Consider the following 72,089-nt stretch of genomic DNA (forward strand, 5'->3'; position numbering starts at 1 on the left):
TTTTATTCCTGCAGTAAGTCACATGACCATGACTTGAGCCTCAGTTTGTGATCATACTGACCCCAGCGGACTAAAGGAATGATTAGGGAGAACTGAATTTACCAAAATCACTCCTAAAATACAACAAATCACCTCTAAAAGCCTGGCTACATCTGACCAGAGGAATGAAGCCATTATGCTAAGCTAGGCTAAGCTAAGCTAACAGAAGGGCTGTGAGAACAAGTCAGTCGGTGCACTGCAGTGCAAACTGTTTAGCCCACTGATGGAACTCATTAGTTCATGACAAATGAATGAATCCAAACTAAGTGGTGAACTGTTCCTTCAGGGTTTTCCAGGCTGGTAGATCCCATCAGAATAGCCCACTGGAACGCTTTGGGAAGACTAGACTGCAGTGCATATTCTTCCACCAGGACCACATGATGTAGGACCACATGATGAAGGACCACAGGTGATGTAGGACCACAGGTGATGGAGGACCACAGGTGATGGAGGACCACAGGTGATGGAGGACCACAGGTGATGGAGGACCACAGGTGATGTAGGACCACAGGTGATGGAGGACCACAGGTGATGTAGGACCACAGGTGTACACAGAGACAATAGCAGGATTAGGTTCAAGTATCAGTTACATTTGTGCTAAAAGAACTGAAGACACTGACACTGACCCCCTAAACCCAACCAGAACCAGAACCACACCTTCTTTCCCCTTCTCTTCCACTTCCTCTTCTTCCTCCTCCTCTTCTTCCTCCTCCGTCCTCCTTCCTCTTCCTCCTCCTCCCCTTCCCTTTCCTCCTTTTTCCTCCTCCTCCTCTTCTTCCTCCTCCTCCTCTTCCTCCTCCTCCTCTTCAGGGATAGGAATTGATATGAATTTATCAATTCTGATTCTTTTATTGATTCTCATTGGCTGAGGGAATAAAACAGTACAAACAGTTTGTCTGCATTTACATTTCCATCACAGAAAACAGAACATTTACAGTATGTACAAATAATAAGAACATATGAGGCTGGGCCCAGGGGTGGGATGGGGTGGGGGGGGTCACATCATACAACCGTACAAAGTGAAAGTGAAACTTCAGACCCTTTACTAATTCCTCTGTCTCCTGCTGTTGTGCACCTCATTTTCTTTTTCAATACCTTCGGAAACTTTTATTTGAGGGGGCAGGGCATTTGTCCCCCCCCCCCCCAGACCCTGATGAGGCCCTGGTGTTTACTTTGTGTTGCTAAGTTGCGTGTCAAACCTGACCTTCCTGTAAATTAGTTTCATTCTGTGGACAAATGTTTTCACATATTGGATGGATTTCCCCCTTTGAACAAATGGAAGCTCTGACAGTGTTCCAGTGTTCCCAGTGTTCCCAGTGTTCCAGTGTTCGCAGTGTTCCCAGTGTTCCAGTGTTCGCAGTGTTCCCAGTGTTCCAGTGTTCCCAGTGTTCGCAGTGTTCCAGTGTTCCCAGTGTTCCCAGTGTTCCCAGTGTTCCAGTGTTCCCAGTGTTTCCAGTGTTCCAGTGTTCCCAGTGTTCCCAGTGTTCCAGTGTTCCCAGTGTTCGCAGTGTTCCAGTGTTCCAGTGTCCCAGTGTTCCAGTGTTCCCAGTGTTCCAGTGTTCCCAGTGTTCCCAGTGTTCCAGTGTTCCAGTGTCCCAGTGTTCTAGTGTTCCCAGTGTTCCAGTGTCCCAGTGTTCCAGTGTTCCCAGTGTTCCAGTGTTCCCAGTGTTCCCAGTGTTCCAGTGTTCGCAGTGTTCCCAGTGTTCCAGTGTTCCCAGTGTTCGCAGTGTTCCAGTGTTCCCAGTGTTCCAGTGTTCCCAGTGTTCCCAGTGTTCCAGTGTTCCAGTGTCCCAGTGTTCCAGTGTTCCCAGTGTTCCAGTGTTCCAGTGTTCCCAGTGTTCCCAGTGTTCCAGTGTTCCAGTGTTCCAGTGTCCCAGTGTTCCCAGTGTTCCAGTGTTCGCAGTGTTCCCAGTGTTCCAGTGTTCCCAGTGTTCGCAGTGTTCCAGTGTTCCCAGTGTTCCAGTGTTCCCAGTGTTCCCAGTGTTCCAGTGTTCCAGTGTCCCAGTGTTCCAGTGTTCCCAGTGTTCCAGTGTTCCAGTGTTCCCAGTGTTCCCAGTGTTCCAGTGTTCCAGTGTTCCAGTGTCCCAGTGTTCTAGTGTTCCCAGTGTTCCAGTGTTCCAGTGTTCCCAGTGCTCCAGTGTTCCCAGTGTTTCCAGTGTTCCAGTGTTCCAGTGTCCCAGTGTTCCAGTGTTCCCAGTGTTCCAGTGTTCCAGTGTTCCCAGTGTTCCCAGTGTTCCAGTGTTCCAGTGTTCCAGTGTCCCAGTGTTCTAGTGTTCCCAGTGTTCCAGTGTTCCAGTGTTCCCAGTGCTCCAGTGTTCCCAGTGTTCCCAGTGTTCCAGTGTTCCAGTGTTCCAGTGTCCCAGTGTTCTAGTGTTCCCAGTGTTCCAGTGTTCCAGTGTCCCAGTGTTCCAGTGTTCCCAGTGTTCCAGTGTTCCAGTGTTCCAGTGTTCCCAGTGCTCCAGTGTTCCCAGTGTTCCAGTGTTCCAGTGTTCCAGTGTCCCAGTGTTCTAGTGTTCCCAGTGTTCCAGTGTTCCAGTGTCCCAGTGTTCCAGTGTTCCCAGTGTTCCAGTGTTCCAGTGTTCCAGTGTCCCAGTGTTCTAGTGTTCCCAGTGTTCCAGTGTTCCAGTGTCCCAGTGTTCCAGTGTTCCCAGTGTTCCAGTGTTCCAGTGTTCCAGTGTTCCCAGTGCTCCAGTGTTCCCAGTGTTCCAGTGTTCCAGTGTTCCAGTGTCCCAGTGTTCCAGTGTTCCCAGTGTTCCAGTGTCCCAGTGTTCTAGTGTTCCCAGTGTTCCAGTGTTCCAGTGTTCCAGTGTCCCAGTGTTCCCAGTGGACCCTGTGTTGTTGGTACACCTGAAACATACACACACTGTTGAGCGTTTGTTCCTCGACATAATTTTGGCTCCGTTCTAAACCAGTGCATGTGTGATGTCATCACGTATGTGCAACGAAGGTGGAATCGATAAGAGTCATTAAGCAGGCGAACGATTCCAAGAACTGAACTAGCTACGAGTGATTCCCATCCCTACTCCTCCTCCTCTTCCTCCTCCTCCTCTTCCTCCTCTTCATCAGTTCCTCAGATCATATGTAACTAAAACTCTTGCTTCCTTTGCTCTTTGATCCGTGACAGTGAACACTGTTCAGTACTCAGACAGAGGAACCCAGACCCTAACCCCTAATCTAGACCCTAACTCAGACCCTAACCCCTAATCTCAACCAGACCCTGACCCTAACCTAGATCCTAACCCCTAACCCAGACCCTAACCTAAACCCAGACCCTAACCCCTAATCTAGACCCTAACCCAGACCCTAAACCCTAATCTAGACCAGACCCTGACCCTAACCTAGATCCTAACCCCTAACCCAGACCCTAATCTAGACCCTCACCCCTAACTTAAACCTAGACCCTAACCCAGACCCTAACCTAAACCCAGACCCTAACCCAGACCCAGACCCAGACCCAGACCCTAGCCCCCATCTGGATCTGACACATTTAATCCTTCTGCTGTGATTGAACTGTAGTGATGATGCGTTCAGGATCCTCTGGACACCTGACGCCTGGTCTGTGCATGTGCACCCACTGGCCTGTGTTCTTCTGTTCCACTTCACCTCCATTTAAAGGAGGACCAGGACCAGGACCAGGACCAGAACCAGGACCAGAACCAGAACCAGAGCCACCACACCACCCAGCTCTCCCCATCAGACTTCAGGTCGTTTCCAGTCCTCCAGTCGTGTGTGAAATACTTCCACACATTCTCCATTTATGACAAAGATGCAAATGAGCGGAATGTGTGTGACGTAAACCTGAGCAGGTTCATGTGAGTGAACAACATTTATTTGAACAAGAATCACCTTCACACCTTCTGATCAAACATCTGGGCTCCAACACTTATTCATACTAAATCACAGAAACCACACTTGAACACTTTATTTCACTAAAAAAAAAACAAAAAAAACAAAAACAAAACAATATTGACCAAAAGTGTGTAAATTCAACGAAAATCCCAAATTTCTGGCCTCGTTCGTCAGTGATATTACAAATTTAATGCAATATGAAAAAAAACCCAAAATGATAGACCCCATACCCATAACCCCACCCATAGATAATACATGCCAAAAATAGGATTATACATCAACATGCATTGTTTTGGATGATCTAAAACTACAAAATAAAAATAAAATGTATAGAAAAATAAAATAGACATGCGAAGACGTAACCCATGTGAATATTCTATCTAAGTTAAGAGATCTAGAAAAGTTTGGTTTGAGCTGACTAAAGACATGAGAAGGTTATGGCTGAAATATTCTGTACGTGGCTCTGTGCTGCATTTGACTGAACCCAGGGTTCCACTGCAGCCTCCACAGCTCATGGATGTGGAACAGCTCCACCGCGCCCTCTAGTGGTGAAGAACAGGATGTGCAATAAGCCGTGTATACGACGGTAACCAGGCAACCAAAACCCTGAAAGTGGTTTAAGGTTTTGTCCTGAACCCCTGGTCCACGTCTGACACCAGAGTTTCAAACCTGTACATGGTTTGTTCAGATATGTGCATGAAAACGGCTGCATTTCAACATGTGACCAGGGCTGTAAGAAAAGATCAGTTCTGCAATATATCGCAATATTTCATTTCACAATACTGTACCGATATTAAAAAGTACTGTATCAATATTTTTAGGTATTTATTCAAATGCAGATATTGTGGAGGTTAATTTTTGGTTTTTTTTGTTTATATTTTATTTATTTATTATTATTTAACACTCTTTCATTAACCCTTTCATGCATAATGATCACTCCAGTGGACAGCTGTTCAAAGCTGGTCTCTTGCATATTAATGTTTTTTGTTGTTTTAGTTCCATATCATCCAACACAGTGGACACTTATGCATCATCCCATACACTGTAATTCATACCATTACTGTAAATTTGCTGTTCTAGATAAACCTGATCTGCACTAACATGTTTGAGTTTAAAAAATGCTAATTGTTATTAGACTGTAATTAACTGTTTTGTATTTTTTAAACAAAAAAGTTTTTTTTTTTTTTTTTTTTTTTTTTTGCATACTGTCTCCATGCAGGTAAGTTAAAATGTGAGAAAACATCAGATTAGAACTGATCAAATATAGGTTCTGTTGTTCCATTGTTCATCTGCTGAAGGTGGTGAACTGGCACCGGTTTATCCTGTTTATCCTATTTATTTGCTCTATTTAATATTATTGTGACTTGTAATTTTGAAATTTATGTTGTTATCCTGGTTTTTATCCCAGAGACTGTTTTTATCTTCTTGAGGTTTTTTATTATGTTTAATTACCTCCACCAGGAGGTACTGTGGTCACTTTGCTTTGTGTTTGTTTGTTTGTTTGTTTGTTTGCAACTTTATGGGAAAACTATTCCACCCATCTTTCCCAAATCTTCCCCACAGATAGGCCTAGGCCCTGGGACCAACCCATTAAATTTTGGTCCCAGTAGGCCAAAGTTCAAGGTCACAGCAAGGTCACAACATCTACAGTTTTCCTATCTGTCATCATTGAGCAATTTTCCAAAATTCATAAAAAAAATCAAAACGACTCCAATTAGCCTCCAATTGGATCCACCATCGCTTAGAACAACATCTTGTATCTTTTAATTGTCCACATCCACTGTGGAATGTGGACTCTGTGGACATTTACATTTAACACTGAAAATCCCATTTACGGCACATTTTTCATTAGAACTCAACAAATATTGATGTGAATTGAATCTAATTGGACAGACACATGACTGGGACCAAGCTTCATCTTTTTCTGCTGTATGGAACAACCTGGAAACTGTTGAATTTAAACAGAAACAGTCGATCCACACATGCACACTGTTCGGGGTGCTTGGCGGAGGTTTGCGTTCTCTGAACACTTGTTGCATCTTGTTTTTATTTATTTGCTCTTATTTATTTATTTCATTCTTTTTCTTATCCATGCTGCTGTTCTGATGAATGGTGACACACTGAGCACTTTTTGTCTTGTTTTGATGCTCGATCAAGTACCTGCCGAACAGGTTCAATGTATGTTTTGTTGTAATGCCAAAAGCAATCACTATGTCTGCCAAACAAATCTACCCACAGGTGTAAATAAAGTCCCCCTGAACCTTGAACCTGACGCTGTTTGGACACTGTCTGCATCTCTGACATGTCCCACACTGTCCAAACAAACATGGTCTTGGTCCCACAGTTTTCACCTGTTTCTGCTCACCCTTCTCCATACCCTTAAAAAAAAAAGATTGTTTTTACAAACAAACAAAAAAACAAAAACAAAAAAACATCAGAGAAAGTAACTTATATTTGGCAGCAGTTTATCAAACCAGTGCACTGAACATGAGGACACAGGTGGACATGTGTGAAGGAAGAGTCCAGTGTTTCCAGGGGCTTGACGTTGAAGCGTTGCTGCCAGCGGACGACGGTTTCATGGGTTTAACTGTTGAGTTTCTCAGACTCCTCGACCCTCACAGTGGTCATCTGGTCCTCATGAGCCGCCTCCTCTCCAGGCACCTACACAATAGTGGACATGAAGGAGATACACTGTAAAAAAAATCTGTAATTTAACAGAATTTTCACTGTTTATTTTACAGACTTTTCCTGTATTTTTAAGATACAGGAAAATATCAATGAAATCCCAAAAACAGACTGTGATTTTACATGTCAGATGGAAAATAACATGAAAAAACTGTAGCCGTGAATAACCAAAAAAATTTCAATTTTTTTTTTCACAGAAAAATACAGTTAAAATACATTTGCAAATGTATCATAATTTCACAAATATTTCTGTTTGTGAATGTATAACATGTATAAGCACTGATAAACTGTCCAAATACAGTTTTTATCAGTGGATTGGACAACTGAGTCTCACTGAAAATTATATATATATATATATATATATATATATATATATATATATATATATATATATATATATATATATATATAATTTTTTTAGGCAATTTGATTGTTTTAATACATGTAAATATTCTGTATTAAACATTAAAAAGTAAAAAAAAAAAAAAAAAAAAAAAAAAAAAAAAAAAAAAAAAAAAAAAAAAAAAAAAAAAAAAGCAGCAAAATCTCATGTAAATTTAGGGCAAAAAAACTGTATTTTCATTATGGAAAATTACCGAATATTTATGAGATGGTTATTTTCCGTATTATTTTACAGTATTTTTTTGGCTCCCCCTGCTGCTGGAATAATACCATTTTTTTATTATTATTATTTTTTTATTTATTTATTTTTTTACAGTGTAGGAACCACATCAAAAACATGAATATTTAAATACATGAGCTCTACATGATCCAGGTCCTGAGGAACATGTATGATCTGTGTTCAGTGGAGTTCAAACATGTTTGGGTGGTTCAGTGAACAGTCCAGTCACATGTTTCCTGTTTGTTTACCACGTAGACCACAGGGGTCAAACATGCGGCCCGGGGGACAAATCCGGCCCTTGGGATGAATTTGTGCAATGCAAATGCAAAAATTACTCTAAAGATATTAACAATCCTTTTAGTTCAGGTTCCACATTCAGACCAATTCAATCTCCAGTGGGTCAGAGCAGTAAAATACTATCATAAGAACATAGAAATAATGACAACTCCAAATTTAGTAAATGTAAATATTTTCTTTTATTTACACTAAAACAAAGCATAATTTCACCAAAAATGTGAATAACCTGAAGAAATATGAACAACCTGAAATGCCTTAAGAGTTTTGTTTTTTTTTTGTTTTTTTTTTTTAATTTTCACAATATTCTGCCTGATATTAAATGTTTTGTGTGTTTGTAGATCCACTGTGATCTGTGAGTTCTAATGTAAATGTGTAAATGATAAACTGAGGCAGAACATTGTTAAAATTACACTTGTTTTTCTAGTTTGTTCATGTTAATCACATTGTTTGAAAGGATAGTTTGTAGATGTAAACCCGTTCATAATGTAAATTTACTTTTTTTTGCTCTAAAACAGAAAAATCATGTGGTCACCAGGCGCCCCCTGCTGTTAGAACAGAGCTACTACAACAGCCCACACAGCTGAAGGACCATGAAGGAGCATGTGATGGTCCCAGTCCAGCATCTGAGGACCATGAGGGACCATGTGATGGTCCCAGTCCAGCATCTGAGGACTGAAGGTACATGTGATGGTCCCAGTCCACCATCTGAGGACTGAAGATTCTGCAGAAGTCACCTCCCCTTCAACACCTTTAACCTTTATTTAACCCTCATTTAACCTTTATTTAACTTTTATTTAACCCTTATTTTACCCCTAATTAACTCTTATTTAACCCTTATTAACCTTTATTCAACCCTTATTTTACCCTTACTTAACCTTTATTTAACGCTTATTTAAGCCTTATTTAACCTTTATTTTACCCTTATTTTACTTTTATTTAACCCTTATCTAACCTCTATTTAACCCTTATTTTACCCTTACTTAACCTTTATTTAACCCTTATTTAACTCTTATTTAACCTTTATTAACCCTTATTTAAACTTTATTTAACCCTTATTTACCCCCTATTTAACCTGTATTTAACCCTTCTTTAACCCTTCTTTAACTCTTATTTAACCCTTATGTAACCTTTATTTAACCCTTATTTTACCCCGTTTAACCTTTATTTAACCCTTATTTTACCCTTACTTAACCTTTATTTAACCCTTATTTAACCCTTATTTAACCTTTATTTAACCCTTATTTAACCCTTATGTAACCTTTATTCATCCCTTATTTTACCCTTATTTAACCTTTATTTAACGCTTATTTAACCTTTATTTAACCTGTATTTAACCTTTATTTAACGCTTATTTAACCTTTATTTAACCTGTATTTAACCTTTATTTAACCCTTATTTAACCCTTATTTAACCTTTATTTAACCCTTATTTAACCCTTATGTAACCTTTATTCATCCCTTATTTTACCCTTATTTAACCTTTATTTAACGCTTATTTAACCTTTATTTAACCCGTATTTAACCTTTATTTAACCCTTATTTAACCTTTATTTAACCTGTATTTAAGCCTTATTTAACTTTTATTTAACTTTTATTTAACCTTTATTTAACCCTTACTTAACCCTTACACATTTAAAACAATAAGACATTTAGTGGGAGTAAAAACAGTGTAAATGACATCATCATCTGGACTGAAATGTGATCATATTCATCAGTAAAGTGTAACCAAAGGTGCTAATGTTAGGAGTGTTCTGTGCGGTGAACTGTCGAATGGCCTGGAGTCCCGTGGGCGTTCACCTGGACCTGCTCGAGCGCAGACGTGCTTTTACCGTCTGAAAATGACAGAGCCTAGATCACCTGCATTCCCTCTGGTTTTTAGGTGTTTTCTCACATGGTCTGTGGACACATCAGACTTCTGTCTACGGGGATAGGCTTTTCTGACACAGAAAGAGTGTTGGCAACGTAAAACTACTGAGACAGGAGGACACATGGTAATGGTGGTGGGGGATGGAGAAAGTGAAGAGAAAATTTGGAGTTGACATTATTTCTATATTATTCTGTTATTATTTGACTGGTCTGGCCCACTGCAGATCTAATTTAGCTGAATGTGGAACTCAACTAACATGAGTTCGACACTCCTGGCATAGACTCTATATACCATACACTTCTGGTGTTTATCTGGGGTGATTTTTTGGTCCTTTGTCAAGTGTTTATCAAGAATGGAGACTAAACGGCAGCAGACCTGAAAGCATTAAACAGAAAATCAAACAAAAAAGGCCAATGACAAACTACCACATGTCATTAGGAGACTGGAAATATTTACCCAGAGTCCTTTAAAGTATTCATCTGTGATCCCAGTACGTTTATTATGGTTTATTTATGGATGACGGAGCCTGTTTATGCACAAAACTATACCAGTAAGTGTCAACATTCATAAATAAACCAAACACATTATTAATCACATAGAATCGACCTATTTCAATGAAGGAAAATGAAATGATGTCAACACAAAAGGTATGACATCATCCTGGGGGGAAGACCTTCTGACTTATATGGATGATGAGTCCAAAAGCTCCTGACGGTGGTTGGAAAAAGGACCACATCCTGCTAACGGACTTGTGTCCACTATGAAAGGCCTCTGAAAACAACAGTCTAACGCTGTGTTTCCACTGTGTGGTACCGGCTTAACTCGACTCGGCCTTTTTGCATTTCCATTACAAAAAAGGACCTGGAATCTGGTACCTGGTACTAGTTTTTTGGTATCACCTCCAGGACTGGGGACCAGATACTAAAAGGTGACGTGTAAACACTGCAGACCACTGATTGGTCAGAGTCGTCTCTGTGAGCCGCCCTTTTACAAAAACCAGATGTGGACGCTTACAGTAAACATAGCGGTGGGTGAATCTGTAAAACTACACCATGGTCAGAGGAGGTTCAGACATAAAACTTCAGCATGAGCTTGACGGGAAAACACGCAACGAGCGAGTTTATCAGCAACTCTGAGCAGATGACACAGAAGTAACGCACCGCATCGCTATGACGACCAGGTACTGTAAAGTGGGTAGTATCCTGTGATGAAGGGGGTGTCAAACTCATTTTAGTTCAGGGGCCACATCCTCCCAGTATGATCTGCAGTGGGCCGGACCAGTAAAAGAATAACATAATAATATATAAATAATGCCAACTCCAAACATTTCAATATGTTTTATAGCGGAAAAAAGTAAAATTACATTATGAAAATGTATACTTCTATAAACTGTCCTTTTAAAAATGTGAATAACATGAACAACCATGAACAAACTGACATTTATTAGAAAAATAAGTGCAATTTTAACTCTATTTTGCCTCTGCTTATCATTTTTAAATGTGCATTACAACTTACAGATCACAAAGGATCTGCAAATGTACTAAATATTTTAGTAAATGGCAGAAAATTTGTAAAATTGCACTTACTTCTTTTAGGACATTTCTAGTTTTTCATATTTTTTGTGAAAGGCTAGTTTGTAAATTTACACCTTTTAATGTAATTTCACTTTTTTACACTAAAACAAAGGGAAAAAATGTAATTGTGATTATTTGTAGGTTTTTATGATAGTATTTTACTGCTCTGACCCACAGCAGACTAAAGTCCACTGTAACAAGTTTCTGTAGTTTTCACAGCATCATTACTGTATAATGAGCAAATGCCTACTGTAGAACCTGTACACAGAATGTTGCTGTAGATCTGCAAAGCATCATGGGCAAAATTAATTGGCGGGTGAATTTTACAGTAAAATATATTTTACTGTAAATCAAAATACAGTAATTTTAAGCAGGATTTTTTTTTCGCTGCCCTCTTTGGGTCATACTATGTGTTCAACATTGACTATCCAGAGGAGGCAGCCACATGACTGGAGTTTATCCAGAGGTGAGCACGGATTTGTTCTGAATATTCTGCACTAGGGATGGGAGCAAGTATTTGTGATGTGACCACCTACTCCACAAGTCAAATACTACTCAAAATGTATCCAGTTTTCACAGATTTTCACCGTTCAAACTTTAAAATGTTTAGCTTCTTCAGGACATTGGTGCTTGTATTTATATTTTTAATTTTTTTTTTTTTTTTTTAAATATTCAGCTTTTTATGCCAAAAATTTTTCATGGTTTATGGAGAAATCAGCACTTCTTCTAGTACTGGATGGCAGCGCCTGCGGCCAATCAAACTTGAAGCACTTTTTGCACTTACTAAGGGTTTTTCCCTCCAGTCTAAATTCTTGCTTATGTTGTACGTCGCTTTGGACAAAAGCGTCTGCTAAATGAAATTGTAAAATTGTAGAAATCTTCAACAAGCCACACTTTCAACGTTTTCAGCTGTATTTTCAACCTTTCTTTTCAGCTCAAAGTGAATTTTGACCACCTAAAACAAAGCCCACCTAAATAAATCAATATTGTTTGAAGAGTGCGTTAAATAAAGGATATTCCCATTTTTGACATGGCCATCAGACAGCCCATTCCTTTGCTAGAACATTTTCTCAACTGTATTACTTCAAAAAATCCAAACTATCACCTCAAACAGCAGTTGTTTTTTTTTTTACTCACCATGCAAAAGATAGAAAAGCAAGAACAGCTTTTATTGGTTCCATGAGAAATGGAAGTCTAAAATTTATGCACATATCACATATCTACAGTACATGTCCTTTTTCGCTTCATCATTTTAAAACAAAAAGTTGAGTGCTTGTTTTAGTTTTGGAGTATTCAATAAAATACCCCAAATTCCCATTTCACAGTAGTCCACTATTTGCTGTGATACAAAATACATCATCATATTACAGTACTGTGATTGGTACTGTAATGACAATTACAGTATTTTACAGGTACTGTAATTTGATATCCAGCAAGTATGCTGTAGAATGTAATACAGCAACTTACTTGCTAATTACTGCCAGCACGTTACTGTACATTTCACAGTATCCTAGTTACAGTGTAGGGCTTTAGTAAAAGGACTGACTGTTAATATCTTCAGTATAATTTTTGCATTTCTCAGATTCATCCTATGGGCCAGATTGGACCATTTGGTGGGCTGGTTTTGGCCCCCGGGCCGTATGTTTGACACCTGTGCTGTAATGGAAGCGGTCTCCAGGAATAGGACCTGGTACCAGAGTCCAGCCGAGCCGAGTCGAGCCGGTTCCATGTAGTTTAAACACAGCGTAAGCTAACTGAACTAATGTGCTCACACTTCGTACTAAAGACAAACTTTATTTCGGTGTTACAAGTTTAACACCAGAAACCAGAGAGGGGAGGAGTCGATAAGTGAGTGCACCACTATTTTGAAGAACCTTGCAGCAACATGTAAATTTTGGACATTTTTAGACAATGTTGTCAGAGACAGACGTGTGCGTAGACGAAGTGCAGAGCTCTGTGACCACATGGTGACCGTCGCTCACACCACAGACTGGACATTGGCTGGAACTTATGACGTGGGCCAGTATATGAAGTGACCAAACAGAACACTGGTCACACAAGTCGTTCAAAGCTCAATCTGTTTCAACGACGGCCTCGCAGAAAAAGGATGAGAATGGAAAGACATGTGACAAATACAGCGGCCAGGGGGTGGCTAAAGTGAAACAGCACATTTAGGTGAATGCCCCATGGGAGTGGGCTCCTGCTTATGACCCTGCACCTACTCATGGAGGTGCAACAGACAAAATACCAAACAGACAAACACCCCTGTAGAATTTATAGAGCTGTGACTGACCTGGTGGTTCACACTGTAAAAAAAAACAAAAACAAAACAAAACGAAAAAAAACGAAAAAACGGTAATATTCTGTCAGCAGCTGTGTCGAAATAATACTGTAAAATAATGGAAAATAACCATCTCATAAAAATATGGTAATTTTCCATAAATAAAATACAGTTTTTTGCCCTAACTTTACATGAGATTTTGCATATTTTTTGACTTTTTAATGTTTAATAAAGAATATTTTCATGTATTAAAACAATCAAATTCCCTATAAATATAAATAAATAATTTTCAGTGAGACTCAGTTGTCCAATCCACTGATAAAAACTGTATTTGGACAGTTTATCAGTGCTTATACATGTTATACATTCACAAAAATACATTTATTCAACATTTTTGTTGTGAAACCTCCTGTAATTACACAAGATATTTGTCAATTAACAAACAAATCTGGTTAAACTGACAGAACAAATACTTCTTTTACGGTTAATTGTCAGTAATTTTATCTTGTTTGTTTTTTTTTTTTTACAGACTTTACAAACTTTAAATTAACAGTTTAATCTCATAAATAGAAAATAAATATTTGTGAAATTACAATACATTTGCAAATGCATTTTAACTGTATTTTTCTGTGAAAAAAGAAAACATTTCTTTTAAAAAATGGAAATTTTATGGTTATTCACAGTTACAGTTTTTTCGTGTTATTTTACATTTGACGTGTAAAATCACAGTCTGTTTTTGTCATTTCATTGATATTTTCCTATATCTTAAAAATACAGGAAAAATCTGTAAAATAAACAGTGAAAATTCTGTTAAATTACAGATTTTTTTACAGTGCAGATTGTTGTGTAGTGTGTTGGTTATTATTATTGTTATAAGTATTTTTATTTATTTATTTATTTTTTATTTGGATATGGAATGGTCGAGGGTTAGGGTTAGTTTGGTATTTAGTGTTTTCTGTTTCCCAATAATTACACTGTTTCTACTGATCTATTGCATTTGTGAGGCAACACTGAATGCATGTACATGTACGTTCATGTAAGGCTTTTAAATATACAGGATAAAATGAGCAGGATATAAATCAGGGGTCTCAAACATACATCCCGGGGGCCAAATGTGTCCCTCCAAAGGTTCCAGTCCGGCCCCTGGGATGAATTTACAAAGTGTAAAAATTCCACAGTCCAGGCTGTGGAACTCATTTTAGTTCAGGTTCCACATCCAGACCAATCTGATCTACAGCCAAATAAGAACAGCAGAAGAACCCACAAAAAAGAATGACTGCAGATTTTCTTCTCGGTTTGATGTGAAAAAAAAAAAAAATTACTTTATGTCTATAAATAATGACAACTTCAAATTTATGTCTTTGTTTAAGTGCAAAAAATAATATTAAATTATGAAAATTATTACATTTACAAACTATCCTGTAACAATAAAATGTGAATAACCTGAACAACCTAAAGAAAACTGAGCACAATTTGAACTCTTTTCTTCCTGTTCCTCAGTGTTTAGTGTCTTTGTACATGGACAAATGAGAAGTGGAGGCAGAATAGTTAAAATTGCACTGATTTTTCTTAAGAAATTTCATTTTTTTCAGGTTATTCACATCTTTTTTGTTTGGATAGTTTATAAAAGTAAGTATTTTCATAATTTAATGGTGTTTTTTTTTTTTTTTGCAGTAAAACAAAGACAAACATTTGCAGTTGTCATTATTTATAGGTTATTCTGTTCTTATTTTACCCAGTTGAGATCAAATCGTGCTCAGTGTGTCCCCTGAAAGAAAACGAGTTTGAGAGCCCTGATATAAAGTCTTTATTGATTTGGTTTATGTTGGTGTGTGGGTGTCTATCGGACACACGAACACCAGAACTCACCTCCCAGTAGATGCTGTCCTCGTAGCATAAGGTGTCTGGAGGAGCACCGTAGATGGGCAACTTCAGAATAAAACCTGTACAGTGGAAATACCAAAGGAGTATAATTAGTGTACTTCAGGAGGAGTGGGTGTCGTATTTAGGATTATATTTACATAATGTAAACATCAGCATTACTTTCCATGAATATACAAATGAGAATCTAAGGTTTTAGAATGAGCATCAATGGTGTCAATAATAGGAAGGAGCAAAGAAGCCTCCAGCCAAAATAAAACCTGTCTGCACGTTTAGAATTTAGATCAATACTATTGTCAGAATCTACGCATACATGGGCTGTGATGTGGCATTATCTGCCTTGTTTTTAAAGGAAATAGCCAAAAATTTCAGTTTTCAAATAATTCTGTGGGAATTTAGTGGAATGACATCAACAGCATCCGATTGGTTTGACTGGAAAAATACGGAAAATTCTCAATAAAACACCTAATGTTGTTTGGCCTAATCCAGAGCCATAGAGAGAAAGAGTTGTGACTAGGGATGGGAATCGAGAACCGGTTCTTTTTGAGAACTGGATCCCAGTAGTTCGATTCCTTGGAATCGTTTGCCTGCCTGCTTATTGATTCTGCCTTCGCTGCGCATGCGCAATGACGTCACACGCATGTTGCATTGTTTTGGTCAGAACGTAGCCAACATGGCATTGAGGCAGAAACGGTCTAAACAGACCACACCAGGTCCAAACAGACCACACCAGGTCCAAACAGACCACACCAGGTCCAAACAGACCTCACCAGGTCCAAACAGACCACACAAAGTCTAAACAGACCACACCAGGTCCAAACAGACCTCACCAGGTCTAAACAGACACCAGGTCCAAACAGACCTCACCAGGTCCAAACAGACCACACCAGGTCCAAACAGACCACACCAGGTCCAAACAGACCTCACCAGGTCCAAACAGACCACACCAGGTCCAAACAGACCACACCAGGTCCAAACAGACCTCACCAGGTCTAAACAGACCACACCAGGTCCAAACAGACCTCACCAGGTCTAAACAGACCACACCAGGTCTAATCAGACCACACCAGGTCTAAACAGACACCAGGTCCAAAACAGACCACACCAGGTCTAAACAGACACCAGGTCCAAACAGACCACACCAGGTCTAAACAGACACCAGGTCCAAACAGACCACACCAGGTCTAAACAGACACCAGGTCCAAACAGACCACACCAGGTCCAAACAGACCTCACCAGGTCCAAACAGACCACACCAGGTCCAAACAGACCACACCAGGTCCAAACAGACCTCACCAGGTCTAAACAGACCACACCAGGTCCAAACAGACCTCACCAGGTCTAAACAGACCACACAGGTCTAATCAGACCACACCAGGTCTAAACAGACACCAGGTCCAAAACAGACCACACCAGGTCTAAACAGACACCAGGTCCAAACAGACCACACCAGGTCTAAACAGACACCAGGTCCAAACAGACCACACCAGGTCCAAACAGACACCAGGTCCACTGGAACACTGTCAAAACTTCCATTTCTTCAAAAGGGTGGAATCCCTCCACTCTGCTCAAACATTTGTCCACAGCATGTGATTAATTTGATTCGCTACTTAGCGGCGCTTGTGAATCTACCAGCAGAGTGAACACCAGGCCGTCATCCGTATTATTAATTTGGGAGAACTGACCTTGTGTAGTTAAACATTTGTCCTTATTTTTGGTTAAAAATGGAGTCAAAGTAAATACAAATTGGATATTCTATTGTGACAGACTTTGTGTTTCCAACTCTCATTTGTTTCTAACCACATACATTCAGTTTGTTCAAAATGACAAACTATTGTTACCATAACGAGCCTCATCTAGAAATAATTGGGATTGATATTTGTCTGACTTTCTGTTATTGTGAGTAGGTAAACAGGCTATGGAAGACATACAAACACAACAGCATTCAATGTTTACAGTCCAAGGTTCTAATAGTTTTGGATTTTTCATTATAGTTTAGTTTTATTTAGTTTTGACTTTTTTTTTTCTCTAATTCAGGTAGTTTGAATTAGTTTTTACAGCAGGTTTACTAGTTTATATTAGTTTTCATTTTTTTCTAAATGCTTAGTTTTAGTTTAGTTTTAGTTCAGTCGTCTCTTTTCTCTTCTTCTCTGTCGTCGTATTCAAATCAATCCCAGACAGGACTCTGCTGCTTTCTCCCAACTTTAGTCTCCATGTTTCCAGGTAGAGTGGGGACCAGAAGACGACTGGAAACCACAAGTGAACACAAGTGACGGACCAAAAAGTGATAAAAGATAAAATTGCTAGAGTGAAATAAATCCCTTTCGTATCAATCCGACATTGACAAAGACGAAAACGAAGGGAATTTTATCCATGATTTTTATCCATTTTAGTTAGTTTTGTAAACACACAATACAATTTCAGTTATTGTTTTTTTCTTTTAATTATAGTTTTTATTTATTTCAGTTAATGAAAATGTGTTTCCAATTCTAGTTTTCATTATTTCATTACTTTTCGTTAACGATAATAACCTTGTCACAGTCATCAGGACAAAACAAACAAATGTACTGATAAAATGCTTGTTTTTTTAAGTGTAAATGTATTTTCCACTAATAGACTTTCGTGTGACCCAGCTTTTGTGATTGGCTGCTGTACACAGTCTATGTTCTAGTAGAACAGAGGGTATGTGTGTCTGCTCTAACACATTCTGTCTGTTTGAACCTGGACAGAACTGGCATCATCTTTAAACAAACCTTTAAATGAACATTTAATTATGGCCGATTTGAACACAAATGTCCATGGACACTTATGGACCTGAAGCTCCAAAACATGCTTTCTGTATTTTCCAGAATATTTATTTATAGATATTCCGCTGTTCTCCCAGACAGTGTGTGCAGTGGACAGTCCAAGGGAAACTGGACCAGATGTGGGACGTACCAACGATGAGTCCACCCAGCAGAGCGATGCCCAGGGTGACCGCCAGGGAGATGGCCTGACGAACCCCCTGGTCTGTTGGACTGACGTCTCCACTGGCCACGTCAGGAAACACGTCAGCCATTCTGAAACATGACACATCATTATGATTATGATTATGATTATTATTGTTGTTATTACTAGCGGCATCGTACCCGTGGTGCCATTGTACGATAGCATGATAAAGAGAACTTGTCTGCCACCACTGTCCATTTGTAAACTACCATTTAATCCTGCATTGTGCAGGTGACAATATGAGCCAACATGTGAGGCATGAAGGGAAGAGCATGTATGTGTTTGGCCTTTCACACATGATTACATTCATACAGCAGTAGTGAACTGCAGCCTTCACATTGTAGCATCGTGTGCTAGCAGTAGAAATTTCATGAACGGCAGCAGAACCACTTCTGAAATGGAGTATGGCAGCAGGGATAAAGAATTCAAAGTAGAGAGAGGCTAAAATCTCCCAGCATACATCACAACATTTGAATATGGACATAAAACTGTGCCTAGTAGATAGTCAGGTAATGTTTCTATTCATTTGGTGAGTTTGGCGGCGACCGGGCCTGTGAAGGCTGAGGAAAACCTGTACAAACACCCTCCTGTGGTGGAACATCAGGACGCAGAACATGTATTATATAGTAGGATTATTATTATTACTATTATTATTATTATTCATTCATTCATTCATTATCTGAATGATAAAGTGGGTTCAGATAATGAAATTATTATTGTTATTATTATTATTACTATTTTTATTATTATTATTATTATTATTATTATTATTATTATTATTATATGGAAAACAACCAAAGAAAAACATAGGTTAGGTTTCTTTTCCATTGATCCTCAAATTGCGTGAATATATATATATATGTGTGTGTGTGTGTGTGTGTGTGTGTGTATATCCTTGTAAGACCCAGCTATGGGTTTTCTGTCCATTTGTGGGCAAGACTTTCACAACTTTATACAAAAAAAAGAAAAGAAAACGGTCCACCACAAAGGACATTCCATAAAATTTAAAAAACCGCATCTGAAATAACTGTTGCATCATGATGTTTCCAATATAGGCACTTATTTAAAAAAAACAAAAAAAGCTGGTTCTTTGCTGACATTTCCTGGGTCTCAGGAGGATATATATATAAATTTACCTAATGGAAAAACAACCATTTTGCCAAAACTCATTTTTCGCTGAAAAGTTTTTGTGCCTCCAAGAGGTGGTTTTTGGGGCATAGCCAAATTGGTATATCACGCAAAACTGCAATGGAAAGACCTTTTTGCACAACTAAAGTCACATGAACAAAAAAAAATAGATGCTGATGGATGTTAGAACAAGAGAAGAAGAAGAGTTGAACCCAAACGTGTGTATGTGTGGACACAGCAGGAAACCACATCAGTTTAGAATTTAGTAGAAGACAGAGGAGGAACCAGCATTCTAGATTCAAAACAACTGAGACCTAGAGGGCGCTATGAGACACATATGAATATATCTGGAAAACAACGGGATATTTATGTTTGTCACCATGTTTATGGAATGACTTCTTGTGATAATAAATAAACAAATCATCACATTTGTGATTTAATGGAAAAACTGACATGATGCACTTCTGTTTTTTCCACATGTAGTAAACATCGGTAAAGCTTTGTGCAGATGTCCAATGGAAAAGTGACTGCAGTTAGTGACAGCAGGACTCTACCCATCACCATATGAATGCACTTAAAAGACCAAATGTGAGTGTGATGTTCCAGATACTTCTGCTGTCGCTGTGTGTTTTCATTAGTTAAAGCAGATAAACATGTTATCACTCTGGAAACTGGAAGACTCCACTTTGAAGGTAGGAGTCTTGTTTACCCTTCCATAGATCTGACCACAGACTCTTACCCGTCACCATAAATGTCCTTGGTTGCCACGGCAGCAGTGATCGCTCCCACGATGGCCCCCAGGATGCCGGGCATGCCGTGCAGGTTGTGAACTCCACAGGTGTCCTGGATCTTCAGTTTTTCCTCGAGGATGGGCTTAAAAGATGCAAAAGGGGGATGTGGTTATGAAGAACTGACATGATCCTACATGGGTTTAAGGAGGGGGGGGGGGGGGCTGCCCTAATGTGGGACATTTATTGGATTTCAGACTTCTGTAGAATATTACAATCCTAAACAATAATAATAATAATAATAATAATAATATAAAGCTTAAGTGTCTCACATGGGGATAATTCACCCTTACACTAACAGACGTATCCACTGTGGCGTAGTGACACACAGAATATCTTTAATGAAGTCTAATACTACATAAATCTTTCCCATCTGAACCACAGGGTAAATGGACTGCACTTCTGTAGCACTCTTCTACACCTTCATGGAGCCCAAAGCGCTTTACAGAGCCTCACATTCACCCATTCACCAGTGGGCGGCTGCTGCATTTGGGAGGCACTGGCAGGTCCTAAGTTCAGGGTTCAGTGTGGAGGGTTTAGGGTTCAGGACACTTCCACATGTGAACAGTCAGAGCCGGGATTCAAACCGCAGACCCTTCGGTCATTGGACGACCTGCTCTACCAGCTGAGCCACAGCCGCCGAACACAGCAGTCTGTTCAAATTCTTATGATAAAATGTCATATGTGTGAAATTACAAGTCATTAAAATGTGACTTGTACTGTAAAATAAAACCTGTAAAAAACAGTATTATTCTGGCAGCAGGGGCGCCGAAAAAATACTGTTAAATAACGGAAAATAACCATCTCATAAAAATATGGCAATTTTCCATAATTAAAATAAAGTTTTTTGCACTAATTTTACATGAGATTTTTCTTTTTTTTTTTTTTTTTTTTTAACTTTTTAATGTTTAATAAAAAAATATTTACATGTATTAAAACAATGAAATTACCTATAAATATATACATAAATAATTTTCAATGAGACGAAATTGTCCAATCCACTGATAAAAACTGTATTTGGACAGTTTATCAGTGCTTATACATGTTATACATTCACAAAAATACATTTATTCAACATTTTGGTTGTGAAACCTCCTGTAATTACACAAGATATTTGTCAATTAACAAACAAGTCTGGTTCAACTGACAGAACAAGTACTTCCTTTATGGTTAATTGTCAGCGATTTTATCTTGTTTTATTTATTTATTTATTTATTTTACAGCATTAAACTTTAAATGAACAGTTTAACTCATAAATAGAAAATAAATATTTGTGAAATTATGATACATTTGCAAATGTATTTTAATTGTATTTTTCTGTGAAAAAAGAAAACAATTCTTTTAAAAAATGGAAATTTTATGGTTATTCACAGTTACGGTTTTTTGTGTTATTTTACATTTGACATGTAAAATCACAGTCTGTTTTTGTCATTTCGTTGATATTTTCCTGTATCTTAAAAATCCAGGAAAAATCTGTAAAATAAAGAGTGAAAATTCTGGTAAATTACAGATTTTTTTTTTTTTTACAGTGTGTCGAATGATGACTCTATCCTTGGAATATGATGCTATTCTTGAATCAGTGTCTGTAATACTCTGACTTACTCTGCCATGCAAATAGTGTCACAACATCATTTAAAACCAGAACCTGAAAGGCTTTAACACACTCACTGAAAGGTACTTGAAGCCCAGGACAGAGATGATACCAGCCAAGAACCCAACGATCATGGAGCCAAAGGGTGTGAGCATCATTTCACCTGCCGTTCCTGCAGCCACTCCTCCGGCCAGGGCGGCATTCTGGATGTGAACCTGAACGAGAACCCACAGCTCAACACCAAACTAACGCTTAGTACCAAGGCTTCTAATGTTGGAACACAATACATAACCCCTGTAGCCCTATCAGCCCCCCCGCAGGCCTAAAAAATTATATTAACATTCATCTTCTATAAAAATAGAATAAATCAGGACAATGAATGTTTTTTTCAACTTTTGCTCAAAGTTTAGACCCTAATGTTAATAAAAGTACATCAAAAGTGTATGTTAGGGCAAACTTTAATGTTCAAACATGATTTGTAATCTTTGTGGGGTGAAATATACGCTATTAAAAATCTCTGACACAATTAATTTATGCATATCATCTTAATCCAGCCGAAAAAAAAACAGGCGAGGATAAAAAATTCTAATTTCTCTTTTAGTTTGTTCCAGTTTACTCAGGCAGAGTAATAGATACAATATTTTAGACAATGGGAATAGATTGTGTGAGGTCTGTAAATGTCCACAGACACCAAGAACATCCATATGAACCTTATTGTTGTGAAGGAATTCTTCATTTACTTTGGGTTTGTCTGTTTAGGCGTTTTTCCCCTGAAAACATGGTCAGGGTTTAACAGGTTAAATTTGGAATTGAATAAAATGTTCGTCGAAGTGTTGTTCAGTAGTTTTAAGTCTACTTTTAAAAATGGTATGAGACTTAAGTGACAAAACACCTTTTCTGATCACTGACCTGTGTGACCCTACCCCTACCCCCACCCCTAACCCCACCCCTAACCCTACCCGTATGATAAGAAGGTGACGTCTGCACCTTTTGTTCTTGGATTCAGTCTTAATTCCATCGAGTATTTACAGTTGTTTAGACATTATATTAGAACACCTCCTCCTATGTGGTGACTCAACATCCTTTTCCTCCACTACCTTTTTTTTTTTTTTACTTTGTTTTTATTGTTTATTTTATGTACATTCCAAAACAACACAAACACAGGGGACATCTGGGATACATTAACTACAATAAACCTTGTGACTAACAATTATTTTCAGTAATGTGACGTTGAAATGAAAATGGTCCATGTCTTCCATTTATCCTGACTCTGTTCTTCTTCAGTTTCAGTCTATGGGTCAGAATCTTCACCTCAAATATTCCAATCACAGTTTATATCCAGTCGTTAGCTGTAGGTGGTTCTAATCTGCACCATTCTTTGGTAATAGCCTTTTTACAGCCCGCAAATAGTATTTTAAACACATATCTATCATTTTTTCTTACATTATTACCAATAATACATGTAAAATACATCGCCAAACATGTTTTTTTTCCAGGTTTCTGCTTGGTAAAAGGAAGTTTTTCCTCACCACCGTCACCACTCACAAGTGTTTGCTCCTGGAGGATTCTGTTGGTTTCTGTAAAGTGGCTTAGAGTCTGGTTTCAACCAACTTCATATGTAAAGTGTCATGAGTAGGGATGTAACGATTACCAGTATAACAATAAACCACGGTAAAGTTGCCGACTGTTAGTATTACCGTTTAAATTTTAATTGTCATGATAACCGTGTCTGATGCACTTTTAGGGGAAAAAACCCTAAGGAAAGATCTGTTTTTATGTCAAATATTTGGGTATAGTTTTAATTTATTACAATTTAAATTTTCTATGCCTAATATTTGGAACCAATATTCACTTTTAAAGTCTTTGAAAAGGTTCGTTAAGCATCTTTGTGTTATTTATGCAATAAGTTATATACATTTTTCAAAACAGATTTTATATGTTTTTGTGTTTTCTGGCCTTTTATGTTGATACAGTAGGTTAAAGTAAAAAAATAATAGACAGATGATATAGATGAAGTTGTGCTGAAAAAACAGATCCCAAACATGGGTATAGTAAACATTTGTTTATATAGAATATAAAGGCAAAATTAAAAGGACTGAAAAATGGACAAAATAGGCTCAGACCACTAAGGGTTAATATTTGAATGTTTCTGACACAGAAGGGACATTGTGCCAATTATTTTATTTGTCTTTTTTCTTTTTTTTAATACAACTTGGTTAAATTATTTCAGTGTGTGTATCAGTACTTTTTGAACATTTTGAGCACAATTTCAACAATAATAATGATAACTGTGATAATTTTGGTCACAATAACAGTGATATGAAAGTTTCATATCGTTACATCCCTAGTCATGAGATAATTTTTGTTATGATTTGGTGTTAAATAAATAAAATTTGACTGATGGATTGATTGATGTTTCAGGAACTGCACAACCCAGTATTTTCCTCCACTATCTTTAATCAGTCCTTGTAAATCAGGTCACTATTGCGTTACCATGTCCAGTTTGCCGTCATGCGCTGTGAGGGCGGAGAAGGCGTAGGTGGACAGCGTGCAGGCTGCCAGGGAGTAGTAGGTGTTCAGGGCCGTCCGGTGCTGGTCGTCTCCGTGAGCGGTGATGGCGGAGTTGAAGCTGGGCCAGAACATCCACAGGTAAATGGTACCTGAGCAACGCCAAAAACATTCACACACCAGTCATTTGGGTTATTACGTCAAATTAATAGAGCTAAATACAAGACTTTTTCTTTTTTTTTTTTCCTCTTAACAGTTTCTAAACTCTATGTATTAAATGGATAAAGTCTCAGTTTTGGTTTAGTTTCTTTTTTTATGGACACCATTATCCCTCAAATTGCTTGAATATAACTTGTGCATAAAAATTTGCCAAATGAAAAAAAAAAACAACAATTTTGCCAAAACTCTCGTTTTTTGATGAAAAGTTTTTGCACTTACAAGAGATTATTTTTTGGGTGTAGTGGAATTAGTTTATCGCACAAAACTCTAATGGAAAGACCTAGAGTCACATGAATTAAAAAAAAAAAAAATGATGTTGATGGATGTTAGAACAAGAGAAGAAGAAGAGTTGAACCCAAACGTGTATGTTTATCAGTGGCGGCTGCTGGTCTTTCAGACAGGAGAAGCTCATTGTCGGCTTACATTTAAAAAATTGTCAAGTTATTTAAACATAAATTCATCCCTCCGTTCCTTTTTAAGAAAATGCTCAGGGACCTTCTCGTACACAGTCGGCGTCTTTTCCAGGGACTGGATAGTTCACTCCAACCTAGCCAACAGTAGGACTGATTTAACTATCTACAAAATGATATTAAACTGAACAAGAAATGATTAAATTATGGAACTGAAACAAGAAAACGTTGAAATCATGTTAAATTGAAACAAGGAAGTACAATGACTGTGTTTTATTTACAGTGCGAGAAATGAACAGTTCATTTGGTTTCTGTGATTTCACAGCAAAATGTGTGACGGTATTAAACTGAACTGTGTCAGTGAAGGAGCAGATCTGAAAACAGCTGTCAATCAAACAGGATTCAGCCTTTGGACCCATCCTCCAATCAGCACGTGGAAGCTCAGTGTCCAGCCCGGCTGAGCTCCGCCCACAGCTCCGTTCACTCCCAGAGACGCCGAGCGTCTGGGGGTGGGACAACATGGTGTCATTTATCCAATGAGCGTCCAGTTTAGAGTCAGTTTCCAGCAGTTCCACTCAGTCCCATTGAAGTGCATGGACGCTGAGCGTCTACGGACAAATGCACTGAGCAGAGATGGAGGAGAAAACACAGACACGAGAATGGAGGAGAAGTGAACAACATCCAGTCCACTGATCTGGGATCAAACTGATTCTGAACCAACTGGTCTGAGAGATGAACGCGTTCCAACACATTTGGAGTCAATGAAACGTCAACACAACCGAACAGATTTGAGCATTTAGTTTTCATAATTTTAGAGGAAGCTGAGCTTCCACTGCAGTCTGACAGAAACACCTCTGGTGCAGACACACCACGTAACCACATCAGTTTAGAACCTAGAAGGAGACAGAGGAGGAACCAGCATTCTAGATTCAAACCAACACAGATTTATGTTCATGTTTATGAAGGACTGACACTGACATCTACCACGAGAAAGAAACGAATCAGCACATTTGGGCTTGAATGGAAAAACCAACATTACACACTTCTGTTTTTTCAACATTTAGTAAATATAGGTAAAGTTTAGCTCAGATGTCCGATGGAAAAGCCACTAGTGTCAGTTTAATTAAACACAGCCAAACAATCCAAGGACGTTCACATGTTCATTACATGTACCTGATGTGTTAAAGCTGTGTCATGTGTAAACACGGTGCTGGACAGATTAGGAGCGGAGCTGACAAACTATATAATACAGTACAGAATTCAAGCTAACGTTAGCGTACGGAGCTCAGTTCTACGTACAGTGCAACTGTTCAGTCCAAACTACAGCAGATGTTTGTCAGGAAAACCCAGTGTATCCATGTGGTCATCACCGAAAACAGACTGATTCATAAACCTACCTTTAAGACTTATTTATTTATGAACACCTTTTTAAAGACTAGTCTGATTCACAACAGTTCTATAAATACTCATCCACATACATTTGTCACCAACTGGAACACAAACAAAACAATAAAAACACTGGAACTGTTTTTTGTAGCATCAGTGAGCTCATCTGTTATAGAGCTGGACATCTGAACACAGTAGTGATGGGAAGTCTGATTCTTTTTACTAACTCGATTCTTTTGGTTCATTCATCTGTTGTAAATCAATTCCAAATCGATTCATTTGATTCACCAATAAAAAAAAAAAAAAAAAAAAAAAAAATCAGCCAATGGTCACGAACTGGTGGTGTTAAATTACCAAGTGTATGTTTGATCCACTACACGACCTGACGAGGAGAAGCACCAGGTCTGACCCTGAATATGTGTCTGTTCGTTCTATCTATCTATCTATCTATCTATCTATCTATCTATCTATCTATCTATCTATCTATCTATCTATCTATCTATCTATCTATCTATCTATCTATCTATCTATCTATCTATCTATCTATCTATCTATCTATCTATCTATCTATCTATCTCTACTTTATGTTTCTTAAAACATCTGTGTTTCTGTGTGTGTTTGAATTCATTTGATGCGGTCCACTAAAGGTTCCAATCCGGCCCGGATGAATCTGGGATGAATTTACAAAGTGTAAAAATTCCACAGTCCAGGCTGTGGAACTCATTTTAGTTCAGGTTCCACATACAGACCAGTCTGATCTACAGTCAAATAAGAACAGCAGAAGAACCCACAAAAAAGAATGACAACTTAAAATATTTGTCTTTGTTTTAGTGCAAAAATAACATTAAATTATGAAAATATTGACATTTACAAACTCTCCTGTGACAATAAAATGTGACTAACCTGAACAAAAATGAACAACCTGAAATGTCTGTATTAAATTCAGTCCAGTTTGAACTCTTTTCTTCCTGTTCCTCAGTGTTTAGTGTCTTTGTAGATCTGACCCAGAATGCACATGGACTAATGATAAGATGAGGCAGAATATTGTTAAAATTGCACTTAGTTTTCTTAAGAAATTTCAGTTTTTTCAGGTTATTCACATGTTTTTTGTTTGGATAGTTTATAAAAATAAGTATTTTCATAATTTGTTTTTTTTTTTTAAATTTGCACTAAAACAAAGACAAACATTTGGAGTTGTCATTATTTCTAGGTTATTATGTATTCTTTTACTGGTCCGGCCCACTTCAGATTAAATCAGGCTGAATGTGGAACCTGACAGAACATGAGTTTGAGAGCCCTGCCGTAGGGGGATTTAGTCTCGTTCAGCGATTCAATAAACTCAGCAATTTGCGAAGCAGTTCAGCGAGTCATCGATTTGTGAATAATTCATCAATTCGTGAATGATTTAGTGAGTCAGAAATTTGCAAACATTTCAGAATCTATTCAGTGACTTGGCCCTACTTGGCCAATGGTTCACTACTTCGGATCAGTCCGTCTGTCGCCAGCGACTTGCCTCGCGATACAATCAAAGATGTTGCCGTGGAGACGACCTGCTGTGCGATGCGTCACATAGCACTTCCACCTCCAACTGAAGGAGTGATTCTGACTAGTTTATGTGACAATAAACAAAATATTAGCATAGTGCTGCTGAAACAATTCAGTTGCATTCACGAATCGATTCACTTAAATGAATCAATTCTTTTGAACGATTCATTTGTGAATCGCCCATCACTAGAACACAGATGAATGTGAGGACTGACTTCCTTTTAAAACTGCTTCAAAAAGACGTTTGAGGAACCTCTGGGGTTGTTGTGTTGTACAGTCACAGTTAAGATGAAAAGAAAAAGATGAAAAAAAGAAATCTACACTGTAAAAAAAAACAACATAAAAAAACAGTATTATTCCGGCAGCAGGGGTGCTGAAAAAATACTGTTAAATAACGGAAAATAACCATCTCATAAAAATACGGTAATTCTCCATAATTAAAATACAGTTTTTTGCCCTAACTTTACATGAGATTTTGCTTTTTTTTTTTTTTTTTTTTTTTTTTTTTTTTATTTACTTTTTAAGGTTTAATAAAGAATATTTATATGTATCAAAACAATCAAATTACCTATAAATAAATATATAAATAATTTTCAGTGAGACTCAGTTGTCCAATCCACTGATAAAAACTGTATTTGGACAGTTTATCAGTGCTTATACATGTTATACATTCACAAAAATACATTTATTCAACATTTTTGTTGTGAAACCTCCTGTAATTACACAAGATATTTGTCAATTAACAAACAAGTCTGGTTCAACTGACAGAACAAATACTTCTTTTACAGTTAATTGTCAGTAATTTTATCTTGTTTCATTTTTTTTTTACAGTATTAAACTTTAAATTAACAGTTTAATCTCATAAATAGAAAAGAAATATTTGTGAAATTATGATAGATTTGCAAATGTATTTTAACTGTATTTTTCTGTGAAAAAAGAAAAAATTTCTCATAAAAATTTTCAGTTTTATGGTTATTCACAGTTACAGTCCTTTCGTGTTTGTTTTACATTTGACATGTAAAATCACAATATATTTTTTGGAATCTCACTGATATTTTCCTGTATCTTAAAAATACAGGAAAAATCTGTAAAATAAACAGTGAAAATTCTGTTAAATTACAGCTGTTTTTTACAGTGTACTGCTGAAAATGATTACCTATCATAGCAAACAGGTCCGAGTGGTAGACGGAGCAGTTTCTGTGTTTGCTCTTGTCCAGGTTTGGTCGGTAGAGGACTCGTGCCACCATCAGGCCAAAGTAGGCACCGAACGTGTGGATAGTCATGGAGCCTCCAGCGTCCCTCGCCTGAAATCAAAAAAAAAAAAAAAAAAAAAAAAAAAAAAAAGAAGAAAAGTACCAAAACATCATAAAAATCATAAATTGTGGTGAGGGGCATGGTACAACTCTAACTACTCCTGGAAAACATTAACCCATAAAGACCCAGTATTATTTTTAGGGCAGTTTCCAAATGAATTTTTCTTTATTTCTACCAATCTGAACTGATTTATCACCATTTTTTATACTGTGTATACAATATTATCCTGTGTATTTTGCATTTTCTTGGTGTAAATCAGGTATTTTCCTTCATTTCATTCACAGATCATGTAGATGTTGATGTGAATCAATGTTTTAGAAGATGATGGTGTTTCCATGGTAACTACAGAACCTGTGAACGTCCAATTATTGACATGTATTGATAGGATTAGTGGATGAACAGGTATTAATGAGTTTATATGTGTAGATGGGTTGTGTCACCAGTGGCTATTTGGGTCTCTATGGGTTAAAGTTCTAACTGGGGCTGTGTATCGGCAAGAATCTGGCGATACGATACAAATCACAATACTAGGATCACGATACGATATATCACAATATATCATGATACTGTTAAAAAGGCAATTTTTTTTGTTTGTTTCTTTTTTTAATGATTATTTCCTTGAAAAATTTAATTACACCAGAAATTTGCACAAATACGAAACATATTTTTATTTGATCAGAACAGGATCTAATGTTATATCACAAAATGTTCCTGCGATAAAACTTAAATTCTGTTTTACAGACATTCCAGTTTCAGATCCTGTTCAAATGTTCATATTCTATTAGTTCAGAACTAACATCAGAACATTATTTTAGTTCAATCCCAACAAAGGAACTAACATTATTTAATAAAAGAGTGTTAAATAAGAATAAATAAAGTATAAAAAAAACAAACAAAAAACAAAAATGAACCTCCACAATATCTGCGTTTGAATAAATACCTAAAAATATCGATACAGTATTTTTTTAATATCGATACAATATTGTGAAATGAAATATCGCAATATATTGCAGAACCGATATTTTCTTACAGCCCTAGTTCTATCAGCAATAGCTTCTATTAAAAGTTGAATAAAATCCAGTGTGTTACCCCCAGAGCGCTCAGTAGGATGAACTCGTTGACAGCGAACAGGGTGACCTCGAACATGGCCATGATGAGCAGCTGGACTGGGCTGGTTTTACCCAGAACCGCTCCAAACGAAATCAGCACAGACCCAGTGCAGAAGTCAGCGTTGATCATACTGAAGGAAACAGTGACAGTTAGTTTATACCAGTGAAAAACCACCAGGAACGTGGGACTGTCGTGTCCATACGTTCCACAGGACACTTTGTAGTACTTTCTTTCTTTCTTTAGGATCCCCATTCGCTGTACCATAGCTGCAGCTGTTCTTCCTGGGGTCCTTACAATAATCTTTACAACTTGTCAATGCGAATAACATACAATATAATCATACAAAATCAATTTTCACAAACTACATAACATACAAAAAAAAAAAATAAATAAAATAAACAACAGACAAAAATACAGACACGACAGCTCCTTCAGGTCAGCAGCGGTACAGTATATACAGTACATATATTCAATTAACCCAGGTATCAATCATTTATGGTCAACAGATGTTTCTTTACTGATTTCTTAAATTTCATTTTACATTTTTTTTTTGTGTGATGTGTTCCTGTAGTTTGTTCCATTCTTGCATAGCTCTGTTTATTACCATTCTTTTCATTGCATTTGTTCTTGATTTGGGTGGTGTACAATTACCTCTGGTCGCCTGCCTGGTTGTATTGCTATGTCTATCTGAACTAAAACAAACACTTTTGTACAAGATGGATGTTTTTTTGTTCATATAATATTTCTAAAGAAAACCTGTAATGAACTAGAAGCACACAGAGAGCGCAGACCTCCGCCAAGGCAGATGAGTGTCCTGGATGTGGATGGAAATTTCAGGAAATGTTGATACTGGCACAAGGAACAAATGATGAAGTTTAGGTGGTGATCAGGGGTGGGGGGGCACTGATCTGCCTTGGTGGAGGTCTGCGCTGTCTCTTTTCTAGAAAAGCACTTGTAGAGTGCAGACCTCCGCCAAGGCAGATCAGTGCCCCCCCACCTCCACCCCTGATCATCACCAAAACTTAATCATTTGTTCCTTGTGCCAGTATCAACATTTCCTGAAATTTTCATCCAAATCTGTCCATAACTTTTTGAGTTATCTTGCACACAGACAGACAGACAGACAGACAGACCATAACTAAAACCATAACCTCCTTGGCAGAGGTAATAAAGTCATCTTTTTTTAACAGATAGCCAGTTCAAGTGGTTCTGCATCTCAGTAACATTTGTTCTGTAGCCACACTGCAGTACGAGCGTCTCTATTGTGTGCAGTTTCCAACTTTTGAATATTTTCTAGTGTTGTATTTGACCAGACTGCTGGACAGTAATCCAACACTGACAGTACTAAGGACGGAATCACCACTTTTCCATCCTGGTCGTTATATTATCAGTCTGTTTAGTCTGAGACCATCTGTTTCTACTGAGTCTAGTGTCATGTCCAGGTATGAACAGTTTGACATTTACGTGTAGCACCCACCTCTCCACTCCGATGTGGATCTTGCCTCCGTGCATTCCGTGGAAAAAGCCTTGCATGAGTGTGGCCCACTGCAGGGCGAAGGCCGCGATCAGGAAGTTGAAGCCCACGCTGCTGAAACCGTAACGCTGCAGGAAGGTCATGAGGAACCCAAAGCCAATGAAGATCATGGTGTGGACGTCCTGGAAACCTGCACAGGTAGGAGGGAATGAGGAGGGAGCACCAACCAATGACAGAGGAGAACAGCTGGACCCGCCCCTCAGCTCAGTCCAGTCCAGTCCAGTCCAGTTCAGTTCAGTCCAGTTTAGTCCAGTTCAGTCCAGTTCAGTCCAGTTTAGTCCAGTTCAGTCCACTTCAGTTCAGTTCAGTTCAGTCCAGTCCAGTCCAGTTCAGTCCAGTTTAGTCCAGTTCAGTCCAGTTCAGTCCAGTTTAGTCCAGTTCAGTCCACTTCAGTTCAGTTCAGTTCAGTCCAGTTCAGTTCAGTTCACTTCAGTCCAGTCCAGTCCAGTCCAGTCCAGTCCAGTGTGTCCTACAGTCTGACCTCTCAGTTCACCTAATTAGAGGACATTAGTGAGGACTCCAGACTGTTCATCAGTTCAGACTTTTAATTGGTGTGTCTCTCATTTTGATTCTAATTAGAGAAGTCTAACTGAACTGATTACAGAATCAAACGAGAAAAAAATGTTTAGTAAGAGTTAAACACGTTTCTAAAAATGTACTTTCCCAAACAACCAAACCGGCTGTCTGGTTTAACCCGAACCCGAACCCTGACCCTGACCCCCTAACCCGAACCCTGACCCTGACCCTGTCTCTAACCTTATAACTCTACAAACCTCACCCTAACAGGCTAATTGAGTTGAAAGTCATTTTATTATTGTGTATTTTCAGAATAATCCTTTATTATTATGTCTGAGCTTCAGTAAAACTGATTTCTGAAACTTTCACAGCTTATTTGTGAATTTGCTGAATTTTCATCTGATGTTTTTTTCCTACTCTCTTTTACTTTTCTACTCTTTTTCGTCCCCACAGACCACAGGGACTGCTTCACAAGTGTCCGTATTTGTTCAAACTAACCCACACAATACTAAACTGTGCCACAGGAGCTGTCACCATGGAAACGAAAACCTGGCATGGACGGGCCTAGGTGGTGCCAGTGTCCTCATTGACATATTGGCCCACATAGATACAGAGGCGTTCAGGGACACGGGACACCGTCCAATGACAGTGTGTGAATGCACTCTGGGACCAGAACTATGGAAATGTAGAAACGTCATGTTTTCTGTCAGACAGAGCTGGAGACGTTATTTTTATTGTATTTTTTATTATTTGTTTTATTTAGTGAGTCGACCGTCTTCATTAGCTTATTTCACTTTGCTCACCTGAACTCCTGTAAAATGTGTACACACACACACACACACACACAAACACAAACACATTTATACATATATATATATATATATATATATATATATATATATATATATATATATATATATAGAGAGAGAGAGAGAGAGAGAGAGAGAGAGAGAGAGAGAGAGAGAGAGTAACAGGAAAGAAAACACAAGAACAATTCAAATTTCAGCCCAGTTCATGAATCTCCCCCCAGTGGCAGACTCCTAAACTCTACTCCATCCATGTTACTCTGAGGCTCCGCCCACAGCAGCTCTGAATGCACAATTCGGATTTTTTGGTGAAATCAGATGTTTTTGTGTATTTGTTCATATTTCACATTAAGTGCGACTTCTATCAATTTTGAGTCTGAACTGAATGTGACCCTGAAGTGACCCACATGCACTAAAGAGGTCCTGAAGTGACCCACATGCACTAAAGAGGTCCTGAAGTGACCCACATGCACTAAAGAGGTCCTGAAGTGACCCACATGCACTGGAGAAGTCCTGATGGAATACCAGACCACACAGACACACACTGTGTTTACGGAAGGAAATATGGTTTTCCTCCGCTCCAACCAACAACTGGGACGTTTGTCGCATTTCAATGACGGAAAGGTCAGATAAATGAAAGTGGTCTGGGTCAGACCACTTTCATATGTGCTCCTAAATCTGACCCAGATCTGATATTTTCCAATTGGACTTCAATCTGAACGTCCAGGTCGCATTTATCCGACCTTTACGTCATTGAAATGCGACAAACGTCCCAGCTGGTCTGGGTCAGATTTAGGACCACATATGAACGTGGTCTGGGTCAGATTTAGGACCACATATGAACGTGGTCTGGGTCAGATTTAGGACCACATATGAACGTGGTCTGGGTCAGATTTAGGACCACATATGAACGTGGTCTGGGTCAGATTTAGGACCACATATGAACGTGGTCTGGGTCAGATTTAGGACCACATATGAACGTGGTCTGGGTCAGATTTAGGACCACATATGAACGTGGTCTGGGTCAGATTTAGGACCCCATATGAACGTGGTCTGGGTCAGATTTAGGACCACATATGAACGTGGTCTGGGTCAGATTTAGGACCACATAGGAACGTGGTCTGGGTCAGATTTAGGACCACATATGAACGTGGTCTGGGTCAGATTTAGGACCACATATGAACGTGGTCTGGGTCAGATTTAGGACCACATATGAACATGGTCTGGGTCAGATTTAGGACCACATATGAACGTGGTCTGGGTCAGATTTAGGACCACATATGAACGTGGTCTGGGTCAGATTTAGGACCACATATGAACGTGGTCTGGGTCAGATTTAGGACCCCATATGAACATGGTCTGGGTCAGATTTAGGACCACATATGAACGTGGTCTGGGTCAGATAGTGCTGTTCAGACTGTGTGGAACAGATCAGAACCAGGTCACCTATGGACACATTTACCTGGCTCTGAACATGGACTTCAGACAAAGTAAAAACTTAACGTACATTTTGAATCATTTTAAAGTGACTTCGGGGCCTTTTGGTTCTGGGCTCATTCGGGCTCAGATCCTCATCTTTGTTGTTTTGAAGGTACAGTAGTAGTTGGGACAGAACATGGGATGTGTGTTCTGTACGGACTCCTGTTCTGCTGAGGTCTGGGCTCATTCTTCCACACTGGGAGGAAACTGCCTGATGACCTGCTTCTGTTTGTCTGGGTTCTGTGTTCACCTCCTGATGATCTTTGGGTTGTTCTGGTGAAGACCCTCCCATTATCCAAACAAAACAAGTGTAAGCAATTCTGGACAGAAATAAATATTGTGATGTTACTTAAGCCCTGGATGTGTGTAGTCATGAAAGGCACTCCAAATATGTGTTTATTTATTTTTGTTAGATTGTCTGTGTTTGGGGCTGATGCATCACTTAACCCTAATCAGATTAAAAAATAAATAAAAAAAAAATACTATAGTTCGTAGTATTTTATAAAACTATAAAATACTATTTTGTATTTGATATAAATTTTTATTCATGTACACTGTAAAAAAAAAAAAAAAAGTGAAAAAAACAGTATTATTCCGGCTGCAGGTGTGCCAAAAAAATACTGTTAAATAACAGAAAATAACCATCTCATAAAAATATGGTAATTTTCCATAATTAAAATACAGTATTTTGCCCTAACTTTACATGAGGTTTTGCATATTTTTTTGACTTTTTAATGTTCAATAAAGAATATTTACATGTATTAAAACAATCCAATTACCTACATATATATATATATATATATATATATATATATATATATATATATATATATATATATATATATATATATATATATATATATATGTTATATTATAACATATATATTATAATATATTATATATGTATAATTTTCAATGAGACTCAGTTGTCCAATCCACTGATAAAAACTGTATTTGGACAGTTTATCAGTGCTTATACATGTTATACATTCACAAAAATACATTTATTCAACATTTTTGTTGTGAAACCTCCTGTAATTACACAAGATATTTGTCAATTAACAAACAAGTCTGGTTCAAATTACAGAACAAATACTTCTTTAACAGTTAATTGTCAGTAATTTTATCTCTTTTTATTTTATTTTTTTTTTTTTACAGTATTAAACTTTAAATTAACAGTTTAATCTCAGAAATAGAAAATAAATATTTGTGAAATGCATACATTTGCAAATGCATTTTAACTGTATTTTTCTGTGGAAAAAAAACATTCTTTTAAAAAAAATTGAAATTTTTTAGTTAGTCACAGTTACAGTTTTTTCATGTTATTTTACATTTGACATGTAAAATCACAGTCTGTTTTTTTCATTTCATTGATATTTTCCTGCATCTTAAAAATACAGGAAAAATCTGTAAAATAAACAGTAAAAATTCTGTTAAATTACAGATTTTTTTGTAAGCACACAATACAGTTTCAGTTGGTTATCTTTTATTTTAATTATAGTTTTTATTTATTTCAGTTAACAAAAATGTTTTTACAATTTGAGTTTTCGTCATTTCGTTAGTTTTCGTTAACGATAATAACCTTGGTTCCAACTGAAGCATGTGATTCACCATTCAACCATTTGGAGACTTTTCTTTTCTGGGTTGTGTATGATGCAGGGCATTAGTGATGTGTCTGTTTGTAGAGAATTTAAAGAAATATAAGTAAGTAACAAAAATAAATAATAAATATAAGTAGCAAAATATAGTAGGGTTATAATATAGTGTCATATATCAGTAAAATACTATAGCAAAAAAAAAACTATATATGTGTATATTTTTTCCCCTTTTTTGTTGTATTTTATTGTATTTTTATTTATTTATTTATTTATTTAATTTTTCTTGAGAAGTCCACATCTCAACAGTCACACCACATACACATCTTACACACTCCACCACACACAGAACATTTACACAACCAGGACAGGACATTGGCTTTTATTACTGACTGACATGTTTCTTTTGTATATGACATGCTATATATCTTAACCCCCCCCCCCTCCCATCCCACATTATGATGATGTAATGTAAATATTGAATAATACTGTACATAAATCTCTTTGTCACTTGGTGTCGCTTCAATAAAGGTTGAAAAAAAAAGATATATATACATAAGTAAATACAAGAGGAAGTGACTGTCTGTCAGGTCAAACTTTAAACCTATGACGTAAAAACCTCCAGAGGTATTTTCCTTCAGGACACTTCACCAGATCCTGTCACGGGAAAGGTCGAAGGTCAGATCTTATCCTTCATCACCAGACTACCTGCTTGACCTTCAGCTGATCTGTTGCATAACGGCGCCGTGTGGACATACAGTATCTGTGGATTTACATACCATCCTTATCCTTATCCTGCAGACGTCCACCTGCCTGAACTAAAGCCTGTGTGCAGGAGACAGCGTCCCTCATGTGAGTGTGTCTCTGCCCACAGGTGTGGACACGTCTGTTTAGTCTACACTTTGTCTCAGGCATGAAGACAGGACAAATCTGTGAAATCAGACGGTGATCTTGTGTTTCATCCAGTGGACCTTTACTTCCAGAGACGAGGGTTTGTGTTCCACAGATTCACTGAAGACTTTTCACTGCCTTCACACTAAGGTTCTACTAGTTTTGGATTTTTCATTATAGTTTAGTTTTATTTAGTTTTGACTTTTTTTTTCTCTAATTAAGTTAGTTTTAATTCATTTTTAGAGCAGATTTGCTAGTTTTTGTTACTTTTTGTTTTTTTCTAAATGCTAATAACAACCTCTAATAACGATGTGATGTGTTCTTGTGATCTACTTGCAGCCTCTGCAGGAACATGTGGGTTCTGGAATGACCTCCTGATCCACGAACGTCATGTATTGTATCTAAGGCATTCGTTTAGCGCCCTACGAAAGTGGACTTCGTAGTGTGTTCATGGAAAACCTTGGACAAGATCATCCACCAGACTACGAACGCAGGAACGGCCCACGAACTCTCCACTCTTATAAGTCCGCTTTGAAAAGGTCGTACAAAATGGTCCATAAATCGTTTGCATTGTGTTTGTAGCCGTTCGTAACAGCATTTGTGACTGAGGCTTTAGTTTCATGGGTCTTGTGGGAAAACTCAGAAAAGCAAAATTTTCTGAGTCATTGAAAAAGATCTACCTACGGCAAAATGGGAAAAGAAAAGAAACAACAGTTTTCTCAATTCCAATCAAGATTCTAATAGTTTTGGATTTTTCATTATAGTTAGTTTTATTTAGTTTTGACTTTTTTTCTCTAATTCAGTTAGTTTGAATTCATTTTTAGAGCAGGTTTGCTAGTTTTTAATAGTTTTCGTTTTTTTCTAAATGCTTAATTTTAGTTTAGTTTTAGGGAGTTATTTTTTATGTTTTCTCTTCTTCTCTGTCGTCGTATTCAAATAAATCCCAGACAGGACTCTGCTGCTTTCTCCCAACTTTAGTCTCCATGTTTCCAGGTAGAGTGGGGACCAGAAGACCACTGGAAACCACAAGTGACGACAAGTGTCGTATGGTGCCGCTAGCTAAAATTGCTAGAGTGAAATAAATTGCTTCGAGATGAAAACAAAGGGAAGTTTATCCATAATTCTTATCTGTTTTACTTAGTTTTGTAAACACACAATACAGTTTCAGTTAGTTATCATTTTTTTAGTTATAGTTTTTATTTATTTCAGTTAACGAAAATGTTTTTACAATTCTAGTTTTCATCATTTCGTTAGTTTTCGTTAACGATAATAACCTTGCTTCATACAGCAAAGGATCTGGATCAGGGCTGTCAAACTCATGTTAGTTCAGTTCCACATTCAGCCTAATATGATCTACAGTGGGCGGGACCAGTAAAATAATATAAATAATAAGAACTTATGAAGAATGTCAACTCCAAAGTTTTTTCTGTGTTTTTGAGTGAAAAAAGTAAGAATCCATAATGAAAATGTTTACATCTACGAATTGTACTTGAACATAACATGAACAAATATGAACAAATATAAACTTCTTAAGAAAAATAAGTGCAATTTTAACAATATTACGTCTGAGTTTATCATTTATACATGTGCATCACAAGGTACAGATCACAGTGGATCTACAAATACACAAAACATTTAATAACAGACAGTTTATTATTAAAATTCCATATACTTCTATTAAGACATTTCAGGTTGTTCAAATTTGTTCAGGTTATTCACTTTTTTGTAAAAGGTTAGTCTGTAAATGTACATTTTTGTGCAAATGATTTTTTTTTTTTTACACTAAAACAAAAAGAAAAAATGGCAGTTTTCATTATTTATAGGTTATTCTGATAGTGTTCTACTGCTCTGACCCATTTTTAGATGGAACTGACCTAAAATAATTTGAACTTCCTTGATCGTTTATATCTTCAGTGTAAGTTTTGCATTTCACAAATTCATCCCACGGGCCAGATTGGAGCCTTTGGTGGGTCGGTTTTGGCCCCCGGGCCACACGTTTAACACTTGTGATCTAGGTTATAAAAGCCAAGTGACCTCTGTGTATGTGTGTGTATGTGTGTGTGTGTGTGTGTGTGTCTCAGTCATCACACTAACTCCGTACACAGCTGACTGCTGCAGTTTGTCATCCTTCTGAACAGACTAGTGAAAACAGTAAGTTAATAGGACCAATATTTTGTCAGATATTAGTCATTTTTAATTCAATATCCTTATAATCCCGTTCCTATGTCCAGAAGACTTTGGTGGTGACTGCTGGACAAATGTGGTACAGCATGCATCTGCATAAAAACGCCCACGTCTAGAACCTGTGGATCCACACGGGTCAACGTGCTAATAAAACAAGTGAGTTCATGTTTGAAACTCTGATGTGAACCTGAACAGCAGGTTTATGTTGGCAGTGTTACTAATTAAAGTTCCTTATTTGAATTTAGTAGTCTTCTGCTTCTTTGTGTTGAATCATATTTTGGGTATTATAATGCTGCGTTCCCACTATGTGGAACCGGCTCGACTCGGCTCGGCTTGAATCAGTATTCCTGCAGACCGTTTCCATTACAGGATACTATCGACTTTACAGTACCTGGTCGTCATAGCGATGTGGTGTGTTACTTCCGTGTCGTCTGTTCAGAGTTGCTGAAAACTCACTTGTTGCGTGTTGTCTCGTCTGAATTTTTCCGTCGGCCACCAAAGACTGAATCTCCTCGACCGACCATGGTGTAGTTTTGGGCTGTTATCATGTGGATTAATGTACCGCTGTATTTACTGTCCACTCCTGCATCTGTTTTTTGTAAAACGGCGGATCACAGAGAAAACTGTCTGACCAATCAGTGGTCTGCAGTGTTGTATGTCACGGTTCAGTATCGCTACCGGTACCAAAAAACTAGTACCAGTACCAGATGACAGGTCCTTTTTTGTAATGGAAACGCAGAAAGGCTGAGCCGAGTCGAGTCGAGTCGAGCCGATACCACGCAGTGGAAACGGGGCATGAGATATTATGTCCATGTACAGTATATATCCTTGTATATCAATGCTCTTATTTCATATATTGGCCAATATATCGGTTATTGGCCGATATATCAGATATCAGCTTTTTTTTCGCCCCCAATATTGGTATCGGTCCCAAAGATCCCATATCAGTCGGGCTCTAGTTGAAATGCTTCCCAAAACACTCTGGTATAAGTGCAGTTTAAAAACAAGTTGTTCTAAAGCACAGGTGTCACACTCCGGTCCTCGAGGGCCGGTATCCTGCATGTTTTAGATGTGTCCCTCTTCCAGCACACCTGACGGTCGTTATCAGGCTTCTGCAGAGTTGGATGATAGGCTGATCATTTGAATCAGGTGTGTTGGAAGAGGGAAACATCTAAAACATGCAGGATACCGGCCCTTGAGGATCTGGGTTTGACACCCCTGTTCTAAAGTGTCAGAGTCAGTGTCAGAGTCACAGAAAACACAGATGTTTTTATCGATGTTGATTCTTTGTCTCAGAAACTCATTACAAGGACAGATACTATTTAAAGCTGCGTACGACTTTTGTCACCAGTGTTTCTTCAGATCTGTCAGACCCCAGTCACAGCTTAAGCATCATGAATCCAACTGTCAGGTCACTCGGACAAATTTGGAAATTTGTTGCTACATGCATTGTGGAGGGCGGACATTCACGCAGCCGCAGTAGCAGCAACAACAAACATGTCAACCAAGCAAAAGCAGCTGCATGAGGCTCCGCCTCCCACAGTGCACGCCGCGACAAATTTCCAAAAATGTCCGAGTGACCCTCCAGCTCTGTTTGTAAACACACGGACTGTTTATGGTGGAGTACACTACGACAGCGTTCACCGAGACGGCAGAGGTTCAGCTGAGTGACCACAGACAGACCGACCGATTCAGGACCCTGAGGACACCACCACCGAAAACTGTGACAACAGTCATACGCAGCTTTAAGCTCCGCCTTTTGTTGTTTCCATACGTCATTTCTCACACGTATTGACTGTAAGTATGATTAAAACAAAACACAAACACACACCAGAATGCACAGGATGTACAGGATATGATGTCACTGCTCTGAGCCAATAGCAGATCAACCTGATGTTTATTTCATACACAATAAAGATAATGAGTGATTTTTTTTTCTTATAGTGGATAATTTTTGGGCTGTTCTCTTTTTTTTCTTATAGTGGATAATTTTTTGAACTGTTTTCTTTTTTTTCTTATAGCGGATCATTTTTTAGGCTGTTCTCTTTTTTTTCTTATAGTGGATCATTTTTTGGTCTGTTCTCTTTTTTTTCTTATAGTGGATAATTTTTTGGTCTGTTCTCTTTTTTTTCTTATAGTGGATAATTTTTGGTCTGTTCTCTTTTTTTTCTTATAGTGGATAATTTTTGGGCCTGTTGGACCTCTGGGCCACCGTACTTTTCCATCATGAACAGCTCAGACTGACCTGACAGTCTATGACCTGTTTACACATATTAGCCTTCAGACACATCACCTACAGAGATTTAAGGTGGAATGGAAATCGTGCACCACATCAAGTAGTAGACCTTAAATGTGACGTGTTTATTTGTGACTGAACTGAGGTGGTGAGGGATCGGCGGACGGGAACTTTGTGCTTTGTCAGTTGATGTGAATCAGGAAAATAATGATGACAGAGCTTTGTGTGTGTGTGTGTGTGTGCGTGTGTGTGTGTGTGTGTGTGTGTGCGTGTGTGTGTGTGCGCGTGTGTGTATGAGTGCGTGCGTGTGTGTGTGTGTGTGTGTGTGTGGGACAGCAGTGGACTGGAAGACATCAGTGGGAACCTGAAAGAACCGTACTTCTCTAATTAGGAAACTAGAACGCAGCAGCGCTAACAGGTCTGGAGCTCATTTATACAGGATGAAATATTTTCCCAACAGTTGTAATAAAAATTTGTCCAGTTGTTGTGATTATTTAATGAGTCTGCATGTTCTGAAGTGCTGAAAACACTACAGTCCTCTTACACGAGTAGAAATTTGACCTCTGATTTGAACCCATAAAGACCCAGTGCTACTTCTGTGGCAGTTTCCTGCATTTGAAACCTTTCCTAAGTGATTTATCATCATTTATCATAATATTATCCTCTATATTTTACATTATTCACAGCAAATTATGTATTTTCCTATATTTTGTTTCCTATATTCAATGTAGATGTTCATGAAAAGTTAATTGATTCAAAGGTTATTGTATCAAAAACAGAGAAAACTGAGGAAAAAGTGACTTTTTCAGTCCAATCCATCATTAACTGAACATAAACCCAGTGTCCATCCACTGTCACTGATCCGACTCCACGGGTTGAGGAGTTTTTCTGAAATTTTGTTCAGTTTGTGGTGTATTTTGTTCATGTTACTTATTATTTTGTCGATTTATTCATTTTTGTTCATTTCATTTGGCTGTTTTTTGTTGCTAATTGTATTCTTTTTTCTTTCTTTCTTGTTTTTTTTTTTTTTTTTACCTCATTTTAGTCTTTTTTTGCACATTATTGAATATATTGTACATTTTTTATTCATTTTTGTTCATTTCATTTTGCTGTTTTTGTTTATTTTGTTGCAAATTTTAGTCTTTTTTTCCTTATTTTAGTCTTTTTTTGCACATTATTGAGTATTTTGTACATTTTTTTATTCATTTTTGTTCATTTCATTTATTATTGATCATAAACGCAGTGTGTGCATCCACTGTCACTGATCCGACTCCATGGGTTTAAGTGTTTTTCTGAAATTTTGTTCAGTTCGTGGTGTATTTTGTTCATGTTACTTATTATTTTGTTGATTTATTCATTTCTGTTTATTTCATTTGGCTGTTTTTGTTATTTTTTTGCTAATTTTATTCTTTTTTTTCTTGTCTTTTTTTCTTTTTTTCTTTTTTTAGCTCATTTTAGTCTTTTTTTGCACATTATTGAGGATTTTGTACATTTTTTATTAATTTTTGTTAATTTCATTTGGCTGTTTTTGTTTATTTTGTTGCTAATTTTATTCTTTTTTTCTTTTATTTTCCTTTTACCTCATTTTAGTCTTTTTTGCACATTATTGAGGATTTTGTACATTTTCTTTTTATTCATTTTTGTTCATTTTATTTATTATTGATCATAAACCCAGTGTGTCCATCCACTGTCATTGATCCAACTCCATGGGTTTGACTGGTGAATCAAAGTTGGAGAAGATGGCGGTGTTTCCACGGTAACTATGGAGCCTCTGAACGTCCAAATATGGTCATATCTAATGACCATGAAAAGATGACGAACTGTATTTGACACCAGTTATTGACATGGATGATAGTATTAGTGCAGGGCTGGTCAACCTGTGGCTCCGGAGCCTCATGCGTCTCTTCCTCCTCCTGTAGTGGCTCCTCCCTTTACTGCCGTCAAACCAGCCGCTAGCATTTTTCTTGTGTGCTACTCATTCGACAATTACGGTAAAAGAGCTGCATGTATATTACTCATGTAATTCTGTCCGTTTTGCGGGAGCTTGCGGATGTGAAACCAGACAGAGAATATGGAGCAGTACAACTGAGAACTGTGGAGGCAGTGTTGAGTTTGGAAGAGAACCATTTCCATAAAGAGCCATACTTTTCATAGAGCGACTGTATGAGTATGAGTACTGCGTACTTCTGGAGTAATCCTACAACAGATTCCCTTCAAACATACAAAAGTGTTTTTTGTTTTTTTTTTGTCTGAAATAGGCTTTAAGACTAAATTCAAAGATGAACAAAATTATTTTTTCCAATAAGTACCTCATGAATTTGGTATATTTGGTATTAGTACTTCATATACTATTAACACAAATACTATGAACTACTTTTACTGTGTACTTTTGGTGTAATCATACTCCAGAGCCCCTTCCAAGCTTCAAAAGTGTTTGTTTTCATCTGAAATAGGCTTTAAGACTAAATTCAATGATGAATAAAATTATAATTTCCAAAAAGGACCTCGTGAATTTGGTATTTTTGGTATTAGTACTTCATATACTATTAGCACAAATACTATGAAATACTTTTACTGTGTACTTTTAGAGTAATCATACTCCAGAATCTATTCCAAGCTCCAAAAGTGTGTTTTTTCGTCTAAAATAGGCTTTAAGACTAAATTCAATGATGAATAAAATTATTTTTTCCAATAAATATCTCATGAATTTGGTATTTTTGGTATTAGTACTTCATATACTATTAGCACAAATACTATGGAATACTTTTCCTGTGTACTTTTGGAGTAATCATACTCAAAAATCCCTTCCAAGCTCCAAAAGTGTTTGTTTTTTCATCTAAAATAGGCTTTAAGACTAAATTCAATGATGAATAAAATTATTTTGTCCAATAAGTACTTCGTGAATTTGGTATTTTTGGTATTAGTACTTCATATACTATTAGCACAAGTACTATGAAATTCTTTTACTGTGTACTTTTAGAGTAATCATACTCCAGAATCCATTCCACACTCCACTTCTGTTTGTTGTATTCAGTGGTTTTAACAGATAAAATGTTAAAAAAAAAATTAAACTTGTTAAAGTTTTTAAGTTATGTTATTTTTTGCAGCTCCAGACTATTTTTTTTTTTTTTTTTTTTAGTGGAAGAGGGGGCAAAATGGCTCTGACTGACATTAAAGGTTGCAGAACCCTGGATTAGCGGATCGACAGGTGTTAGACATCAGGTTTGGGTCTTTGTGGGTTAAAAAATAAATCACAGTGACAGAATAACATTTGTCATATCTTAGTTTTTTTATTTTATTTTTATGGGCTGAGCTGGCTGACAGGCAGCTGTCTGTACTGATAAGGCAGCAGCCGACACCAACTGTACTCTGTGTCTGAGGTTTTACCACTTACTTTAGGATTGAGAATATATTATAACAACACCTGAAATGATGTGTGCAGTACAGTTACAGTTTTAATTGTGGTGTGTATCAGATGGTGAAATGCCCCTGACCCCCTCTACAGTTCCTCAGCCTAAACTCCCAGAAGTCCACGGGGCACTTACTTGGGTAGCGGTAGTAGAAGTCGTTCTCAATCTGTGAGTTGTTGTGCACGTGCTCATGCCATTCCTTGGCGTCGGTCTCGTAGTCGTACTGGACCAGCGTGCCGAACAGGATGATGAGGATGATCTCCAGGATGAGGCAGGTGACGGGCAGCTTCAGCCGCATGTTGGTGGCCGTATCCGTCATGGTCAGGGTCGAGCTGAGGCGGAACACAGTCTGTGTGAAGTGTGTGGGGAACCGGGAGAGGAGAGGGAGTACAGATCCGCCGAGTCCAGCAGGAATGGAAGAGCCACTGTGTCTGTGGTCCACAAACACACACACATACACACAGACACACACACACACACAGCGGTGTATGGAAGGAGAAGCGCACACACAGACACGCTGCGCTGGTTTTGTTCTGCTGGGCCACACCCACCAGACACACCTCCTCTGGGGGAAGCCCCTCCCCTTAGGCCTGTAGGCTTTTAAGGTAGTAAGACAGTCAAGGGTTCACATGTTGAAAATGAAAGGGTATGGATAAGGGTTAGGGTTAAGGGAAGGGGTTAGGGTTAAGGTAAGGGTTAAGGTTAGGGTTATGGATAAGGGTTAGGGTTAAGGTAAGGGGTTAGGGTTAAGGTAAGGGTTAAGGTTAGGGTTATGGATAAGGGTTAGGGTTAAGGGAAGGGGTTAGGGTTAAGGTAAGGGTTAAGGTTAAGGTTAGGGTTATGGATAAGGGTTAGGGTTAGGAACAGGGTTGGGGTTAAGGTAAGGGTAAAGGTTAAGGTTTCCATTATGGATAAGGGTAAGGGTTAGGAATAGGGTTTAAGTTAAGGTAAGGGTAAAGGTTAAGGTTAGGGTTATGGATAAGGGTTAGGGTTAGGAACAGGGTTAGGGGTTAGGGTTAAGGTAAGGGTAAAGGTTAAGGTTAGGGTTAGGGTGGACGGTCTCCTTCCATCTCAGAAGCTGACATGTGCTCTGTCCAGACCTGAGCTGACCCTTGGACTCCTCCGTCCATCACACCCGTCCACAGTCCACGCTCCGTCCATCTGGAACTGAACTCAGCTGTTTTTGTGCAGACTGGTTTCCTCTTTGTGTGAAACTGTTTCTAGTACCTGTCTTAAGTGACAGTGGTTTAATAAAAGCCTCTTAAACCTACATTTTTCACAGAAGCAGGATTTTTTTCTCATGTATTATCACCAGAAGGTCAAAGGTCAGACACAGGTTCAACAGTAGTCGCTGAGTCTTTTCACATAATTAAGTACTGTAGATGGTGACAGTAAATTATTAATCATTTAAAGGCAGGGGGTGTGGCCTATTCACACCTGGACAGTCCTTTGGTCCGTTTATTTGGTTCACATTGAATATGGACTTTGTGGTTTTTTTGTTTGGGTCGGATCATATTGTTATTGCACTTTTTGCTAGTGGACCAAAATTTGTAAACACAAGCATGTGACGAATTGCGCTGGCATTGGACAGAAAAGCCGTGGGCGGGGTCAATCAGAGACAGTGGGTGTTGACGAAAACAAACATGAAGGTCCTACGTGACCACTGACCAAATGTCCATGAGAGGGTCAGTGTCCTCATTGGTCCACGTATTTCCCACTGTTACTATCGTTAACGAAAACTAACAAAATGACCAAAACTAGAATTGTAAAAACATTTTTGTTAACTGAAATAAATAAAAACTATAATTAAAAGAAAAAAATAACTAACTGAATCTGTATTGTGTGCAAACAAAACTAACTAAAACGCTTTTCGTCTTTGTCAATGTCGGATTGATATGAAATCGATTTATTTCGCTCTAGCAATTTTAGCTAGCGGCACCATACGACACTTTTTGGTCCGTCACTTGTGGTTTCCAGTCGTCTTCTGGTCCCCACTCTACCTGGAAACATGGAGACTAAAGTTGGGAGAAAGCAGCAGAGTCCTGTCTGGGATTTATTTGAATACGACGACAGAGAAGAAGAGAAAAGATATTTAAAAAAAACCTAAAATTAATACTAAAACTGAACTAAAACTAAGCATTTAGAAAAAAATGAAAATTAATAAAAACTATCAAACCTGCTCTAAAAACGAATTAAAACTAACTGAATTAGAGAAAAAAAAGTCAAAACTAAATAAAACTAAACTATAACAAAAAATCCAAAACTATTACAACCTTGGTCTGACCTCATGGCTGCCGCTGTTAGCTCAGGCTACAAATGCAGATCAGCTACTTCCAGTTTTGGAGATTACCCACAATGCCATGCGGCTACAGTGGCTCATCAAGCCCAAAAGGCTCATGGTTCCTTGGTTTGTTTGGGCTGGAGGACGGTTCTGTTCACAGCAGAAGTGAAACAGCCCAGAGTCTGTGTAGAAGTGGACCCAGACCACCTCTTCTAGGTGGTCTGGGTCCACTTGTTTGGTTGGATCAGAGTTCGCATGTTTGTATTCACACCTAAAAAAAAGTCCAGACTTTCTGCTGAAACGAACTCTGGTCCGTTTTAAATGGACCAACCAAAGTAGGTGTGAATCCAGCCTATACGCCCAATGACGGTCCACTCTTTTATGTATTCGATAAACCCCTCAGTCTGAGTTTCTGTCCCCCATTGACTGATACCACCATCGTTGTCCTCAGATGCTTCAGTATTTCCTTAAACATACAGATCAAAGTGTCTTTAATATTAGTCAGCTGACAAGAAGTGCCTTTGTTTAGTCCAGGCTCTGCCCCCTATCCTGATCATGTCTGTCAAACGAAGTCTGGACTCTGTCGGATTCACAGGGACATGACTGACTCAACTGGAAAGGAGTTCCATTAAAGACACAGATCCTTCTGATCAGAAGAACAACAAACCTGAGTAGATCAGACCTGTTTAGGTGATCAGTTGGATGGTCCAGTCACTTCTCCACGGAATGGATCAGTGTTCAGCCTTCTCAGTTGTCCTTCAAACTGAACATCTGTCCCTCCTCGTAGATTCTACAGCTGATAGATTTGATGGATAAATATAGTGTGTTGAACAGATTTACACCAGTAGAATCTCCAAAGTGGACCAGAATGTTCTGTTAGATTTGAAAAGTCTGGATTTTCCACCATGATATTCAAATGAGTTCAGGTCAAAGGTCATGTTTGGTCATTCAGTGGAGCTGCAGACGGATTAAAGGCACTATTTCACTATTATATGAATGAATGATCTAGAAGTGGATCCAAGGGCATCAGAGCTTTGATGGGATTTGGAGGAAATATTGGTGGTTGAAGGTGATGACGAATGGAGCTGAGTTCAACATCTGGAGGTTTAAAGAGTTGGACAAGATCAAAATATGGAGCCAGAAGACGGATCCAGCTAGGAATCAAACAGACAACTATGGATGAGGAAGTCTAGGACAGTGGGACAGAAAGGGACAAAAAGGACAAAAAGGACAAAAAGGGACAAAAAGGACAGGAAGGACAGGAAGGACATACAGCCTGTGGGCTGAACTGGGTCATGACTCCAGTCAAAGGGGTCATGAGTTCCATCACAGAAGCCATTGTTCATTTGAATGACTTTAACTTATCACCTTAGTCTGTGTGGTGAGGTTTAGCTTTAGGGGGGTGGGGGGGTGGGGGTTAAACTATTTAAATGGTTTAGAGAAGACTGAAAAAACCCTACTACACCTTTAATCCTGTGACAAACATCCGTCTGTCCTTCCATTGTGTCTCTGCTGACAGAATACAGTCTGTTGTAACTGCAGTTGGGTTTCCTCCATCCAGGAGTCAAGGCTCCAATCTACGGAGAAAATTCAACTGCTTTACTTAAGAAAACAGAGATGATCCTGTTGACGGAAGACACACAAGTTTAGAACGCTGGTTTTATTAAAGTGTTCCTTGAATGACTGAACTACACATGTCAAAGTTCGTCCTAAATAAATGGACGTGTAATGACATTTTGACAGATGGTGGAATTCCAGTTGAAGAGACGACAGGATGTTGAATGGACCTTCAGGCATCAGTTCATCTGTGACAGCGGCCGTCTCCTGTCGCCACCATACTTCACATTCCCCAAAATCAAAACAACATTCTGAGAATTCTTTCACCGTTTGTTGGAGAAAAGGTTGTGTCGGATGAGGAGGGTTGATAGAAGGATGACTGACGTCCCTTATCAAACATTTCACTAACAGTCATATGACACACCAGTGCATTGACCCGTGGTTCTACATGTGGTCGTTCTGATGCAGGGCAGAGCTGACGTTGGAGAAAAGAAAGTCTATGAGTCTACATTTTATAAGCACTGACATAAAGATTGGTTTGGTAAATCATTCTTTAAAATTTAAACAACAATTAATATATTAATACCAATATCTAGGGACCAAGGTTATTATTAATGAACACTAACAAAATTAGCAAAAACTAGAATTGTAAAAGCATTTTCATTAACTGAAATAAAAAAAAAACTATAGTTAAAAGAAAAAAAAAACAATAACTAACTGAAACTTTATGGTGTGTTTACAAAACTAACTAAAACAGATAAAAATTACGGATAAAATTCCCTTCGTTTTTGTCTTTGTCAATGTCGGGTTGATACAAAATCGATTTATTTCGCTCTAGCGATTTTAGCTAGCGTCACCATACGACACTTTTTGGTCCGTCACTTGTGTTCACTTGTGGTTTCCAGTCGTCTTCTGGTCCCCACTCTACCTGGAAACATGGAGACTAAAGCAGCAGAGTCCTGTCTGGGATTTATTTGAATACGACGACAGAGAAGAAGAGAAAAGAGACGACTAAACTAAAATTAATACTAAAACTAAACTAAAACTGAGCATTTACAAAAAAATTAAAACTAATAAAAGCTAACAAACCTGCTCTAAAAACAAACTAAAACTAACTGAATTAGAGAAAAAAACCTTAAAACTAAATAAAACTAAACTAGAATGAAAAATCCAAAAGTATTCGAACCTTGCTAGGGACTGAAGTTAGTGAGTGCATCCTTACTGTTTTTAACTTCATTTCCCATCATGCAGCATGGTACTGACATGTAAGGCTGCTTCCTGTCCCTCCCCCTGGACACCAGTTGGTTTACAGGTTCACTCACCACTACAGGACGTACGATGCAGTGGTTCACACTGAACATGTGTCTGTGCTGAGCAACGGCAATTAAACCAGCTCTGACATGAAAAAACAGAATTAAAAAAAAAGGTATTTTATGTCGAGGTGGAACTGTTCCTCAACTTGTAGGTACCACACTGGCCAGTTAGAAACCTCTCAATCACACACACACACGCACACACACACACACGCACACACACACGCACGCACACACACACACACACGCACACGCACGCACACACACACACACACATTTCAGATTAGTACAGGTCAGTGTTAAATACATTATCATGTGTTGTTTGGGGTTAGGGTTAGGGTTGGAACATTCAGGGTTTCCAATTTCTACAAGTATTTAGGGTCAGGAAATAGAAGAGCTTTCAAATGTATAATTAAAATAAATAAATAAATAAATAAATAAAAAAATAGAGAAAATTCATCTGGGACGGAACCAGTGCTACAAAAGTAGGACTGGGTCTGTGTGGGCTAACCCCTGACCCTGACCCTGACCCTCTAACCCTCTGACCCTCTGACCCTTTAACCCTCTAACCCTTTAACCTTCTGACCCTTTAAAGGGTTATAGGGTTACACTGTAAAAAAAAAACAAAACAAAAAAAAAAAAAAAAAAGGTAATATTCTGGCAGTAGTGGTGCCACAAAAATACTGTTAAATAACGGACAATAACCATGTCATAAAAATACGGTAATTTTCCACAATTAAAATACAGTTTCTTGCCCTAACTACATGAGATTTTGCAGTTTTTGTTTTTTTTTTACTTTTTAATGTTTAATAAAGAATATTTACATGTATTAAAACAATCAAATTCCCTATATATATATATATATATATATATATATATATATATATATATATATATATATATATATATTTTTTTTTTTTTTTTTTTTTTTTTTTTTTTTTAATGAGACTCAGTTGTCCAATCCACAGATAAAAACTGTATTTGGACAGTTTATCAGTGCTTATACATGTTATACATTCACAAAAATACATTTATTCAACATTTTGGTTGTGAAACCTCCTGTAATTACACAAGATATTTGTCAATTAACAAACAAGTCTTGTTAAACTGACAGAACTAATACTTCTGTTACGGTTAATTGTCAGTAATTTTATCTCATTTTATTATTATTATTATTATTATTTATTTTTTTTACACTATTAAACTTAAAATTAACAGTTTAATCTCATAAATAGAAACGAAATATTTGTGAAATTACAATACATTTGCAAATGTATTTCAACTGTATTTTGAAAAAAGAAAAAATTTCTTTTAAAAAATGGAAATTTTATGGTTATTCACAGTTACAGTTTTTTCATGTTATTTTACATTTGACATGTAAAATCACAGTCTGTTTTTGTCATTTTGTTGATATTTTCCTGTATCTTCAAAATGCAGGAAAAGTCTGTCTAATAAACGGTAAAAATTCTGTTAAATTACAGATTTTTTTTACAGTGTAGGGCTAACACTAACCCTGTCGTCCAGCAGTATCTCACAGAAGGTGTTACAGGGTTAAAGGGCTGTAGCGTTAGGGTTTGGTCTCGTATGTGGAGGATCTGTTCGGTACTTTTTGGTGGGAAAATGAAACTCGGGCCTCAGTCCATGAGACCCATAAGGACCTGTTTCATGTAGACTTGTCTCATCTTGTCTTTTTTCCTTATTCCCATTAGTTGACTCTGGCAGCTCGAGTTACAAACGTCCTCTAAACCAGGCTTTCTCAAATGGGGGTACACGAACCCCCAGGGGTACTTGGACGAAGCCCAGGGGGTACTTAAAAATATTTTTGGGTAAAAATACATTAAATAAGTCATCATGTAGTGAATGCAAAATAGATGAGAATTAATGCTGAAACATAAAACACAATAAATACATTCATCTAATAAAATTTACACCCCTGACCTTATTTCATTTCAATATTTGGATTATTTTTTATAATATTATTGTCATCTGGTTTAAGATTTGATAACATTTTAAGAACATTTCTATTTTAAATTATTCAAGATGAGTTTATCTGAGTAATTAAGTCATTATTTCTTGTTGATGACAGGTTCAGTTCATTAATGACTATTTAATTTATTTCTCTCATGAATGACAGAGGGCATTTTTCAGTTTATACTTTGCACAAAATTGACTTATAAAGATTTATTTTTAATATATTAAAGCTAAACATATGTTGTTTGTTTACAAAGTTTTGAAACTAAAAAAAAACAGACATCTTTGGCACAGGAACAAATTTTGCCTCATTTTTTCAATCAAAAATGCTGAAGCCAGAGTAGGCGGTACTTGGTTTTAAAAAAAAAAGCATATTTCAGGGGGTACTCCACTGCAAAAAGTTTGAGAACCACTGCTCTAAATGTACACGGCTGTTTTCACACTGTGTACCCAAGTCCCTATCCAAGTACGTTTGACCCCAAATATGCTTAATTTTATCCATGTGAATGCAAACGTTCTGTGCTCTAGTACCGTACCCGAGTCCAGCTGAGAAGGTAGTCCTGGGTGCGGACTGAGTGGACTCCAGTACGTAGCAGTGTGAAAGCGATCCGTGCCCAAGAAGGTGGTGATTAGGTCACATCCGTTACCATTACTATTATGACTTCATTTACCTTCCACTGAACTGGACAGAACAGATAAAGGGCTGATAAACAAAATAGGAAGTATGAAAAAAGTCTTATTCTATATCAAGTAAATACATGACGGTCCTGTTAAGCAGATGCAGTGGGTGCTAATTAGCTAAGATGCTAACATTCGCTAGCACCAAACTTCATTCCTTTCTCATTTGTTTAATACTTGTAACATCACTTATTAGCTCCACCCTCTGCCTCGAAACCACAGGTGTCAAACATGCGGCTCGGGGCCCAAATCCGGCCCGCCAAAGGGTCCAGTCCGGCCCTTGGGATGAATTTGTGAAATGCAAAAATTACACTGAAGAAATTAACAATCCTTTTAGTTCAGGTTCCACATTCAGACCAATTCAATCTCAAGTGGGTCAGACCAGTCAAATACAATCATAATAACATAGAAATAATGACAAATCCAAATTTTTCTCTTTGTAAATATAAATATTTTTCATGTATTTACACTAAACAAAGTATAATTTTGCAAAAAAATGTGAATAACCTGAACAAATATGAACAACCTGAAATGTCTCAAGAGAAGTAACTACAATTTTAACAATATTCTAACTGTTACATTGTAGAGAGAAAAAAAAAAGAAATCTGTAATTTAACAGAATTTTCACTGTGTATTTTACAGATTTTTCCTGTGTTTTTAAGATGCAGGAAAATATCAATAAAATGACAAAAATAGACTGTGATTTTACATGTCAAATGTAAAATAACATGAAAAAACTGTAACTGTGAATAACCATAAAATTTCCATTTTTTAAAAGAAATTTCTTTTCTCACAGAAAAATACATTTGCAAATGTATCATAATGTCACAAATATTTCTTTTCTATTTATGAGATTAAACTGTTAATTTAAAGTTTAATACTGTAAAAAAAAAAAAAAAAAAAAAAAACCGAGATAAAATTACTGACAATTAACTGTAAAAGAAGTATTTGTTCAGTCAGTTGAACCAGACTTGTTTGTTAATTGACAAATATCTTGTGTAATTACAGGAGGTTTCACAACAAAAATGTTGAATAAATGTATTTTTGTGAATGTATAACATGTATAAGCACTGATAAACTGTCCAAATACAGTTTTTATCAGTGGATTGGACAACTGAGTCTCACTGAAAATTATTTATATATATATATATTTATAGGTAATTTGATTGTTTTGATACATATAAATATTCTTTATTAAACCTTAAAAAGTAACAAAAAAAAAAAAAAAAAAAAAAGCAAAATCTCATGTAAAGTTAGGACAAAAAACTGTATTTTAATTATGGAAAATTACTGTATTTTTATGAGGTGGTTATTTTCCGTTTTTTAACAGTATTTTTTTTGGCACCACAGCTGCTGCAATATTAAAGTTTTTTTTACTGTTTTTTTTTTTTTTTTTACAGCATAGATGTTCTGTGTATTTGTAGATCCGCTGTGATCTGTAAGTTCTAATGTACATGTGTAAATGATAAACTGAGGCAGAATATTGTTAAAATTACACTTGTTTTTTTCAGTTTGTTAATGTTATTCACATCTTTTGAAAAGACTGTTTTTAGATATAAACCTTTTCATAATGTTAATTTACTTTTTTTTAACTCTGAAACATAGAGAAACGTTTGAAGTTGACATTATTTACATATTATTCTGTTATTATTTTACTGGTCCGGCCCACTGCAGATCTAATGTAGCTGAATGTGGAACTGAACTAAAATGAGTTTGACAGCCCTATAAACTGAACCATCACATGTGAAGTGGCAGAATGACAACTGGAGGCCTTTTATGGACTCAGAGACACAGAACTGTAGCAGACTGAACTCAGATGAATGAACAGAAGTGGATCTAGAAAAGGGAAAAACGGACTTGATTTTTTTTTTTTTTTTTTTAGCACAGTTGTTATAAAAAGAAAGCGTAAATGAGCTTAATGAAACTTTCCACAGATTCCAGAAATAAACTTTCAACTACTTTACATGTGCCTAAACATTTTTGTGGTCTAGATCGAGGTTCAAGGTTACTTTGTTCAAGGTTACTAATTTATTTTGCTGACATAGTGATTGCTTTCGGCATTACAACAGAACATACATTGAACCTGTTCGGCAGGTACTTGACCGAGCGTCCAGACAAGACAAAAAGTCCTCAGTGTTCCACCATTCATCAGTACAGCAGCATGGATAAGTAAAAGAATAAAATACATAGATAAGATCAAATAAATAAAAACAAGATGCAATAAAACACAATAAAAACCCAGAGAAGATAAAAACAGTCTGGGATAAAAACCAGGATAAGAACATAAAAATTAAAAAAATTGAAGTCACAATAATAATAAATAGAGCAAATAAATAGAATAAATCACTAAAATAAGTAAATAAAGTGCAATGTCACCATTTCTTCTTGGGCTCAGTGACGGGGACAGGAACAAAGCTGTTTTTATAAACGCTGTATCCTGAACCTGGGACTGAAAACCTCCGTCCAGAGGAAAGGAGCTGGAATTCAGCTGGTAAAGGATGGGAGTCATTATTAAGAACTGGCGCATCCATCCTCTGGACCTGTTTAGTGGACAGGGAGGCGGGACAAGACTGGGACTGACCAATCAGGCGACTGGACCATCTGACTGTTTGATTCAGTGAGTTTCTCTGCAGCTGAGGTCTGAGCGAACCATGGTACCGGGAAAAAAGAGAAAACAGACCCATGCTGTCCATGTTACACAAAGTATTCAAAAACAGATAAAATAGTCAGACTCCAGAGGCTTCATAAAACCTGAGTATTGATGGAAAGACGTCTTTTTGCATCTGACAAAACTGAACCACAAACGTTCTTCCTACAGCCTCAGTCACAAACAAACGATGGGAGATGGAGATTCGTACGAGTTCTGGACTTCGTAGACATTCGTGGAGGCAGCAGTAGTTTCTTACGCAGTCAGTACCACTGCCGTTCAAAATGCACGAGCAACTTGAGGCCTCTGTGAGAAAATGACGTCATGTTTATCTTACCGGCCGACAGGCTGTAAGCCACTGTCGTCATGTGACGTCCAGCGTCGTCTGGCGTCCGTTACAAAAATTTCAGTCGTCTTTTCCGAAACTACAATTCCGATTGACTTCAAACTTGGTATACAGCTTCTTTATGATGATGTCAACAAAAGTTAGTGAAATTATTTGGATTTGGATCTGATTCTGGATTTGGTGCCACTTTCAAAAATGTCCCCATTATAAGAGATAGGAAGTGGATGGATGCGATAACTCAGTAAATATAAATGATATCCAGTGTAAATGTCTCCAGTCCAGCCCTGATGAGAAGATGACCCAAACATAATGTCCACATGCTGATCAGGATCTTCTTCTGGATCTGGAACGGACGCAAAATTTCACATGGGCTCTTATGGGGAAAAAATTTCAATCGTCTTTTTCTCTGAAACTCCAGTTCTGATTGACTTCAAACTTGGTATACAGCTTCTGTATGATGATGTCAACACAAGGGACTGAAATTATTTGGATCCAGATCTGATTCTGGATTTGGTGCGACTTTGAAAAATGTTCCCATTATAACAGATAGGAAGTGGATTGATCCAATAAATCAGTATCAATGATATCAAGTTGGAATTTGAATTTTTTACAGATCTGATTGGAATATGACCAAAACATGGACTATTTCTGTAACAGAATAAATACACAGAACTGGGTGAGAATAAATGGTATCTGGATACATTTCCCAAAGCTTTGAATTTGGCCGGTACGCTACAGGGCCATTGGTCCGATTCTTCTGTTGTCACAGTCTTTGTAAGGGTGCCTTTGGACCTTCCTACATCAGATCTATGGCAACTTCATGAATTCTTTTGTCATAAGTTGAATGTACGTCACTCTTATGTAGGGATGAGAATCGAGAACTGGTTCTTTTTGAGAACCGGATCCCAGTAGCTTGATTCCTTGGAATCGTTTGCCTGCCTGCTTATCGATTCCGCCTTTGTTGCGCATGCGCGATGACATCACGCTTACGCTGCATTGTTTTGGTCAGCATGTAGCCAACATGGTGTTGAAGCAGAAACGGTCTAAACAGACCACACCAGGTCCACTGGAACACTGTCAAAGATTCCATTTCTTCAAAAGGGTGGAATCCCTCCAACATGTTCAAACATTCGTCCACAACATGTGATTCATTTACAGGAATGTCACATATTTAATTCTCTACTTAGCGGCGCTTGTGAATCCAGCGACAGAGTGAACACCAGGCCGTCATCTGGGCCCAGTTCCGGTTCTGGTGCGGGCAACAAACGTCGAACCCCCTCAAATACAATTTTCCGAAGGAAGAGGAAAGGAAACAATGGGAGATGGGCTGAGTCGAACCGGTTCCACGTTGTGGAAATGCGGCAACAGAGGAATTAGTAAAGCATCTGTAGTTTCACTTTCACTGTACGCTGTCCCCACCCCAAACTGAGCCCGGCGTCATCTGTTATTATTTGTACATACTGTATATGTTCTATTTTCTGTGCAGATGGAAATATAAAAGACAGTTAATGCAAACAAGCCTGTTTGTACTCTTTTATTCCCTCACCCAATGAGAATCGATAAGAGAATCGATAAGGAATCGGATCGATAAGCTAAATCGATAATGGTATGGGAATTGTTTAATTCTTATCGATTCCATCCCTACTCCTATGTACAACTTACACACTCTCAGGTCAGTGGTATGAAGATCTTATGCTGTTTCAGAATATTTAGATCGGTATATAAACAGTGGACGTGGACTAAAAGTCCCATGTCCTGATCATCGCATTCAAGATGGAAATAATGTCCACAGACTGAAACTTCTACAGCTACAAGATAAAGAAGAGGAAGATCCAGCGGTTGTTTTGGCTGTTTCAGTCTGACAGCAGCAGAAGAAGAAGGACATTGTAAAGAGATTAACATAAAAAAAAAACAAAAAAACAGCTGAGCGTAGTTTAATGTCCAGGACAGTGATCAGTCTGCACCAAAGTTCATGTGGACATCTGTAGTCATGTCCACTTTCACCTCTGCAAAAAAAAACTGGACATAGTTTAGTCTGACAGTACTGTTCATTCATTCACTCATTTTCTGAACCACTTTATCCTCCAGAGGGTCGTGGGGGCGGAGCCTATCTCTTTTCAGACATTAAAGTTCATTAAGCTTTTTTACAGTAATTGTTTTAGAATGTAAATGTGTGTTTGATGTGTTTGGGGTTGTGCGCTGTCCGTGGTCCTGACTCACGCATTACTGTAAAATATGTGGAAAAAATAACCTGTACTGTTAGAAATTAGGAGTCATAATAAGACATCAGATGAAGACATTTGAAGTAGAAGCAATAAGAATAAAACAAAGATACACCAGAATGATAGATAGAAGTGAACGTTAAAAACACTGAGGGCCTGATTTACTACGATCGCAAATAACAGGCACAAATGTGCTTGCTCGCGCTAAAAAATGCGTGTGCTATCGATTTGCGTGTCACGGGTGATTAACTAAGATTGCTGCGCAAATGACAACAGGCGCAAAGTCTTGGAGACCACCTTAATTAAATGTGGATTTTGCGTGCGCTACTGGTTGTCGTCATGGAGACAGTACACTGTAAAAACCTCTGTGGGATCCACCAGCACTAATGAATATGAAGTTGTTCTTTTTCCACTCCGAGGGGTGAATAGGTATTCCTCTGTTGTTGTTTATCAGTGGTGAAGTGTGTTATTAGTGAAATAAATAGCTTCTCTGTTTATGTCGCTCTGTATGAGGAATGAAAACTTTTAAGACCGTGGGCCTAATAAAAAAAACAAAACAAAAACAAAACAAAAACATCCGCTTATGTAGAAGGTTCAGGAGTCCAGTCACAACACCGTGGACAGTTTGTGTGTTGGTGTGTGTGTGTCTGTGACAAGGTTATAATAGTTTTGGATTTTTAATTATAGTTTAGTTTTATTTAGTTTTGACTTTTTTTCTCTAATTCAGTTAGTTTTAATTTGTTTTTAGAGCAGGTTTGCTAGTTTTTATTAGTTGTCGTTTTTTCTGAAAGCTTAGTTTTAGTTTAGTTTAGTTTAGTTTTAATATTAGTTTCTTTTTTTTCATATATTTTATCTTCCTCGTCATCCTATTCAAAGAAATTTGTGAGGTTACCCTGGACACTTTATTTGGGGGTGGGGTTAGGGCGGCTCTGACTGAGCACAGACACAAACGTATGTTCAGTATGATGGTTAAATTCCCTATAGCAGGTTGGAGGGGGTAATGTAGGTGGGGGTGTGATCCATACACAACGTCACTTAAGTGAAAACAAAACTGAAACTTTCCATACTTTCACCGCTGGCCTCCTGACTTCTACACCCCCCCTACACCGCTGATCTGAGATGAAATTTTCACATGTTCTATCCTATATCAACACTGACAAAGATGAAAATGAAGGGAATTTTATCCATAATTTTTATAGTTTTAGTCAGTTTTGTAAACACACAATACAGTTTCAGTTAGTTATCGTTTTTTTTTTTTCTTTTAATTACAGTTTTTATTTATTTCAGTTAATGAGAATGTTTTTACAATTCTAGTTTTTGTCATTTCATTAGTTTTCGTTAACGATAATAACCTTGATTCCAATTTTCCATTTTTCCTTTCTCGATTTTATTACGAATGACAGGATACACGAGGTTTTTCATTTATGAATATCAAAATGGAAATCGAATGGCTGCCACATAGACGGACCCAAAATGGTCCTTCAGGAGCCTCGAGGGTCTGAGCCCTGACCTGACAGTTCATTAGGCGTCAGTGGAAGGACTGGAGTGTCTTCATAATCGGTAAAACCACCACAGACTAACCAGAGGGTAGACATCAAACAAACAGCAAAGAGAAAAAGTCCCATCAACTTCAAATGTTGATGTTGGATAAAAGTCTAATGGATTCATTTTTGTGTCAGCGTTGAAGTCAAATGGGAAGTTGTTTTCATTCCAGTGTTTGTTGGACTAATGGTTCAAATGCTCAGAGTCTTGTGTGAGTCTCGTGTGAATGTGAATTCCACGTATCCCTATCACTGCCACATGTGACTGTGTTCTGTCAGATTACAGATAACAACTCCTCAAATACTCTGAATTCCAACACAAACATAGTAACGTAACCTACTGTCATACCTGTCCTTTGTATTAGTGTTCGGTAGGAGCTAATGTTAAATGACAGTCACCTGTGAAACTGTGAAACTGTGAAACTGTAAACGTGTCTGTAAAGAGCAGCTATAGAGAGCAGGTCAAGACCACACACAAAGACCCAAAAGGGTTTTAGATCCAACCTCAGCCCTTCAGACAGAAACCTGATTTATTTAACATTATTAAACCTGATTTATTAAACCTTTTTAAACCTTCTTTATTTAACCTTTAACTTTATTAAACCTGATTTATTAAACCTTAAACTTTAATTAACCTGATTTATTAAACCATTAACCTTATCAAACCTTATTTATTAAACCTTTAACCTTATTAAATCTGATTTATTAAACCTAAACTTTATTTAACCTGATTTATTAAACATTTAACCTTATTAAACCTTATTTATTAAACATTATTATAATTATTATTATTATTCAAATGTATTCCCAGCTTTGACATGAGGTGCCAAAGAGCGGCTGTAAGTTCTCAACCAGAAAAGCCTCCTGATAATTACCCATGGTGCATTTGGATGTTACATCACCAAACCGTGATGCCACAGGGCTTAACTCCGCCCACTCTCCTGAACTGTCACTCAAGTTAAGTCAAATTTAGAATTTACTAAGTTAGTTAGACAAGGATTTTCAAATTAATTAATTTATTTTTTCGTATTGAGACATCTTGAACGTTTTTTTTGTGTATTTTTGTTGTGATACTCTAATACTATATGTGTTTCTGTGTTATGACAAAGTAATGAGTTGTTGTTGTGACACAGAATAACGTTAGCGCAGGGGTCTCAAACATGCGGCCCAGGGGACAAATGCGGCCCGCCAAAGGTTCCTGGGATGTTTGTGCCAAGTGCAAAAATTTCACAGTCTTGAATTGCATTAAGCAAAAAAAAAAAAAAAAAATTAGCTTGACTTAAGGAAAAAAAATCTTGAATTAAGCAAAAAAAAAAAAAAAAAAAAAAAAAATCTTCTATTAAGTAAAAAAAAATCTTGAATTAAGTAAAAAAAAATCTTAAATTTAGCAAAAAAAAAAAAATCTTGAATTAAGCAAAAAAAAAAATCTTCAATTAAGTAAAAAAAAAAAAATCTTGAATTAAGCCAAAAACATCTTAAATTTAGCACAAAAAAAAAATCTTGAATTAAGCAAAAAAAAAAAAAAAAAAAATCTTCAATTAAGTACAAAAAAAAAAAATCTTGAATGAAGCCAAAAACATCTTAAATTTAGACAAAAAAAATAAATAAATAAAAAAAATCTTCAATTAAGCAAAAAAAAAAAAATCTTCAATTAAGTAAAAAAAATCTTCAATTAAGTAAAAAAAATCTTCAATTAAGCAAAAAAAAAAAAAAAAAAATCTTCAATTAAGTAAAAAAAAAAATCTTCAATTAAGCCCAAAAAAAAAAAAAAAAAAAAAAATCTTCAATTTCCAAAAAAAAAATCTTGAACAAAGCAAAAAATCTTGAATTAAAAACCAATATGATTAATATGATCTACAGTCAAATAATAACAGCAGAGTAACCGACAAAAAAGAATGACTACAGATTTTCCTCTTGGTTTGATGTGAAAAAAAATAATCTTACATTATGTCTATAAATAATGACAACTTCAATTTTTTTTACTTTGTTTTAGTGCAAAAAATAACATTAAATTATGAAAATACTTACATTTACAAACTATCCTGTAACAATAAAATGCGAATAACCTGAACAAATATGAACAACCTGAAATGTCTACAGAAAATTCAGTCCAGTTTGAACTCTTTTCTTCCTGTTCCTCAGTGTTTAGTGTCTGTAGATCTGATCCAGACTGCACATGGACTAATGAGAAGTGGAGGAAGAATATTGTTAAAATTGCACTTTTTTTTTTTAAAGAAATTTCAGTTCTTTCAGGTTATTCACATCTTTTTGTTGCATAGTTTATAAAAGTAAGTATTTTCATAATTTAATGTTTTTTTTCTTTACCTTAAACCAAAGACAAAAGTTTGCAGTTGTCATTATTTATAGGTTATTATGCTTTTATTTTACTGGTCCAGCCCACTGGAGATTAAATTGTACTGAATGTGGAACCCGAAAGCAAATAAGTTTGAGACCTCTGTGTTAGCAGAACAAATGGGCTGAATGACTTTACAGCACAGGTGTCAAACATGCGGCCCAGGGGCCAAATCCGGCCCGCCAAAGGGTCCAATCCGGCCCTTGGGATGAATTTGTGAAATGCAAAAATTTCACTGAAGATATTAACAATCAGTGGTGTCAAAGTCATTTTGATTCAGGTTCTATCCATCCATCTATTTTCTTCTGCTTTATCCGGGGCCGGGTCGCGGGGGTAACAGTCTAAGCAGGGATGCCCAGACTTCCCTCTCCCCAGACTCCTCCTCCAGCTCTTCCGGGGGGACCCCGAGGCGTTCCCAGGCCAGCCCACAGACATAGTCTCTCCAGCGTGTCCTGGGTCTTCCCCGAGGTCTCCTCCTGGTGGGACATGCCCGGAACACCTCCCCAGGGAGGCGTCCAGGAGGCATCCGAAACAGATGCCCGAGCCACCTCAGCTGGCCCCTCTGGATGTGGAGGAGCAGCGGCTCTACTCCGAGCTCCTCCCTGGTGACTGAGCTCCTCCCCCTATCCCTAAGGGTGCGCCCAGCCACCCTGCGGAGGAAACTCATTTCGACCGCTTGTATCCGGGATGTTGTCCTTTCGGTCATGACCCAAAGCTCATGACCATAGGTGAGGGTAGGAACGTAGATTGACCGGTAAATCGAGAGCTTCTCCTCTTGGCTCAGCTCCTTCTTCACCACAACCGACCGGTACAGCGACTGCATCACTGCAGACGCTGCACCGATCCGTCTGTCAATCTCACGCTCCATCCTTCCCTCACTCGTGAACAAGACCCCGAGATACTTGAACTCCTCCACTTGGGGCAAAGACTCCCCACTGACCCGGAGAGGGCAGACCACCTTTTTCCGGTCGTGAACCATGGCCTCAGATTTGGAGGTGCTGATCCTCATCCTGCTCGCTTCACACTCGGCTGCAAACCGCCCCAGTGCACGCTGAAGGTCCAGGTTCGATGAGGCCAACAGGACAACGTCATCTGCAAAAAGCAGAGATGAAATCCTGTGGTCCCCAAACCGGACCCCCTCCAGCCCCTGGCTGCGCCTAGAAATTCTGTCCATAAAAATTATGAACAGAACCGGTGACAAAGGGCAGCCCTGCCGGAGTCCAACATGCACCTGGAACAGGTCTGACTTACTGCGGGCGATGCGAACCAGGCTCCTGCTTCGGTCATACAAGGACCGGACTGCCCTTAGCAAAGGGCCCCGGACCCCATACTCCCGAAGCACCCCCCACAGGTTCCATCCACATACAGACAAATATAATCTCAAGTGGGTCAGTCCAGTAAAATACTATCGTAGGAACCTATAACTGATGACAACTGCAAATTTTCTCGTCTTTTTAGTGTAAAAAAAGGAAAATTACATGAAAATGTTTTCATTGACAAATTTTCCTTTTTCTAAAAATGTGAATAACCTGAATAAATATGAACAATCTGAAATATCTTAAGAGATTTAAGTGAAATTTTACCAATATTCTGCCTGTTAGTAAATATTTTGTGTTTTTTTAATTGTAAAGTAAGTTGTTCCGCGCATGTGTAAATGATAAAGTGATAAACTGAGGCAGAATATTGTTAAAATTGCACCTGTTTTTCTAAAGACATTTCAAGTTGTTCATGTTATTCAGATTTTTAAGGAAATGTTATAGATGTAAACATTGACATCATTTAATTTTACTTTAATTTCACTGTTATTATTTTACTGGTCCAGCCCACTGGAGATGTTATTGGGGTGAATGGGGCCCCTGAACTAAAATGAGTTTGACACCCCTGCTTTACAGTGCACAAGTGTACATTTAACCCATTCATTCACTCTTTGTTGTGAAATTCACTGTTAAAGTTGGACTCAAGTCCAGGCAGGTCAGATATTTACTCTTTGGAAGTGGGGGTTGTCATCAGTCAGCGCTGCAGGATGGCTCTTGGGCTGAACTGATAACCACGATAACATCATCTACCAATCAGACCGGGACATCAATAGTAACACTGACTACTGAAGGCTTGGCTCCAGATCACAGATAAACACAAGCCCAAACCTGCCGCTTGTGGAACTCCGAGATAACACGAGGAAGCCACAGCGCCGTTTTTCTTTTGAACTTGTAGATGGTGAACACAAAGTCCACAGCTGTCAGTCAGTACAGTAGAACAGTAGAAGAAGTAAAGGTGTGTTCTTTACAGTGGGACGCATCAGCTGACAGGTACAGAACGGCTTTGACTATGGAGAACAGCGGCCCAGGAAACCAGAGCCGACCGGGGGAATGTGGCCTTATCTGCGTCTCCCATCTGTGGCTTCAGATGTGTATCTACCTGTGACGAGCACATGGGCCTCAACGTGAACAACCAAAACCAACTCAACCTGTAGGTGAACGTCAAAGAGCCTGGGGCCGGAGGTGAAAAAGTCAACTCATACTTCAGCTGCAGGCTTCCACACCTCAGACCGACAGTGGGGTGCACAAACAGAAGAACGCTGTCAAATCTGGAGAAACTGGTGGTTGATTTGTTCCCAGAGCCGGAGTTTGACTTTTTTTGCAACTGCAAAAGGTAAAGAACTTCTGACATCTTTCTGACATTGTGTCAATGTATTTTCTGAGAGTTTCAACCCCAATGACATTCCACGCTCTCAGAAGCTCATTCCAGAGAGTTTCCTTAGAGTTCCCTTAGATTTCCCTTAGAGTTCCCTTAGATTTCCCTTAGAGTTTCCTTAGATTTCCCTTAGAGTTTCCTTAGAGTTCCCTTAGAGTTTCCTTAGATTTCCCTTAGAGTTCCCTTAGAGTTTCCTTAGATTTCCTTTAGAGTTTCCTTAGAGTTCCCTTAGAGTTTCCTTAGATTTCCCTTAGAGTTTCCTTAGAGTTCCCTTAGAGTTTCCTTAGATTTCCTTTAGAGTTTCTTTAGAGTTCCCTTAGAGTTTCCTTAGATTTCCTTTAGAGTTTCCTTAGAGTTCCCTTAGAGTTTCCTTAGATTTCCCTTAGAGTTTCCTTAGAGTTCCCTTAGAGTTTCCTTAGACTTCCTTTAGAGTTTCTTTAGAGTTTCCTTAGAGTTCCCTTAGAGTTTCCTTAGAGTTCCCTTAGAGTTTCCTCAGAGTTTCCTTAGAGTTCCCTTAGAGTTTCCTTAGACTTCTTTTAGAGTTTCTTTAGAGGTTCCTCAGAGTTCCCTTAGAGTTTCCTTAGAGTTCCCTTAGACTTCCCTTAGAGTTTCCTTAGAATTCCCTTAGATTTTCCTTAGACTTCCCTTAGAGTTTCTTTAGAGTTCCCTTAGAGTTTTCTTAGAGTTTTCCTTTGAGTTTCCTTAAAGTTCCCTTAGAGTTTCCTTAAAGTTCCCTTAGAGTTTCCTTAGAGTTCCCTTAGAGTTTCCTTAGATTGTTGCCGGGGGGGGGGCACTAAATATTAGAGTAAAATGTGAAAAGAAAAAAAAAAAGGACTGGACAGATAAATTTGTCGGTGAAATACTCTCAGTACCTTTGCCTTTACCTTTTGCAGCGGCAAGAAAGTGAAATTCAGGCTCTGGGAAAGAAAAAAACCCACCAGTTTCAACAGATTTAACCAGTGTTTTAATATTTTTGCACACCAATGTATGTTGTGAAATGAATTATTTGTAATATTCTGGCTTTACACAAGATTTTGCATCAGTTGGAGTTAGTTTTAAGAACTATTTAGTTTAAACTCTAGTGTTTATAAACTGACATGAACTGTCACCACTTCCTTATCAGAGAAACTTAAGTCACTTTCACACAGAGTTTCCAGGTCAAAGGTCAGATGGTGATTCCACCTGTTTTACCTCCATTGTCTCGAACAGAGGTGAGAGGCGGGACTTTAAACCAGCGGACCTGCGTTCACCGATCAAAGGGGCGGGGACACAGCGGATAGTGGGATGGATAAGTTACAGAAATACCCCGACCATCGGGTTAGGGTTAGGGTTAAGGTTAGGGTTAAGGCTGGGGTTAAGGTTAGGGTTAAGGCTGGGGTTAAGGCTGGGGTTAAGGTTAGGGTTAAGGCTGGGGTTAAGGTTAGGGTTAAGGCTGGGGTTAAGGCTGGGGTTAAGGTTAGGGTTAAGGTTAGGGTTAAGGCTGGGGTTAAGGTTAGGGTTAAGGGTTAGACATAAAAGCAGATCTTTACATTGGGTTTTTTCCCCTAAAAGTGCGGAAATCAAACACGGTTATCATGATAATTAGAATTTAAACGGTGATACTAACCATCTGCAATTTTACCGTGGTTTATCGTTATATCGGTAATCGTTACATCCCTAGTAACAACATACGACACAGGTCAGATAGAATGTCTACATTTATAAAGAAAGTTGCATTCCAGGTTCAGTTGTTCAAACTGAACCTCATCGTACGCTGACGTTGCAGATTTCAGCAGAATAATCCTCCTATTTCCCTGGAAGAGTCGGCGTTTGTTTCGTGTCTTCTGGACATTTTGGCAAAGTAGGTGTTTGTGGTCCACACTCCATCACAGACGGACCCGGATGGTCCACTATCGCGGTGACCTCTACACTGTAAAAGAAAAAAAAAAGAAAAAGTAAAAAACCCCAGCATTATTCCGGCAACAGGGGTGCCGAAAAAAATACTGTAAAATAACGGAAAATAGCCATCTCATAAAAATACGATAATTTTCCATGGTTTAAAATACAGTTTTTTGCCCTAACTTTACACGAGATTTTTCTTCTTTTCTTTTTTTTTTTTTAACTTTTTAATATTTAATAAAGAATATTTACATGTATTAAAACAATCAAATTACTTTTATCTATCTATCTATCTATCTATCTATCTATCTATCTATCTATCTATCTATATATATATATATATATATATATATATATATATATATACATATAAATAAATAATTTTCAGTGAGACTCAGTTGTCCAATCCACTGATAAAAACTGTATTTGGACAGTTTATCAGTGCTTATACATGTTATACATTCACAAAAATACACTTATTCAACATTTTTGTTGTGAAACCTCCTGTAATTACACAAGATATTTGTCAATTAACAAACAAGTCTGGTTAAACTGACAGAACAAATACTTCTTTAACGGTTAATTGTCAGTAATTTTATCTTGTTTTATTTATTTATTTATTTTTACAGTATTAAACTTTAAATTAACAGTTTAATCTCATAAATAGAAAAGAAATATTTGTGAAATTATGATACATTTGTAAATGTATTTTAACTGCATTTTTCTGTGAAAAAAGAAAAAAACTTCTTTTAAAAAATTGAAATTTTTTTGGTTATTCACAGTTACAGTTTTTTCGTGTTATTTTACATTTGACATATAAAATCACAGTCTGTTTTTGTAATTGTATTGATATTTTCCTGTATCTTAAAAATACAGGAAAAATCTGTAAAATAAACAGTGACAATTCTGTTAAATTACAATTTTTTAAATAAATAAATTAATTAATTAATTTTTTTTATTTTTTTATTTTTTTACAGTGTACAGGCGTCAAAGTCTCATTCCAAGGACATAAAAACACACCAATCACATGTTGGTTTGTTTGTCTGTTTATTTTGAATTTGCATTAAAACCAAACAACAAGAGAATTATATAAAAGGAAGTCCAACATTTGAAAAGGAGTGGGATGAAGTTGAATTTATAATCTTCTGCCCCCACCCCCCACCCCCACCTCATCCTCCAGCCTACCCCAAATTCCTACACAAAACACATCATTTCTGTACACATCAGGGATAGACTGTTTATTTTGCAGCAGCATTTCACATTAAAGTAAACTCATAACAATAATAAACATATTACAAACAAAAATAAACTATCCTTTCTATAACAATAATGCACAAGAAAATAAACTGTCCATTTCTTAGCAGGAGTATACTTATCAAAAATAAACTATATCCAATTTATAACAAATATCCATATAAAAAAACAAAAATATACTCATTGTAGCATCATTCTACACTAAAGAAAACAGAATAATTTCTACATTTCATTTCTGTAATTACATCCTCCTAATTTGCCCTAAATCCTACACAGTGAATTTAAGATGGTGGATAAAAAAGCCCAGGTATTACCCACCCAGTTCACTCAGGAAATATTTCCTTTAACTTATAGTTAATGATGCTGAGTCGATCAAAATGAAAGTCCTTTAGAATGTGTACTATTGTGATCACTTCACTTTGTGTGTGTGTGTTTGTTTGTTTGTTTGTTAGCAACTTTACAGGAAAACTCTTCCACCCATCTTTCCCACATTGTCCCCACAGATAAGCCTAGGCCCTGGGACCAACCCATTCCATTTTGGTCCAGTAGGCCAAAGTTCAAGGTCACAGCAAGGTCACAACATCTACAGTTTTCCTATTTCTCATCATTGAGCAATTTTCCAAAATTCATTAAAAAAAATTCAAAATGACTCCAATTAGTCTCCAGTTTGATCCACCCGTAGCTTAGAACAATATCTTGTATCTGGCACAAAACTGTCCACATCCACTGTGGAATGTGGACTCTGTGGACATTTACATTTAACACTGAAAATCCCATCTACCACTCATTTTTTATTTTAACTCAACAAATATTGATTGGAATTGAATCTAATTTGACATACACATGACTGGTACCAAGCTTCAACTTTGTATGAAATATCGTTCCGCTCCATTTCTGTTCCGTTACGTTCTGTTGACTTGTGTTATTTTTTATGCACCATTTTCATCATTTGTTTGTTTGTCTGTTAGCAAGATAACTCAAAAAGTTATAGAAGGATCTGGATGAAATTTTCAGGAAATGTTGATTCTGGCACAAGGAACAAAGGATTAAATTTTGGTGGTGATGGAGGGTGGGGGGGGGGGGGGGGGGTGGAGGGGGGCGCTGATCTGCCTTGGCGGAGGTCTGTGCTCTCTGGCTGCTTTTCTAGTTCCCTTTTGTGCACTGACTGTGAGTGAAGGAAAGGAAGTGAAATACAAAAAAGGTCCAAGTGCATCGGAGTCCGATGACACTGTTTCAGGAGCTGAAGAACATCATGAACGTACGTTTCTGTTGCGTTGACTGAAACACAAAATACAAGGTGAACAAGAATGTGAAAAATGTTTAAGTGGGTAGCATGTCTTTACAGGGGGAAGAAGAGAAATCTTTCAAAGTTTGTAGAAATCCTGTCAGAAAGTGCATTCCATTACCTGGAGAAGAGCTCCATGACCCCAGAGGGCGTCACACTTCTCATCAACACAGTCACGCACCAGCGCACACCCACACGGACCCATGAGGGCTGCAGAGAGCGACCCGACCGACCGGCTCCGTATCAGCCTCATCTGGACCAACGAACTGAGGAGAAGACGACACACGCTCAGTCACAGCCTCCATGTTCAGTCAGTGTGTTTTAGATCTGAGCGCGCTCAGTTACAGCCTCCAAGTTCAGTCTGTGTGTTTTAGATCTGAGCGCGCTCAGTCACACCCTCCATGTTCAGTCTGTGTGTTTTAGATCTGAGCGCGCTCAGTTACAGCCTCCATGTTCAGTCTGTGTGTTTTAGATCTGAGCGCGCTCAGTTACAGCCTCCATGTTCAGTCTGTGTGTTTTAGATCTGAGCGCGCTCAGTTACAGCCTCCATGTTCAGTTGGTGTGTTTTAGATCTGAGCGCGCTCAGTCACACCCTCCATGTTCAGTCTGTGTGTTTTAGATCTGAGCGCACTCACTCACAGCCTCCATGTTCAGTCAGTGCACAGTAAATTTGCCAGTGTAAAAAATGCAGTGTCAAAGTATTTTAATTCTGTCTGAGTTATTCCAACAATGGACAGAGTAAAATTTAATGAGATAACCTCCAGTGTTGGTGAAAATAACTGGAGTTAACAGAGGTTTTACACTGTCAGTGTCATATATTCAGTGTTAAAGTAAATCGACTCTCTCAAAGTTAATTCAACACCAATAAGAGCAAGATAGCATTCAGTGTTCAAAAATAATGACTCTGAAAAGCCCCGCCCACCAACCTCCGTGCTCAAACTGAGTGAGAAGTTGGACTCTGGCATCGCCATCTTCCTCGCATCGAAAAACTGCGTAAGTTTGTGTAAATAAGCTATTGCTTTTGTTATTTCATCCAAGCAGAATCTGTGCAAGAATAAAGTTACGTTGTTGTTGTCACTGTTGGGTACGTGTTTTCAAATACCGAACTTCAAATGGATAACAGGATATCGGGTCAGCAGCTTTCATTGTACATGTCATTTTATGTTTACTTTTAATCGCAATATTTTATTTTTACTTGGAATAAACTAGGAACAGAAATAATTGAGTCTTTTTTTCACCCCTGCAGACACTGGGACTATAGTTCATCACATGTAACGCTGGTAGGAGGCAGTTAGAAATCAACACTCTTTGGAGTAATTTATTTATCAACATGTTGCATTAAGTACGTTTAACACTGGAAAAGTTATTTCTTAACACTTAACTCTTCAGTGTTGAATGTGAATAACACTATGGGTGTTACTTCTCACACAGTGTAAAACTTGATTGACACTAATTAGTGTAGTGTAAAATATTAACTCTTACAAGAGTAAAGTTGACTCTGGAAATGTAACTCTATGTTCAGTGTAAATTTTACACTTTGTAGATAGGGACCATATGTTCACTGAGGTAGTGTTAAAATTAACTCTTTAAGTGTTATATAAACACTGGCAATTTTACTGTGTGTGTTTTAGATTTGAGCAGAAGCACCAGCACCGACCGACACACAAGACAACAACGCAAACACAACTCATGTCTTTAAGTATTGAGTATTTACTGGACTGAAGTACACAGTAAAATTGCCAAAAGATACAACAAAACTAAAATTAAAACTAAAACTAAACTAAAACTAAGCATTTAGAAAAAAATGAAAACTAATAAAAACTATCAAACCTGCTCTAAAAATGAATAAAAATGAACTGAATTAGAGAAAAAAAAAAGTACCAACTGAATAAAACTAAACTATAATGAAACATCCAAAACTATTAGAACCTTGGTAAACAGTAAAAAATACTCAGTAAAGTACAAATTCTCCCAAACATCCCTGAGTACAGTAGTGAAGAATTAGTACTTCATTATTATACAACACTGGAGTTTTATATATAATATCCATAGTTTGGCTTTGTATGGAAAAAATCACTGATTTGAGAAGAAGCAGAACTGAAAAGCATTATCAGAGTAATGATCTACTCACTTATTCATTTTCAACCTGAAAATAACTGACATGCAAAATAAAGTCATCAATCAGCTGATGTAACTGTAACTGTCAGAGCAGAGTGTGACCCAGAGTTTACCTGCAGGCACAGACGGAGCTGAGCTCTGACAGCACAAACACATGAAACCAAACACCACATGACGTCTGACAGCATTACACCCACTGCTGTTTAGGTTTGGGAACTTACTTTTTAATGTTTTTTTTCTTTTCACACATTTAACATTTTACAGTGATACAACAAACTGAAACAAGTGTTCAGAGAACGCAGACCTCCACCAAGCACCCTGAACGGTGTGCATGTGTGGATCCACTATTTCTTTCTAAATTAAACAGTTTCAAGGTTGTTCCACACAGCAGAAAAACTGTGGTCAAACATGGTAATACATTTTTATAGGTTTTACATTTTTATAGTTATAGTTTGATTGAATTAAAAGATTTGAACTACAGGTCTTCAGTCTGTAGTTTGTTTTTAATTATTCATTCATTCATTCATTCATTTTCTGAACCTGCTTTATCCTCACTAGGGTCACGGGGGTCTCTTGGAGTCTATCCCATCTACTTACAGGTGAAGGCGGGGCTCACCCTGGACATTTCACCAGTTCATCTCAGGGCTGAACATATACAGACAAACAATCCCTCATTCACACCTATGGACGATTTAGATGAACCAATTAACCTATCAGAGCATGTGTTTGGATGGTGGGAGGAGCCAGAGTACCAGGAGAGAACCCACGCAGACATGGGGAGAACATGTAAACTCCACACAGAAAGGTATTTATTCATAGAATTTTAATTTTAAGAGAAGATGATATTTCACGAATTGCATTTTTATGATTTTTTTGAAAATGGTGCATAAAAAATAACAAAGGTCAACAGAGCGTAACGGAAGAAAAATGAAGGAGAACGATATTTCATACAAGTTGAAGCTTGGTCCCAGTCATGTGTTTGTCAAATTAGATTCAATTCCAATCAATATTAGTTGAGTTCTAATGATAAATGTGTGGTAAATGGGATTTTCAGTGTTAAATGTAAATGTCCACAGAGTCCACATTCCACAGTGGATGTGGACGATTTTGTGCCAGATACAAGATATTGTTCTAAGCTACAGGTGGATCCAACTGGAGGCTAATCGGAGTCGTTTTGAATTTTTTTTATGAATTTTGGAAAATTGATCAATGATGAGAGATA

The 72,089-nt window shown here is 37.7% G+C and overlaps 1 protein-coding gene and 1 long non-coding RNA gene across 2 annotated transcripts in view; one reads left to right on the plus strand and one right to left on the minus strand.

Annotated features, from left to right (window-relative positions):
* Positions 1 to 6,159: 6,159 nt before the first annotated feature.
* Positions 6,160 to 45,238, minus strand: LOC115435083 (ammonium transporter Rh type B). Its single transcript, XM_030157273.1, has 10 exons — positions 44,868 to 45,238; positions 31,559 to 31,745; positions 30,061 to 30,211; positions 28,814 to 28,961; positions 24,083 to 24,249; positions 21,667 to 21,804; positions 19,950 to 20,083; positions 18,032 to 18,153; positions 15,083 to 15,156; positions 6,160 to 6,549 (listed from the first exon to the last, which is right to left on the minus strand). The coding sequence occupies exons 1-10, from the start codon at positions 45,049 to 45,051 to the stop codon at positions 6,472 to 6,474; spliced, it is 1,383 nt and encodes a 460-aa protein (XP_030013133.1). The 5' UTR covers positions 45,052 to 45,238; the 3' UTR covers positions 6,160 to 6,471.
* Positions 45,239 to 57,198: 11,960 nt separating this feature from the next.
* LOC115435087 (uncharacterized) overlaps positions 57,199 to 72,089 on the plus strand; it is a 15,897-nt gene continuing 1,006 nt past the window's right edge. Inside the window, exons 1-2 of the long non-coding RNA XR_003937646.1 lie at positions 57,199 to 57,411; positions 59,667 to 59,671. This is a non-coding gene — a long non-coding RNA (uncharacterized LOC115435087). The remainder of the gene's footprint in view (positions 57,412 to 59,666; positions 59,672 to 72,089) is intronic.

This window comes from Sphaeramia orbicularis, chromosome 16 (assembly GCF_902148855.1).
Source record: "Sphaeramia orbicularis chromosome 16, fSphaOr1.1, whole genome shotgun sequence".
NCBI lineage: Eukaryota > Metazoa > Chordata > Actinopteri > Kurtiformes > Apogonidae > Sphaeramia > Sphaeramia orbicularis.

Bases quoted from the DNA above. Each gene is read 5' to 3' on its own strand.
- LOC115435083 (XM_030157273.1), bottom strand. From the start codon at position 45,051: ATGACGGATACGGCCACCAACATGCGGCTGAAGCTGCCCGTCACCTGC. The intron at 30,212-31,558 runs GTGGGTGCTACA...TGTTTCCTTCAG, and splicing joins ATCCACATCGGAGTGGAGAG to TATGATCAACGCTGACTTCT. The intron at 21,805-24,082 runs GTAACGCAATAG...GTTCTCGTTCAG, and splicing joins ATGACGGCAAACTGGACATG to GTTCACATCCAGAATGCCGC.